General features: G+C 44.8%; 2 protein-coding genes, 1 non-coding gene and 1 pseudogene across 4 annotated transcripts in view; 3 read left to right on the forward strand and 1 right to left on the reverse strand.

Annotated features, from left to right (window-relative positions):
* Positions 1–4,003: 4,003 nt before the first annotated feature.
* SUPT16H (SPT16 homolog, facilitates chromatin remodeling subunit) lies at positions 4,004–36,774 on the forward strand. The gene is made up of 26 exons (XM_056527865.1): positions 4,004–4,455; positions 5,751–5,843; positions 7,230–7,400; positions 8,232–8,387; positions 9,951–10,097; positions 10,187–10,338; positions 10,707–10,879; positions 11,763–11,853; positions 11,952–12,025; positions 12,120–12,232; positions 19,330–19,395; positions 19,503–19,601; positions 19,748–19,863; positions 19,972–20,125; positions 20,345–20,472; positions 20,561–20,696; positions 20,784–20,910; positions 22,952–23,070; positions 23,170–23,295; positions 24,011–24,123; positions 24,205–24,280; positions 24,412–24,581; positions 25,187–25,316; positions 33,940–34,069; positions 34,956–35,033; positions 35,559–36,774. Exons 1-26 carry the CDS (start codon positions 4,390–4,392, stop codon positions 35,666–35,668), a joined length of 3,114 nt encoding a protein of 1,037 aa, XP_056383840.1. The 5' UTR covers positions 4,004–4,389; the 3' UTR covers positions 35,669–36,774.
* Positions 5,570–5,668, forward strand: LOC130345642 (small nucleolar RNA U6-53/MBII-28). Its single transcript, XR_008884286.1, has one exon. It is a non-coding gene; the product is annotated as a small nucleolar RNA U6-53/MBII-28 (small nucleolar RNA).
* Positions 26,894–27,098, forward strand: LOC130341516 (U2 spliceosomal RNA; annotated as a pseudogene).
* A 19,020-nt stretch (positions 36,775–55,794) lies between the features above and the next one.
* RPGRIP1 (RPGR interacting protein 1) overlaps positions 55,795–71,570 on the reverse strand; it is a 57,320-nt gene continuing 41,544 nt past the window's right edge. The window contains exons 15-27 of one of the 2 annotated variants that reach the window (XM_056527878.1): positions 71,302–71,570; positions 69,272–69,389; positions 68,736–69,185; positions 67,991–68,130; positions 67,440–67,788; positions 67,187–67,323; positions 60,987–61,220; positions 59,405–59,537; positions 59,220–59,332; positions 58,767–58,959; positions 58,588–58,678; positions 57,551–57,681; positions 55,795–56,234 (exon numbers count right to left, since the gene is read on the reverse strand). The exon at positions 71,302–71,570 is cut by the window's right edge and continues 25 nt beyond it. In XM_056527878.1, the coding sequence (XP_056383853.1) occupies positions 56,086–56,234; positions 57,551–57,681; positions 58,588–58,678; positions 58,767–58,959; positions 59,220–59,332; positions 59,405–59,537; positions 60,987–61,220; positions 67,187–67,323; positions 67,440–67,788; positions 67,991–68,130; positions 68,736–69,185; positions 69,272–69,389; positions 71,302–71,570 (2,507 nt within the window). In that variant the 3' untranslated portion in view covers positions 55,795–56,085. The remainder of the gene's footprint in view (positions 56,235–57,550; positions 57,682–58,587; positions 58,679–58,766; positions 58,960–59,219; positions 59,333–59,404; positions 59,538–60,986; positions 61,221–67,186; positions 67,324–67,439; positions 67,789–67,990; positions 68,131–68,735; positions 69,186–69,271; positions 69,390–71,301) is intronic. The other variant, XM_056527888.1, reaches the window with a different exon arrangement.

Below are 71,570 nucleotides of genomic sequence, written 5' to 3' on the forward strand. Positions count from 1 at the left end.
GAAAGAAGGTTCAAAGCTGGGGGTGGACATTGCCAAGCACAGCAAACTAGTGACAGAAGAAAAATGGAACAAGCTCACCCAGGTTCCTGACTGACGTCCCTGCAGCTTCAGGAATACAGGACAGCCGGCTGGAGTAAGCAGAACTGCAGCAGCCGAGAAGGGAAGAACCACAGGAGCAGAGCGCAGCAGCGTCTGAATGAGCAGTGCTGGACCCGGGGTGGTGTCACGTGATCCCTTAGGGGAGGAGTTACCACGCGCGCGCTTGCACGAGAGAGGCTGAGAAAAGCCTGGCGTGCCCGCGCTGTCGCCTGATAGGCTGAACATGCCCTCCCCGTGCGAGCGCTGCAGACATTGGACGCGCAGAGAGCACGAATAAGGGGGCAGAGCTACTTCCGTCCGGGACCAGGCAAGTCGCTCTGATGCCTGTGAAGCCGGCAGTCGTCTCCCAACTGCGGGGACGGCTGCCGGAGATAATAATAGTTGAGATCACCCGCGGACTGAAGAAGCGGGTAGGTCCCGGTCCGGACGGCCGCAAATGCCGTCCGGAGAAGCCGGCAGCTGCCTCACTGTGTGTGGGGGCGGCTGTCGGTATATAAGTAGGCCGCAGTTGCGGCCAGTTCCCCCCAAGAATGCCCCTTTCTCACAATAAAAGAGCCCCTCCAACCCTGATAATAAAAATTATGCCTATGATTAACCCCTGAGGGCCTTAGGTTAGGTGATTCCCATGATTAACCCCTGAGAGGCCTTAGGTTAGGTGAAGTGGGGTGGGTGAGAGGGGTGCCGGGAATATACTCACCTGACTATGGAGGTATTCTTACCTCCCTAGAAGTCCGTTCCCCAGAAGTCTTCACCAGACTAAGCCTTCTGCATCATGCCTGGCTTCTTTAAGCGGGGTGAGCAGAGGCAATAGGCGACCCAGACCCAAGGTACAAACCTGATGCTGGCCGGTGGCGAGGAAGGGTTAACGGACCATACTCTATGGAACCGTGCCCTTCAGTCGCATGTTGGGAAACAGGCAGCGCCATGCTCCTGTCGCCCCTACCTAGAAAAACCAAAAAGAAGAAAAAATCTAAACACTAACTCTAAAAAATAACAAATAGACCAGGACTGGAGCAATCCAGACCCGTGTTGCCTCCAATGACACTAAGCTAAAACTGGGTGTCTCTAAGGCAGTAGGTGGGGCATACCCTGCTGGGAGGGGCCGACTTCTTTTTTGTATGCCTAGTGTCAGCCTCCTAATGGCATCAAGATATACCCACGGTTCCTGTATCCCCCAATGGAGCTGAATGAGAAACTTTTTTTTTTTAAATCAACTGATGCCAGAAAGTTAAACAGATGTGAAAATCACCTCTATTAAAAAATCTTAAACCTTCCAGTACTTTTTAGGGGCTGTATACTAAAGAGAAATCCACAAAAGAAATGCATTTTCTGTGATGTCCTGACCACAGTGCTCTCTGCTGACCTCTGCTGTCCATTTTAGGGATTGTCTAGAGCAGCATATGTTTGCTATGGGGATTTTCTTCAGCTCTTGACAGTTCTTAAAATGGACAGAAGATCAGCAGAGAGCACTGTGGTCATGACATCAGGAAATGCATTTCTTTTTTGGATTTCTCTTAAGTGTACAGCCCCTAAAAAGTACTGGAAGGATTAAAAATTTTTAATAGAAGTGATTTACAAATCTCTACTGAGGAAAGGGTCGTTTACAAAGTACCCTGAAATGCGTCAAGAAAGAGACTATTACCGCACTACTACCACAATCCACTAACCGCATCTCCCTACCTTCGATACCACTCCTATCAAGCTCAGTTATACTCTGCTGCTACACCTGGCTGCATTCTACCTGCTTTACCACCATCAGACGCCGAGAGATCCTCCACAAGGCTGTGCTTTGTCCCCGGAGTAGATCCATCCGTCTCCGAGTGTTTCCATCTCCGGAGTAATCCATTTATCTCCGTGACCAGCGACTTTGAACCCAATAGTGGTCTTCAACCTGCGGACCTCCAGATGTTGCAAAACTACAACTCCCAGCATGCCCGGACAGCCGTTGGCTGTCCGGGCATGCTGGGAGTTGTAGTTTTGCAACATCTGGAGGTCCGCAGATTGAAGACCACTGCAGGAGATGGTAATACTCACGTGTCCCCGCCGCTCCGGACCCGTCACCGCTGCCCTGGGTGTCGCTCCATCGCTGTCGCCGTGTCCCCGTCGCTCTGGAACATCTCTGCTGCCGGCCGGGTATCCTCGCTCTCCGTCGCCGCCATCACGTCGTTACGCACGTACGCGACGACTAGATGACGAGGAAGGAGAGCGCCGGCCATACAGGGGATCCCTGAACGGAGAAGACACGAGGAGGCAGGTAAGGTCCCCCTGGTGTCCTGTAAGCACTAACCCGGCTATTCAGTCGGGCTGTTCAGGACCGCCGCGGTGAAATCGCGGCGGTCCCGAACAGCCCCAGTGAACAGCCGGGTTAGTGTCACTTTCCCTTCAGACGCAGCGGTCAGCTTTGATCGCAGCGTCTGAAGGGTTAATACAGGGCATCACCGCGATCGGTGATGTCCTGTATTAGCCGCGGGTCCCGGCCGTTGATGGCCGCAGGGACCGCCGCGATAGGGGTATATTCGCTATATAAGACGCACCGACTTTTTCCCCCCAGTTTTGGGGAAGAAAAAGTGCGTCTTATAAGGCGAAAAATATGGTACGTAGTAATAATTTTAAAATGGACTACGGGTAGTCAGGTATTTATTAACTGCGACAGTCGCAACTGCGCAAAAAAAAGTCGCGACAGGGTTAAAAATTGACTAAATTTACTCCAGCTCAAACATGGAGCAGAAAAAGCTACTACCAAAGTAAAAAAGGAAAAATTGCTTACGTGAAAGAAAATTATCAACAGGCTGAAAGCAGTTGATAAATAAGTCGCACATGAGCAAAAAAAAAAGTAAGGAAAAAATTACTAAAAAAAAAAATACATAAGCAAACATTGATAAATGTCCCTCTATATGACTATATGAGCAGTCTTTTAAATTCTACAACATATACGATCACGGAGCGCACTTTATAAAAAGTGAACTATGCTGGTTTATACAATATTGGATTAGCGGAAGATTATACCATATAAGCGGATTTTAAATTATTTTATTACTGTATATTACATATTACCTCCCCACAAGGGCCCTGTGGAAGGAGGTATCAATTTATGTTTTGGATTCATATTATTTATATTATTTTACACTAATGTTTTATTTGTAATTATTTTATATTAAATATCTTTCATCATTTAAAGTGAAGCACAGTCCGACTCTATTCCTTTGTAATTTTATCATCATGTACCATTCATGGTATTAGTCTAGAGGCTTTTTGGTACCCCTTTTTTTTCTCTATAAATTACTTTATCTTTGTACTTTTTGGTGTAAGTACCTTCCATATAGCCTCGACTAATTTATTTTGTGAGCTGCACATACCCCAATTTTTCTATTCTTGATTTACAAATCTGTTTAACTTTCTGACACCAGTTGATAAAAAAAAAATGAAAATAAAAAAAAAGTTTTCCACGGGAGTACCCCTTTAAGGTCTATGGGCATTCCACTTTGTCATTCCTTTTAGTATGCTCCCCAAATTACTGCCAAAAACAGTGGCAAGAAGACACCGATGAATCTCCCCCATGGTTTCCTCAGACAATGATAAATCCCTCCATGCCTCTTAGTCTCTGGGGGCAGTGGCAGCCAATCAGATTCCAGCTCTTATCTCTGTCAGGCACACTGGACTGAAAGACACGACCTGATTGGCTGGTTGCTCATACACTATGGGGAGATTTATTAAAACCTGTCCAGAGGAAAAGCATAGCAACCAATCAAATCGCTTCTTTCATTTTTAACAAAGCCTCTACAAAATGAAAGAAGCAATTTGATTGGTTGCTATGGGCAATTGTCCTCTATACAGGTTTTGATAACTCTCCCCTTCTGCCCTGCCCAGTAGTGTTAATGACTCTTTTCAGTATCTGTGCCCCTCGTGTCATTCCCTATAGAGACCCAGCGCGCGGCTCCGGCGTCACCTGACACCGTGTAAACATGTCGGAACAGTCTCCACGCTTTTTCCTCTCAAGCAGCAAGTAGATGCGCTGATATTCGGCGGCAGGGGGCGCTGTGGGCCGCGCTCTCTCCGCCTTTCCCGGTCCTTTCTCTCCGCCCCCTGGTTCTCTCTAGCAGCTCGGGATTTCCCGCCCTACGTGCCATCGTTTGTGCGTCTTCTGCTCGGAGCCCGTGTAGGCCATCGTCCAGCCCGCGGTGTTTCCCGGAGCACTACCCGGCTAACTGACGTCTGACCCGGCGAGTAGAGCAGGAAAGACACGCGGGAAGGCCGGCCTGCTCCGGGAGGGAGCCCCGGCCTGTGGACAGGATGGCGGTCAACCTGGATAAAGAGGCCTATTACCGGCGAATAAAGCGTCTGTACAGCAACTGGAAGGTGACAAACGGCGGGGTTATGTACCGGGCTACCATGTTACCGGGGGCTGTGCTGGAGGAGCGGGCTCGGGAACGTGCTTATTAGCCGGCAGCCGTCATCCGTGCCGGTCACGTGTTTGCTGTCCCCGCCACCCGGGGAACATAAAGGGCCCTGTGTGTGATCGGTAGACTGATATATATTAGAATCGGATTGTTACTATATGTCCGTGTGTATAGATATAGATCAGTGTTTCCCAACCAGTGTGCCTCCAGCTGTTGCAAAACTACAACTCCCAGCATGCCCGGACAGCCGAAGGCTGTCCGGGCATGCTGGGAGTTGTAGTTTTGCAACAGCTGGAGGCACACATGTTGGGATACACTGATATAGATAGCTAATGTGTATATATTTATAAAGGATGTGCAGATGACTACTTGTGGTCCACTAGGCTGACAGTCTGTCAGCCATAAAAGTGAAAAATGGAGAAGTCCTAGTCCTACCAATAATAAGCGAGAGGTTAATAAAGTTTCCGTGCCAACTAGTTAAGTACACCCTACTAGTCACTATAACCGCCATGCTTAGTGTGGGTGCTACATGCTGCTGTATGGAAATGTAAAGCAGTGTTCTCTAAACAGTGGTCCTCCAGATGTTGCAAAACTACAATTCCCAGCATGCCCGGACAGCTGTTGGCATAGTGATCAGAGCTGGGAAGGTTTTTTTTTTTTTTTCCCCCTAGAGGGTGGGCATCCTCTGATCCTGGTGGGTGCTGCATCTCACTATATAATTCAAAGCGCGTTTAGTAAAGTTTTTTTTGTTTTTTTTATAAATCTTTATTATTTTCCATTGTTCATACACATATACAAGAAAAAAATTAAATCCACAAAATATTCTTATAAATGACCATACTCATCCCCCTTTACCGACTCCCCATAGAAATGTCCGATACCGGGGGTATGAGCACTACAGGTGGTCTGTCAGGTCTATTCAGCAGACAGATATGCAGTAAACAATAGGGACACGGGGAGGAATGCACGGTGGCTTAGTGGTTAGCATTACTGCCCTGCAGTGCTGGGGCCACGAGTTCAAGCCTGACCAAGGTGCTATGGTTATTTGGGTTAAGGAGGTTGGTGTCTGGCATTGCCTGTGATGATTTGCCATGCTAATACTGACGCTGCAGCCGTGAACGTGTAGTTTGTGGGCTGCCTGCGAATGAGTGCAAGATGACTTACTGAGGCTGCCATGACATCATGTGATTTTCTGTTCCCAGTATTCTTTATATCTTTCCTGGTATTAATAGAACTGCTTATGTTCTTTTTCAGAAAGGTGAAGATGACTACTCCAATGTGGATGCTATTGTGGTATCAGTGGGAGTGGATGAGGAGATTGTGTACGCCAAGTCCACTGCCCTACAGGTGAGACCCAGAAATATGTGTAAGGGCACTTCTAGACCAATGCAAGTGCTGATAAAGTAGATCATCACACAAGCCTATCCCAAAACTGATGATTGTCCGGTGAAAGACTACCTATCTGCATAGTAGGGGATAGGCTTCTGATTGTAGGGGGTCTGACTGCTGGGACCCTCTGTGATCTCCAGAATGGGTTCTTGGCTCTCTGTGTGTGTGTTCTCCATTTAGTTTCTATGGGAGTGCCAAAGATACCAAAATTCAGTACTCGGGCATCTCCAGTACTCCCATATCTTTGGCTAAGAGCAAGTGTAGTATCTGTTCTTATCGGTGGTCTAGTCCGAGCCATTGATGTAGGATGGATGCTGCATGGAGGAGGCAGGTGTACCAGGGCGTTCCAGGGCTGGTTCTGAGGAATCAGATCAGTGGCTGCCCGGATGTGACCTGTTTCCTTCCGAGTTCGCCATGAGGCTGAGCTTGTCTAGAGCCAAGGTACTTTAGTTACTGAGTTGAAGCACTGGCACCATGAACTCTTCACCTTAGTGGCACTCGCCTCTTGGTTCCTGGCCTTCTGGGTAGGATTGGAGAAATTTTTATAGATCCAGATGGATGTCCGGGCAGTATATCTGCACACATTCACTTATTTATTTTTGTTCACTGTGTCACTTTTTACTTGTTGTATGTCCACAGGGTTGTTAGGATGCACCTCCCTGCAAAAACCCAGCGTACTCCTGCATGGGCAGGGTACCGACCTTTATTGGCTCTGCGGGCAGACACCCTGGCTAACGCCAAGGGACATTTGTTGTCCCTTAGCAGCTTCGGGAAAAAGGGACATTGAACCTGGAACCTCACAGGTACCTTTTTGTCCGGAGGTGAAGGGTAAGGTGGTTTGGGGGGCCTCTCTCCTATCAGAGAATGGCTTGCGATAGACCGCATCCTTTGCACTTTTTTTAGTGTAACACTTTGCACTTTTTCTTGCACTTTGGGTGATTCGAGAGCACGTTCCTCAGCTCTTAGATAAAAAACGTACTCTCTGAAAGCCAAGGCCCTGTTCTGGAGATCCCTGGGGGTCTCAGCGGTCAGACTTGATGGCTGGATTGATTTTTGTGACCATTGACCATGTCGTTGTTGGCGCACATCCTCTGTTTATACATGGACATGAGCATCCAACCAATGATGATTTTTAGTGCTGTATAATGTCAGTTATTCCTCATCTGAAGAAGCATATGCTTGTCGCTGGGTCTCTGACATGAGGCAATAATTGGCCTGTGAGTTGCCCCATGTAAAGGTCCTTGGAGAGTTCATATACAATCATATTTCTGTTTGAAGTTCAATTTTGCACTTGTGATTTTTCTGTCACACTCAAAACTTGAATGTGTTGTCTTTGTTTTTCAGACCTGGCTTTTTGGCTACGAATTAACAGACACTATAATGGTTTTCTGTGAGGAGAAAATTTTCTTCATGGCAAGCAAGAAAAAGGTGGAGTTTCTTAAGCAGATCGCAAACACAAAAGGCAATGAGAATGCAAATGGTACCCCAGCGATCACACTTCTAGTGCGGGAGAAGGTAGGTGATGAACATTCTCACTGCAGTTTCTGCCATTATTATAGTGAACTATACATTGGGTGTACTTCACAGACTCTATCAGCTTCCATCATACCACTAAGCTTGCTGCAGGTGTGTATGAAAAGCTTTATCTGTCAAGGTTTCATTGCTAAGACCCCCCCCATTGCTCATTAGAATATGTGGGTGCCACTTTACCTTCCCTTCTTGCTGCGATCTCTGTCCAGTTTCTCTTGTTGGGCTTCATAGATTTCTAATAGAGCCCTTCTTGTGTAACTGAACAGTGTTGAGTACACAGCTGCGTGTTTCTCCCCGCTTGTCCTAATGATTGGTGGCGGTCACAGCACTGAGACTGTAGCCGTTGAAGACTTTTGACATGTCTTTGGCATTTTAAAAGTTTTATAAAAGACAGGCACACTTCAAGCATGTTCAGTGGTCACATGATTTACTTGGTTAGATCTGTGTAAAGACTTTTGGACAGATGTTTCAGAATGATTTCGTGGGGAATAAATACATTTATTTAGTAAAACAGACATCTCCTAGGTGTATTCCTTACACAATGACAGTTTTGTCTCTTGAAAACAGATGTTTTTGACTGTCCTTTTAGAATAGAAAACTTTTAAATGCTTCCGAATTTAACATTTTTCTTAGTGGAAAACATCATGGCTGAAGGAGGAGGGGGATTGTTCATGTTGTGAGAATTTGCTATTTGTATATCCCCTTTCTCATTACATGTTCTGTTAAGGAGAACAAAGTATCTAAATTCTTACATCTATGTTAAATATACCTATGTCAGGTTATTAAACTGCTTTACTATTGTCCCCTCTTGGACAGCAAAATGAGAATAACAAGGCAAACTTCGACAAGATGATTGAGGCCATTAAAGGGAGCAAGAAGGGAAAACGGATTGGTGTTTTTAGCAAGGACAAGTTCCCAGGGGATTTCATGAAAAGTTGGTATGACTGCCTGAATAAAGAAGGATTTGACAAAGTAAGACATTAATGCTTTAATATTTCTTGTTCCTATGTGTTTGTGTGTCACTTTTTTTTTTATGTTGTGGAATATTTGGTCTCTTTGTATTGCTTTGTATTAAATGGCATTTAGGGTAATAATATAGGTGTAAATGATGGATAACTGATCTAAGTTAACACACAACATCCATGCTGCAATATGTGTCCAACTGGTGATTTCGTTTACAGCACTGTTTTTTTTTTTTTTTTTTTTTTCCTTGGCCACTCATTTTATTACAACAGTCATACACATCATACACATTTTCACTCTTAAAGCTGGCAATGTATATAAGGCCAACTGCTCGCTCTTCTGGCAGTTAAAGAGGTACTCCACTGGCCAGCTTTGGGAACATTTTGTTCCAAACGCTGTGTGTGTGCACTGCGGGGGTCGGCCACGCCCCTTCATGCCATGACATCACAAGGGGGAGATCACAAGTGGAGTACCCCTTTAACTGTCCCGATTTCACCTCCTTAGCATGCTCAAACACACATGCATATGGTTAGCTCAGCTGGCCATGCATGTGTTCTGAATAGGGATAAGGGAGAAAGCCAGTTGCCCTGTCAACCTGGTAATAGCGCCTAATTTCCTGAGAACCAAATGACTGGACAGTTAAAATCCAACTACCTGATCCTTATTTCCCCTTAAATCTGCCATTGATCGTCCCCGTACTTAGGTTACATGATTCTGCTTCATGACAACTTTTTCTATTGTGTATGGCTGTATATAGAGCATGGCAGACAAGCTCTTTCTACCAGTCTCCTCAACATGGATATCATTTCCTACATCTGATCTGCACAGTCAGAGCAGGAAATCGTGCAATGCTCAAAAAGGGGGCATTACCCTTGGAGTTTCCATATATCGCCACTCACTCTGGCCTATTATCTTAAATCCTAACAATCAGCCAGTGAGGACTAATTCAATACAAATAATATTGGAGTCTAGTGTCAGGTTTCTAATAAGATATTCCACTTTTTATTCATTCATTACGATATAAAGTCCATGTTGTATAGAGGGGAATCCTTTCATAAACAGTGGTAACAGCCAAGTAGGTCAACAGTTGGCATATGTAATAACAACTAGACTGACAAGAAAAAGAATATTAAAATCTGGGGACATTGCTGTTTTCATAACATAGTACTCACAGCTTTTTCCTTATATTTTTCACAAGAAGTGACCAAAATGTAATTGCTCATTGAACGTATCCAAGAATATAGTATGTGATCTGAATGTCTATCTACTTTCCTTTTGGAACACCAGTTTCTTAGATCACCTCCTCATATAGATGGCTGGATACGTTCAACAGTAGTAAATCTAGGGCTGTCATACTTACCTCCCTGATTTTCATTATTGTTCTTTGCCACTCCCTTTTTACCAATTGTTATGTGAGCAGTTTATAAAGCCTGATAGCTTCAATATATAGCTGTGGCTTTCCCTCCTGGGCAACACAGAAGGTTAGTGAACGAGCCCATAAAAATGTGTAAACGCTAATGAAATGACAGTACAACATTATATATCTGTTTTACGTAATCTCTTGTTACATAGGCTGATATGAGTGCTGCTGTGGCTTACACAATTGCTGTAAAAGAAGATGGAGAACTAAATTTGATGAAAAAGGCAGCGACCATCACCTCAGATGTCTTTAACAAGTTCTTCAAGGAACGTGTCATGGAGATTGTGGATGCTGATGAGGTAACAGATATACTCAGTTCTCAAGGCAATTATTTCGTATTTTTACTGCTGGTTTAAATGTACAAAGCTTCTGGCTGTTCTCATTCTAGAAAGTACGGCACAGCAAGCTAGCCGAGTCTGTGGAGAAAGCTATAGAAGATAAAAAATATTTAAGTGGGACAGATCCATCCACCATTGAAATGTGTTACCCTCCCATCATCCAGAGTGGAGGCAACTATAATCTAAAATTCAGTGTGGTCAGGTAAGTGTTTCATCCGATGTCATCTTAAAATGACATTGTTTAAATTAAATGTTTAAGTTACGGTAAACATATTCTTTCCTAATAAGCTGGTAGCCCCTCTACAGATCCACTAGTAACACCACACACTGGCTGACACCTATACAGATCATTGACCTTGTCTAGAACACTCTTCCATAGTGCAGTCCCCTTTAGTCTATTGTTTCCTATTCTCCATTTGGCTCCTGTGAAGCATCTCCCTAAATACTCTTAACAGTAGTAAAAAAAAAAAACTGCTAAGGAGAAATGTTTTCTTTAATACAGTAAAATGAATTAATGTTTGAAGTCTGCTAGAAACTAAATCTTTCCTCTGATTTGTGTTTTGCTTATAGTGACAAAAACCACATGCACTTTGGAGCAATCACATGTGCCATGGGGGTCCGCTACAAGTCTTACTGCTCCAATCTAGTGCGCACCCTCATGGTGGATCCAACACAGGAAATGCAGGAAAATTACAACTTTTTACTACAGTTGCAGGAAGATTTATGCAAGGAGTTGAAACATGGTATGTGCTGAATGAATTGTCTTAATCTTACTGTATGTAGTTACATTGTGTGGGAAAAGTGTAAGAAGGCCTAGCTATGGAGTTTTATTTATCCCCTCCCCCCCCCCTTTTTTCCTTATCTGGCCCCAGCAAGTACACACCTCTATAGGCATAGATCATGATCCTCCTAATATATAGCACAAGCTATTTGGTTTATTGGAAACTGTAGTTACAGGTATATGTGCTGCCTTTAGAGGACAAAGCAGGATCATTGTAGAATGATAGAATGTAGAATCAATGTAGCCAGACTAAAACTATTCTGATGACTAAAATATGATTAAAACTGAATCAAAATTAACACTGTGGGAGATATAGACCATTGTATAGGTTAATGCCGTTAGGAGATGACACTAAGCAAGAAATTGTTAACTTTGCCAGCACAGGCTACACCCCTCCTACAGACATCTTGGGTGCTGATTGAGGTTTGTTATTCAGGAGGGGGTTCGTAGGTGTGGGCTGCTTCACTAGGGTGCCAGAAGCAGGAGACCAGGCAGTATGCTGCTTTGTTCTTAACTCCATTGCCAGTCACCCATCCCCTTTAACTGCTGCTGCAGTCTGAATTGCACTGACGCCACTCAGTGTGAGCATACCAATAGGTATGACCCCACATGCATCTGAAGAAGCCAGACGGGTGAGTGTAGTATAGGGGGTCACTCTCTGCCTTGAGCACCTTTCCAGAAAGGAGGTATGCATAAGTTTTCTGTGTGTGTGTGTGTGTTCTGATGAATACCAGCCCTATCTCTTAAGTAAATGGGGCTATGTTTGACATGTGATGAATGCTTTTCTAGGTCTTATTGTGAAAGTAGTTTACAAGCAGTCTAAACCTGATCTGTTTTGACACCAGGTGCAAAAATAAGTGACATCTATCAAGCAATTATGGATCAAGTGAAGAAACAGAAATCAGATCTAATGAGCCGGATCACGAAAAACCTGGGGTGTGTGCAGTACAGATGCTTGTGCAGAATATTACATGCAGTAGATTACCTACTTCTTGGTAACCTTTTTTATGGCCCTTTTTATTTTTCCTCTGCAGCTTTGCAATGGGAATTGAGTTTCGGGAAGGATCTCTTGTGATAAATAGCAAAAATCAATACAAACTCAAGAAAGGTAGAATCCATTATATATTTGTTTTTTTTATTTTTGAAAAATAGGCAAATGTTCTCAAGTGAGAAATTTTCATGTGAAATTGATTCTTTGTTAGGAATGGTGTTCAGTGTTCACTTGGGTCTGGCAGACCTCACCAACAAGGAGGGAAAGAAACCAGAAGAGAAGACATATGCCTTGTTCGTTGGGGATACAGTGCTGATTAATGAGGTAAGCCCAGAAAGCAGGGGGTAGAATTACCTTAAGAGCTGTTTACATCTACTAGTTTTGTTGCTTTTTTTTCTTCATACTGCTGTGGTTTAGATGATGAGTAAAAAGCTACTATTTGGTGAATCTGAAGTTTTCTCTATCGGCTCCATTGGGGGACACAGAACCTTGGGTATATGCTGCTGTCTCTAGGAGGCTTGACACTATGGTAACCAAAAAGTCGGCTCCTCCCAGCAGGATATACCCGCCTCCAGGCCACTGAGCAATTCAGTTTTTGCTTAGTGTCTTAAGGAGGTGGACACTGATCTGGTGTTCTCCAGACCAGGTCTCATATTTTTTATTTTTTAGGATTAGGGAATGTGTTAGTGCTTTGTTGCTTTTTATTTCTGTTTTCAGGTGGGGACTCAGGAACTATGGTTCACTGTTTCCCCATTTTGAGAGGTGGCAGGCATCTTGGATGTACTGTTAACCCCCTCTCGCCAACGGTCAGCGCTTGGGGTTGCACCTCATGGGTCCGGGTCCCCCTACCTCCCTGTTCGCCTCGCTATGAGCTTGGCTTGCTGCAGTTGAAAATGCTGACTGAAGACTACATTCTGAAGACTTCTTTAGGTAAGTTCTTCAGCATAGCTGAGTATGTTTCTTTCCCTTGGTCATGCAACAGCTGGAGACCCTCTGTTTCTTTTTTTTTTTGGACCTGTCTTTATTAAGCTGGGGCTGGCCGTGGGATACTTATTTTTCCCTGCAGGGGGATTGGGGGAGCAGTTGTGACAAGGGGCAGTGTGTTCACAGTAAGGGGCACTTTATTTGACTATTGTTACTGTATGCGCCGCAGGCTTCTCTGCGGGCGGGTGAGCCTTTTACTTTCACTTTCGGCAGCCGCGGCTGCTGACGGCACTTCACCCGCTCCGTTCCCCGGGCGCATAGGAGCTCACTAAGGCGGCGTGTGCGCTTGGGCTTCGGAGCGGGCGCCATTTTTAAGTCCCGCTGTAATTCTTTGGCGGCCCGGCGAACGTTGGCTCTGCCCACCAGGGCGCATGAGCGCTTCAGCAGCGCGAAATAGCAGCCAATCAGCACCGTGCACACGTTTGGGGCTGTGCAAGGGCCAATCACAGCGCCCTTTCCTCTGACCCGGCCTCTTCTTCCTATTGGCCGGCGTCTCTTCTTTCTCCTCACAGCCACTGTGCGGAGTTCTCCTCACAGCAGCTGCCTTGGGACACAGACTTGGGTGAGACTGTAATTTTTTAGCTATGTTCGTGCCCAGTACAGTTCCTCCCTCAAAGCAGATATCGGAAACATTAGTTACCCATTACGCTTGTAAAAACTGCTCTGCAAAAATGCCAGGTTCTGCTGAACCCACTTGTTCTGCCTGCTCCACTGCTCCCCCAAACCTCTAACCCAGGTGCTCCTTCAGACCCGGGTTCGGCCTACCCTCCAGCCTGGGTTTCCTCCCTCTCCCAGTCTATATCCGACTTGGCACAGGTCTCCCGTTCTGTGGTTACTGCCTTGGAGAGGTCTACCCTTCACCGGCCCTCTAGAAGGTCCCGATCCCCTTCTCCCTATGCTTCACATAAGCGTAATAGGGGTGTCTCCTCTGACTCATCCCCTGAGTCATCTGGCAGACACAGGCGATCCTCTCGCAGGTCTCGCCCGACCGCATCTTCAGGCCACAAGCGTCTCTCTTGCAGAGGACGTTCTCAAGGTCACCGCTCTGGCTCTCCTGAGCCACGTATCGGGTCAGATTCTCCCTCTTCTAGGGCCGCCTCCACTCGTTTGCACTCTCCTGGAGAGCTGGCGGACGAGGTTTCCATTTCGGCTTCTGACTCAGAGGACCGTTCGGACTCAGTGGACACGGTGAACTCATTGGTTATGGCCATAAGAGACACCTTTAACCTAGAGGACCCAGGAACTTCGGACGCAGTTCCAGAAGTATCCTTTCATCGTGCCCGACCGGCACCCAAAGTGTTCAGCTCTCACGCTGTATTTGATGCCATTCTAGAATCTGCCTGGAAACACCCTGAGAAGAAGTTTCAGAGACTGAAGAATGTTCATTCGCGATATCCCTTCGCCAAGGACCTTGTCTCCAAATTGACTTCCTCTCCGGCGGTGGATCCTCCGGTTTCCCGCCTCTCTAAAGCGACTACTTTGCCGCTGGCGGATGCAGCTGCCTTCAAGGATCCGGCAGACAAAAAGGTTGAATCCTTAGCGAAGTATGCCTTTGAAGCAGCGGGTGCCTCCCTGCTTCCTGCCTTCGCTCCACCTGGGTGTCTAAGGCCCTTTCGGTTTGGCTTTCCCAACTCCGTCAGAGCATTCTTTCGGGATCTCCCCCGGAAGAACGGTCTGCTCTGGCCCTCCAATGTTCCTAAGCAGGGGACTTTCTGTGTTCTGCTTTCTTGCACTCAGCTCGCTGCGCTGCCTTTGCCACGGGTAATCTAGTGGCCCTCCGTCATTCCATTTGGCTTAAAACATGGAACGCAGATGCTGCTTCTAAGAAGTCTCTCACCGAGATTCCTTTTACCGGTTCCCGACTTTTCAGCAAACGCCTGGATGAGATTATCTCTGAGGCGACAGGTGGCAAGAGCTCCTTATTACCTCAAAGCAAGTCTAACATTTCTTTCCGCAGAAAGTCTTCTTCCTTTCGGACGTCTGGCCCCTCTAAAGGGTCCAGCCAGGTGCCTTCACGTGACAAGAAAGCCCCCTTTTTCAAGGCGCGTCCTGCTTGGAAGTCGGACACCAACCGTTCCGGACGTTTTGCGGCCAAATCGGGCAACCGCAAACCCCACTTCTGCATGAAGGGACGCCCCCACCCGCAGCTTTTTCACGGGTGGGAGGTCGCCTCTTGCTCTTTTGAGACGTTTGGACCACACACATTCAGGACTCCTGGGTCAGGGACGTGGTGTCCAACGGATACCGGATAGAATTTGCCTCCCTTCCGAGGGATCATTTTTTTCAGTCCCGTGCTTCCCGATCTCCCTCGCTTGCGAGGAAATTTCGGGAGGCTCTTCAGTCCCTTCTCATCCAGGGTGTCATTGTCCCGGTTCCTCCAAGGGAACGCTTTCGGGGTTTCTATTCCAACCTTTTCGTGGTTCCCAAGAAAAAACGGTTCTGTGCGACCAATCCTGGATCTCAAACGTCTCAACCAACATCATCCTCTCCGCAATTTCTGAATGGAATCTCTCCATTCGGTGGTGGCGTCCATGGATCAAGGGGAGTTTCTTTCCTCGGTGGACATCAAGGATGCCTACCTCCACGTTCCAATTTTTCCCGGACACCAGCGGTATCTCTGCTTTGCGGTTCCGGAAGGTCAATATCAATTTGTGGCTCTCCCCTTCGGTCTGGCCACAGCGCCACGAGTTCTTACCAAGATTCTGGCGCCTGTGGTAGCTCTGTTACGGTCAAGAGGGGTATCAGTGATACCCTACTTGGACGACCTCCTCATCAAGGCCACCCAGACAAGTCAGTTCTCTCCCCCACCCAGTCTCTGATCTTCTTGGGGCTTCTGTTCGACTCTGCCTCGGCTCTGATTCTCCTCCTGCCTGACAAACGTCTAGCCCTCTTGTCGGGAGTCCGCTCCGGATACCATCCCTGGTCACCATCTGTACTTGCGTGGAAAGTCTCTGTCTCTCTCTGTCTCTCTCTGTCTCTCTCCCGGTCCCCCTTGGGACTTGAGTTCTAGGTGCCCTCCAGGACGCACCTTTTGAGCCTCTTAGGGAGGTTCCCCTTCGCCTTCTATCCTGGAAGGTGGCTTTTCTTATGGCCATTACTTCCATTAGGAGAGTATCTGAACTGGCAGCTCTCTCCTGCCGTTCTCCCTTCCTGTTCATCAGGACAAGGTTGTTTTCCGGCCAGATCCATCCTTCTTACCTAAGGTTGTTTCGGCTTTTCATCTTAACGAGGACATCGTCCTTTTGTCCTGCTCCTTCTCATCCCAGGGATCGCTTACTCCACAAATTGGATGTGGTACGGGCTGTTCGGACTTATCTTTGTCACCTCTTCCTTTCGTCAGTGCCATTCTTTTTTCGTCCTTATGGAAGGTCGTCAAAAGGGAACGCCTGCTTCCAAGGCCACCATTTCTCAGTGGATCCGACGTGCTATTTCGGAAGCTTACCGCTGCAAGGGGAAGATCGCACCCTTCAGGGTTTTGGCTCATTCCACCCGCTCTGTGGGGGCATCCTGGGCTCTCCGAAACAAGGCAGCGGCCACCTGGTCGTCTTTGCACACTTTTTTGAGATTCTACCAGGGTCATACTTTCGCATCGGCTGATGCTAGTCTGGGCCGTAAAGTGTTGCAGGCGGCGGTGGTACAGCCGACTGCCTGACCTTTTTTCTCTGCCCACACAAGGGACGGCTTTGGTACGTCTCAAGGTTCTGTGTCCCCCAATGGAGCCGATAGAGGAAAGGAGATTTTTTTAGACTTACCGTAAAATCTCTTTCTCGAAGGATCCATTGGGGGACACAGCTCCTGCCCTTTTCTGGGGTTCCTTTTCGGTTATCTGTCCGAGGGTGTGTTCAGTTAATTTTTCTTCTGGTTCTCGGACAGTTCATGGCTTTTCCTTTGACCTGTCGGTCTCCTCCTATTGCTCTGGGACTAAAACTGAATTGCTCAGTGGCCTGGAGGCGGGTATATCCTGCTGGGAGGAGCCGACTTTTTGGTTACCATAGTGTCAAGCCTCCTAGAGACAGCATCATATACCCCCCCCCCCCCCAATGGATCCTTCGAGAGAGAGATTTTACGGTAAGTCTTTTTACTGCAGTTTTAACAAAATCATAGCAAGAAATCTCTCGAACAGGCGCATGTGAATACTCTATGGTAGACCTGTGCACCTGCCCAAAACATTTAGGGGAAATTTATCAAAACCTGCGTAGGGAAGAGTGCATGAGTTGCCTATAGCAAACAATCAGATTCCTTCTTTTATTTTTAAAAATATCTCTGAAAAATGAAAGAAGCATTCTGATTCACCACTGTTTCTCTATACAGGTTTTAAACAGTGCACAGTGGAGCTAAAGAAGGACTTGGAGTACCTGACATGATCTTGTAAACATTTTGTAATCCTCCTAGTTCACTGCCCCCATCATGATTAAACCACCCCCTGCCTTTATTTTTATAATTTTTTTTATAGCTTTCTACCTTGATATTGCTCTGTATTTTCTGCTCAATCTCTCATTCACACACAGACTGGGGAGGGGCATTACCCAGCAGGCGTGACATCATCTAAAGCCATACAGGGGAGAACTTCCTCCCTCACTCTGCTACAAACAACCCAGAGCAGTTCAATGTGAGATGAGCTATGATTGGATAAGGCCCCACCCCGCTCCTCAGCACTCCAGACTGCATTTCCTGATTTTGGACTTCTGCCAGGCCAGCAGGTGTCCAAAGTCTGTGCAAGAGATGGGGGGAAATGTGCTCTGGACAAGTAGGGAGACACCTAGTGGCACCTTTCTTAAACACAAAACAAAAAACATTTTTTTTAATAAAGTACATTAGAAAGATTTTTATTTACCATAAGATGTGCAATAGCAAACATTAGTTTTAATGAGTGGCCATTTATAACCTCATGTCCTTCTCATTCTTTGCTGCTTTCAGACAAGGAAGCATTGTGACCTGACAACCATTTTTTACTATTCTTTACTGCCCTCCTATTGAAACTGCCAAAGTGTTTGTGTAGTGCTACTTGTAACAGATCAATTCCCTGATTTTGTGTGTGTGTGTATGTATGTATATGTGTAAAAGTCCAAAGTGGATACAGCACCAAATAGCTGAGGACTCAGGCTAGTCGATGGAATGAGACTTTATTTGCTATCCATGTGCAACGTTTTGGCAACAAACTGCCCTTTTTAAGCATTGAAAAAGGCAGTTTGTTGCCGAAACGTTGCACATGTATAGCAAATAGTCTCATTCCATCTACTAGCCTGAGTCCTCAGCTATTTGGTGCTGTATCCACTTTGGACTTTTGCATGCCTTTCCGGGTTGGCATTCCCGGATGATTACTTGCGCACGCTGATTGGATCGGTGCTGTCTCTCCTCTTTACCTATGTGTATATAATTTTTTTTATTTTTTATTCTAATTACCGTATTTATCGGGGTATTCCACGCATCGGCCTATAACACGCACCCTCATTTTACCAAGGATATTTGGGTAAAAAAAGTTTTTTACCCAAATATCCATGGTAAAATGAGGGTGCGTGTGTGTGCGTGTATACCCCGATACACCCCCAGGAAAGGCAGGGGGAGAGAGGCCTCTCCCCCTGCCTTTCCTGGGGTCTAGAGCCCTGCTGCCGGCCCTTCTCTCCCCTGGCTATCGGCGCCGCTGCCCGTTCTGTCCCCCTGACTATCGGTGCCAGCGCCCCATTGCCGGCGCCGATAGCCAGGGGGAGAGAAGCGGCGCCAACAGCCAGGGGGAGAGAAGGGGCAGCGGCACCCATTGCCGGCGCCGCTGCCCCGTTGCCTCCCCCCATCCCCGGTTGCATAATTACCTGTTGCCGGGGTCGGGTCTGCGCTGCTTCAGGCCTCCGGTGTGCGTCCCCTGCGTCGTTGCTATGCGCACTGACATTATGCGCCGTGTCGTGCAGCGCATAGCAACGACGCAGGGGACGCACACCGGAGGCCTGAAGCAGCGCGGACCCGACCCCGGCAACAGGTAATTATGCAACTGGGGATGGGGGGAGGCAACGAGGCAGCGGCGCCGGCAATGGGTGCCGCTGCCCCTTCTCTCCCCCTGTCTGTCGGCACCGCTTCTCTTCTCTCCTTTTTAGGCTAAAATTTTTAGCCTAAAGTCTATGTGCGTGTTATACGCCGATACACCCCCAGGAAAGGCAGGGGGAGAGAAACCGGCAGCGACGGCCTCTCTCCCCCTGCCTTTCCTGGGGGTGTATCGGCGTATAACACGCACATAGACTTTAGGCTAAAAATTTTAGCCTAAAAAGTGCGTGTTATACGCAGATTAAATACGGTAGTTTTGATGTACTGATCACCTTATAATAACCAGTGTATGACTCACATTGTGATAACAAACCAGTGCACGATGCACACATGATAATGATCGGTGTCTGGGGGGAATAGAGAGTCTGTATTTTTCTTATGTTTTTCTTGTAAACTTTTCTTAGGAGGGACCAGCAACAATTCTTACCAGTGTTAAGAAAAAAGTGAAAAATGTTGGGATCTTCTTAAAGGTAAACTATTTATTTATAATATTTCTTATTAAATTTGGTATATCTATTTTACTTGACTTTTATAGTCAAACTCTTCAAGGATCTTACAATTACCATTGTCTTATCAGAATGAAGATGAAGATGAGGAGGAAGAAGAAAAGGATGAAGCTGAAGACCTTCTTGGCAGAGGATCTCGAGCTGCAGCACTTCTTACGGAAAGAACTAGAGTATGTTCTGTGTTTTACATAACATTGAGTAATAAGTGAACTACACATTGATTATGCTTGAGAACTTAAAACTTTAGATAATGCATGAAATCCTTAGTGTTTTCTTAAGTTATGCCGTTCTTGAATGCTTCACTGTCATTTCTTAGAATGAGATGACTGCAGAGGAGAAGCGCCGAACTCATCAGAAAGAGCTTGCAACACAATTGAATGAGGAAGCGCGAAGAAGGCTGACAGAACAAAAGGGCGAGCAACAGGCGCAGAAGTAAGTCCCTGATCTTAACCCATATTACTGGTGCAGTTCTTTCAAGCCTCTGGTATAACTGCTGTCTGCAGTCTCACTCACTGGTAATAATTGTTTCTCTTCACCCAGGGCCCGAAAGTCTAATGTTTCATATAAAAATGTATCTCAAATGCCAAAAGAGCCAGAAATTCGAGAGATGAAGATTTATATAGACAAAAAGTATGAGACTGTGATTATGCCTGTGTTTGGAATTGCTACTCCCTTCCATATTGCCACCATCAAGGTAAATTAGCATCTGCTGAATGTAAAGTAAAGGGTAGAATTATTAAATCAGAATTGATAGGCATATTACCGATCTCTTTGCTACCAGTTATAAAATTAAGAAAATATTTTTTTGTTGTTGTGTTAAGCATTTTAATCATGTTTTCCATGTAGACAAACCTTGTATAATGGCTTGTAAGCTTTGTGCTTTCTTACATGTTTTCTGTTTCATTTTGTTCAGAATATTAGTATGTCAGTTGAAGGTGATTATACTTATCTGCGTATCAACTTCTACTGCCCGGGTAGTGCTCTAGGGCGAAATGAAGGCAACATTTTTCCCAACCCCGATGCCACATTCGTTAAGGAAATGTACGTAATGTGTTCCAATAATTGGGTTACCATTCTACTATATATAAAGAATATAATTTTATTTCTTGATTCATAATTCTTTATTCAGAACATACAGGGCTTCTAACATGAAGACCCCTGGAGAGACTGCTGTGCCATCACTCAACTTGCAGAATGCTTTCCGAATTATTAAGGAAGTGCAGAAACGATACAAGACACGAGAGGCAGAAGAGAAGGAGAAAGAGGTGAGAAAATAACTCATTTGTGTATGTCGCTATCTTATGTGCTTGATTTCCCTGAATGTTAATTGATGCTTTTGATACCTTCTACAGGGCATTGTAAAGCAAGATTCCCTGGTCATTAATCTTAATCGTAGTAATCCAAAATTAAAAGACCTGTACATTAGGCCCAACATTGCACAGAAGCGAATGCAGGGCTCTCTCGAGGCCCATGTAAATGGTAAGTGTGAACAGTCAAAAGCAAAGCTTTCCAATGCAACCATTTTTTCAAAGCTTTCTTGTGCTTTCATCTGCAGAAACTTGCCAGCATCATCAGCCTCTAATGACAAAATATTAAACATCTAAAATAAATAATGGAGTTAATGTAATTGTATCAGATTAATAGTATAATGGGAGCAGTTGAGCAATGTCTGACTGTGCAGTTTAACATCTATTGGAGCATGCTGCCTGATAGTGTGATGCTCTGCTGATGAATAAACATTTTATACTTTATCAATTTTATTTCTCGGTCGCTCTTCATTGGGGGACACGGGTATATGCTCTTGCCACTAGGAGGTGCTGACACTAGGGGGAAAAAAGTCTGCTCCTCCCTGGCAGGATATACCCTCCCACTGGAAGTGAGGTATTCCAGTTTTAGCTAGTGTCGGTAGGAGGCAAGACACAGGTCTGGGAGCTCCTCACCTCCTCTTTGGTGCGGTGTACCTTAGGCCTTCCTTTGTAATTGTTTCCACAGATCTGTGGCGGTTGAGCACCTCTGTTCGGGCATACTCCAGGTATCTTCCTGGGTTCCTGTATGGGAGTGCTATGGATCGCTCCGACCACTGGGTCCAAGACCAGTTAATCTGTGTTTTGGGCTGTCTTCGAGACTGCTGTGGTGTACCTTATTGTCTGGGTCGGTCCTCCTAGTCCTTCGGGCCTTCGTGATGATTGCATTCCCGGGCAAGTGTAGTGCAACTTCCCAGGCTTCTCCACGTTTCCATTGTGGGGCGGTCGTTCTCTACTGCTCTTCTTCTTGTCCCAACATAGCAGTATGTTTCCCGGAGCATTTTGCGGTTATTGGTTTTGCTCTCCCTGCAGGTGGGGCACCTCCTGGTGTCTCGAGAGTCTCCAGTTCCATGTTGACGTTCCGGTTTTCCGGGTTCCTCCTTACTTTCCTTGTCCTCCTTCTGGGTCCATTTACTCCGGGGTTGGACGGCAAATCTGGCTACTGGGTTGTTCCAGTCGGGCTATTTTTTTTGGCTGCAGTGTGGCTGTGGTTTCTTCCCGCTGTTCAGACTGTGTGGCGTCCTCTCAGAGTCCGCTCTTCTTCCTGGTTACTCACGCTGTGCCCCTGGGACAGTGTTTTAGAGGCTACAGCTTTTTGGATCCGATCTTCTGCACTATGCCTCTCTTTCTTCCAGAAGTTTCTGGTCTTCACCTTGACAGACTCTCCTTTGGCTCTCCCTGGCGTTTTCTCGCCAGGTTCTCAGGTTTCGGTTGGTCCTCTGTATGAGGTTCTCTTGTCGTTGCCTTTTTGTTCCCAACCGGGCTCTCCCTATGTATGGTTCTGTGCTTCTTGTAGTTGGTTTCCTACCTCCTTTCAGGTTAGTTCGGCCCATCGGGTTTCTGCATCGCCCCTTCCTGTCTCTCTCTCTGGCCTGTTGGTTGAGTCTATTCTTAGGACGGTCCCTTCCTTGGCGTCCTAGACAATCTCCATGGACAGTGGGAACTGCCGGACGCTCAGTTCCAGGTCTTTGTTGCCTTTTAGCCCAGGGTCTCGTCCGTGAGTCTTACGGCCGGCTGGGGTTCAGTATCCGGACTGACTCCCTTCCTCGTGTGTTGTTCTTCCTACCTCAGGGACTGCTTTGGTATGTCCCATGATCTGTGTCCCCAATTGAAGAGTGACCGAGAAAAGATTTTTTTCTCTTTTTGTACTCGCCGTAAAATATTTCTCATATCCTTCATTGGGGGACACAGCACCAACCCATGTCTTCATTCTTGTCTGGATAGCCTTTTCCGGTTCTTGAGTGTTTCTCCGGGATTCCTTCCTAGGGTCCTTCGGACTTGTCTCTTGGTTGGCTTCTCCTTCTGCTTTGTGACAACTAATTTCCTCACTTCCAGTGGAGCAGACTTTTTTTTTTTCCCCCTAGTGTCAGCACCTCTTAGTGGCAAGAGCATATATACCCATGGTCTCTGTGTCCCTCAATGAAGGCTACGAGAGAGATTTTATGAGTACATGAAAATCTCCTTTTTCTTAAATGTTTTTCTTTGTCACATTTTAGGTTTCCGCTTTACATCTGTAAGAGGCGATAAAGTGGATATTTTATACAATAACATTAAACATGCCATTTTCCAGCCTTGTGATGGAGAGATGATCATTGTGCTTCATTTCCACCTAAAGGTAAAGACAAAGACTTTGAGGGAAAAAAAAGAGAAATATCTTTGGACCTCATATAACTGCTAATGTATATTTATCCCATCCTATAATTTTGTTGTACAGAATGCCATAATGTTTGGGAAAAAGAGACACACTGATGTCCAGTTCTACACAGAAGTTGGAGAGATCACCACAGATCTCGGAAAACACCAGCATATGCATGACCGTGATGACCTGTACGCAGAACAGGTTAGCAGATTTTTTATTTATTTTTTACTTTTTCTTTTCAGTTTTTCATTTGAATAGCTAGAATTAGCACTAGGCCTAAAATTAAGCTAGGACTTTCTGCTTTGTACAGATCAATACAGACAGGAGTACAGTAAAAGGTGATGCCGGTGTATAAATAACACTGGATCCACGACAATTTACATGAAAGATCGGCATCCACCCTCTCTGTAGAATGATCACAAAATGGTCACAGAGAATGCCCTCTAACATCTCCAATTCATGTGAAAGGGGAAGGTCCTGTCTGATTCCTGCTGTAAGGCATATCACTAAATGCTGTTAGAACAGCTCAGGATGTGCAAAAACGATATAAAAAGTTATACAATCAGAAAGAGAAACAGATTAATTTTATTATCTGGCTGTAATTGGAAAAAAATATCTAGGAAACACATTTCATAGCGGTTTCCTTTTATCTTCATATAGAGGGAGATTTATCAAAACCTGTCCAGAGGAAAAGTTGCTGAGCCGCCCATAGAAACCAATCGGATCGCTTCTTTCATTTTGCAGAGGCCTTTTCAAAAATGAGAGAATCAATCTGGTTGCAACTTTTCCTCAGGACAGGTTTTGATGAATTTCCCCTATACTGTTTAAAGATATTGTAATAAAAATGTGGGAAAATTTACAAAGTCCCTTTTATATAGTAAAATGAAACATTCATTTTTATCTTGCATGGTAATAGCTGGAAAGAGAGATGAGGCACAAACTGAAAACAGCCTTCAAAAACTTTATTGAGAAGGTGGAATCTTTAACAAAGGAGGATCTGGAGTTCGAGGTTCCATTCAGAGACCTGGGGTAAAATTTAATTAACCATGTGTTGAGTTCAATCTTGTTGTAGTTTTGTAGATGTGCTGACATGTATTTAATGTGTTCTAGGTTCAATGGAGCCCCATACAGAAGTACATGTCTTTTGCAACCAACAAGCAGTGCTCTGGTAAACACAACAGAATGGGTAAGTGTTCACTTATTTTTCAGTAAGGGACTGTATACTACTCAGTTTTCTGCTCATGGTTGGAATGACATCTAAATCTGAAATTTTCCTAGCCGTGGTCTTAAATAATTCATTGTTTTTTTGTTTCCCAGCCACCATTTGTTGTGACATTAGATGAGGTTGAGCTTGTACACTTTGAAAGAGTCCAGTTTCACCTAAAGAACTTTGATATGGTCATAGTCTACAAGGACTACAATAAGAAGGTCACTATGATCAATGCTATTCCCGTGGCATCCCTTGACCCAATCAAAGAGTGGTTAAAGTGAGTACTGCTGCTGATCTGTGAAATCTGACACCCGTGAAAACGAAAGGGTTTATGTAAAGACCATCTATTACTTTCATAATTTTTATTTTTGTTGAAACCCATTCTGAGGTTAATATAGAATCATTGGCCCAGACTTATCAAACTGTGTGAGAGAGAAAAATTGTGATATTTTTTTTTTCCACAGCAACCAATCACAGCTCAGCTTTCACTTTACAAGAGCTCATTAGCTGAGCTGTGATTGGTTGCTGTGGGAAAATCACTCTATTTTTTTCTCACACAGTTTGATAAATCTTGGCCTTCATGTTTATTTGCTTATTTTTACACAGATGCAAAATCATAGCAAAATCATCGATTTTGGGAGTCATCCCTTTATCTTGTTTACAAGATAGTTAGTCCAATAAAAAACTGTATTAAAAGATTCTGCAGCTCATTTTATGATCAAGCATCTGCGTTACTGGACGAATATAGCTACACCAAACTGCTTGGTTCTTTTTTTGCGTGTATGTAGCCTTTTGGCTCCTCTTGGTCTATAAATGTGTTACCAGTACAAAGTGATGTTTAGACAATTGCACTAATTTTTCCACTTTTTTTTTCTTACAAAGCTCCTGTGATATTAAGTACACAGAGGGAGTTCAGTCCCTGAACTGGACTAAAATTATGAAAACCATTGTGGATGATCCTGAAGGTTTCTTTGAGCAGGGTGGCTGGTCTTTCCTTGAACCTGAAGGAGAGGTGAGAGTGAATAATGCAACTCAATTTATCTTGAAACCAACAAACATTAAAGGGGTACTCCGCTGCTCAGCGTTTGCAACAAACTGTTCCGACCGCTGGAGCCGGCGCCTGCAGCAAGTGATGTCATAGCCCTGCCCCCTCAATGCAAGTCTATGGGCCCCTCCCAGTTTGTTCCAAACACTGAGCAGCACAGAGTTCCCCTTTAAGTTGTGCACATGCTAGAAAATTTGGGTAATTTTGCTGGTCGCTGTAGGGAGCTTTTATGTGACCCCAGCATGTGTTACGGATACTAAATAAAATCAGATGTGGATTTATTTTATTTTTTATTGGTTAGCATGAATGACTTAATGTCATAATTTCTCGGTCGCTTCATTGGGGGACACAGGAGACCATGGGTATTATGCTGCTGACACTAGGAAAAAAAAAGTCTGTTCCTCACAGCAGGATATACACAGGCACGGAGCTAATATGTTTTAGCTTAGTGTCAGTAGGAGGCAGACAGGTCTGGAGACAGGAGCATGGCGCTACCTGATCTGCCACATGCGACAAAGGGGCTCTGTGCATAGAGTATGGGCTGCTAACCCCCTTATCGCCAGCACCTGGGGGCATACCCTGGGTCCGGGTCCCCTACTTGCCCCTGCCCTCCTCGCTATGGCAGCTTGGCGAGATGCAGTGTGGCCATAAGCTGGGTGACTATAAATAGATGGAGTCAGGGTGAGTATGTACATTCCCCCCCCCCCCCCTTTCCTCTATCTCCCTAGGGTCTCCCTTTTTGAGAGTTGAGCCCCCTCTAGAGGGGGTCCCCTTACTGGGATACAGCTCCTTCTAGTCACCATTATGGCGGTGGTGGTCCAGGCACTTCATGGTCTATGGGTTCTTTCTACGAGACTCTCTCTTCCCTGTACGGCTGCCGCTAGCCTTGTTACCTGGGTGCCTGCCAGGAGTAGGTTTCTCCTCCATTGTATACAGTCCAGCACCTTTTCCTGCGGAACCTGCACACGACAGACTCCGCACTTCTGCTCCCGCCTTGCCTCAGCTTAGCCAGCTGGCAGCGGGGAAATCTTCGGGCGGCAGTTTTACTTTCATTTTCAGCCCCTGTATGTTTGTGGCCAGCCCCCTGTTTTTCACCCATTCCGCAGCCCCTGGGCTTTTACTATCTGCCCACGTCTGCGGCGCCGTTACGGTCTTTCTCTCGGACAGGCGTGCCAGGGGTTAACACGTACCCCTTCTTCCTTGGTGGTGGGGGGGGATGCGTACAGCACGCTTTTCTTCCGCACTGATCGGGCGGTGCTGCTTCTTTTTTATAAAAAAAAAAAAAAAAAAAAAAATAATAAAAAATTCTCATGGGTGCTCAGCGCTCTCCAGTGGCTGAATGGCTAATTGTTCAGAACTTTTCTCTCTCCTGTGTTAGGCCCCCACCTAGTGGCCAAAAGTGCTTATTGCAGCTGCATAGTTTTTCTTTGGCCATTTATCAGACTCCTGTCAATTTTGTAGTCTGGAGTATTTGCCTCAGATCCCCTGCTTCCTAGTATGCTCTCCCAGGCCTTGAGAGCCTTCCTATCACTTCTCGTGTTTTTATTTTTTTAAATTTTTTTGGGTACAATTAAGTGTAGTATCTGTGCTCATCATTTTAATTTCTGATGTTCCCATTTATGATATGCCCCCTACCTGGGGACCATATATTAAATGGATTTTTGAGACCTGGGGCCGATTTGGAAGCTTACTTCTGGCGCTTTGGGCATTGACCCGGGATGGAAATATCTTCGGGGACATGCACCATTTTTCTGATACGTCCCTAATCTGGGGACCATGTGTTAAAGGGATATTTGAGAACAGAGGCTGCTTGCAGAACTTTCTTCTGTCACCCTGATATACAGTAGCAGTATCTGCAGGTTCAGTGCACCAATTCACCTTGACTTTCTTCTTCACTGACCTACAGCAGTGGGTTGTCTCTGACAGCACTGGGATAAATCCTGCCTGTCCCCTTAAAAACTTTGCATTTTCCATTGGCCCGCTTGTTTGCTTCACATAGCCTCTGTTTTCTGAGTTATTTCGGACCTCGGCCCGTTTTCTGTGGCGACCTGTTGGTCGTTTTACTGGGGTATGGAGTTTTTTTTTGACAGAGGTCCAGACTTCGAGACGCTCATCAGCGTGGCTCGCCACTATACCCCTACAGTCCCTTGGGGCTTACCAGGTAACCCGGCGGCACCCTGCCTGTTATCACCCCCCAGTCACCCATACCAAGTCTGCCATGGCTAAAGTCCTGTTACCTCACCACCTGTGCCAGGTGGCTGAAATGGGTGCCCTGGCATGTGCAGAGGACTCTGCAGCTTCAATGGGGCTATTCCGGTGTCAAATGGACTCTCTACGGCGCACATGGTTAGCATGTCATCTGCAGCAACTGCAGTTCCGGCACTCCACTGTGAGTGAGAGTTTGGCCGATGTACAATGGACCCTCTCCGCGTCTGATATTTGCCGCATCCGCGGCTGCAGTTCCGGTACTCCACTATAAGAGTAAGTGGACCGATATGTTATGGACCCTCTACTATTCCCATGGAGAGGGTGATGTCTACCACATCCACCGCTGCAGTTCCGGCACTCCCCTGTGAATGGGAGTTGGCCGACCCCCTCCACCTCCCACGGAGTACGTGATGTTTGCTGCATCCGTGGCTGCAGTTCTGATACTCCATTATAAGAGTGAGTGGACTGATATGATATGGACCCTCTACCTTGCCCATGGAGAGAGCGATGTCTACCACATTTGCAGTTCCGGCACTCCCCTGTGAGTGGGACTTGGCCGATGTACAATGGAGCCTCTAAGACTCCCATGGAGTGCGTGACGTTTGCCCTATCCACTGCTACAGTTCCGGTACCCCACTATAGGTGTGAGTGGACGTAATGAGAGCTTGTGAGCCTTCTGCTCCCGCTGATTCTTCCATTACGTGCTCAATTTCAGGGAGTTCTGCAAGTCTTGTACGGTTCCTGTTTGTGCTCTTGCAGCAGTTGGTTTATGTCTTGGTTCCTATTCTTCCTCTCCCATTCGTCCAACTCTCCATTGGCGAAGTGCTGTGGGATTTGGCATAGTAACAGCTGTTGTCTGTCTTCTTGGCACTGCTAGGGTGGTTCCCACCTTGCGACCTCCCCCCCCCCTTTCTTTTTTCCTGATGTGATTCCTAATCTGGTTACCCTATCCCTCAGTTGGCACTCTCCTTCGGGGTAGCTCTTGCTTCTTCATTCCCCTGTAGGGTCTATCACTCCTTCCTTGGATGTCCCAGACTCGTTCATAACCCCCTCCCTCGATATTCTGCCTTTTCAGCACCTTTTTGCATAGTACTGTCTGCCAGGTGGCTGTCTCTGGGGGGTGGTTTCCCTATGTTGTCTGTAGCCTAGCGGGGTTCCTATCCTGACCCCCTCCGCTGTTACATTCCGGAGACTGTTTGTGTTCTCTATTCGTGCCTTCTGGCTCGTTTCTATCCTAGGAGCTGGCGTTTTCTCGCCACGTTCTCTTGCTTAACCTCTTAAGAACGTAGGGCGTACCTGTACGCCCTACGCCTGGTCCCGGTATTTAAATCGGGGTCAGGCCGTGACCCCGCGTCATATCGGTTCTGTCACGGCGGCTAATGATAGCCGGGACCCTGGGCTAAAGTTGATCGCCGCGTCTAACATGAAAGTGAAAGCTGCGCGAGGTCCCGATCAGCTAGCAGACGAGCGAAGGTCCCCTTACCTTGCTCCGTCGCGTCCGATCTGCGTTTGATTGCTCCAAGCCTGAGACACAGATTTGAACAATCGACCGCCTATAACACTGATCCATGAAAAGCTTTGGTTTTGCAGGGATCAGTGTAAAAGATCAGTGTGTGCAGTGTTATAGCCCCCTATGGGAGCTATAACACTGCAAACAAAGTTAATAAAGGTCATTTAACCCCTTCCCTAATAAAAGTGTGAATCACCCCCCTTTTCCCATAAAAAAAAAAGTTTAAATAAACATGTAGTATTGCCACGTGCGAAAATGTCCGAATTATAAAAATATATTGTTAATTAAACCGCACGGTCAATGGCATACGCGCAAAAAAAATTCATCAGTCCAAAATAGCTTATTTTTGGTCACTTTTTATACCGTGAAAAAATGAATAAAAAGCGATCAATACAAAAATGGTACAGTTAAAAGCCAGATCACGGCGCAAGAAATTAGCTCTCATACTGGCCTATACGAGGAAAAATAAGTTATTGGGGTCAGAAGATGAATTTTTTTTAAGAAGTACGACAAAATCAAACCTATATAAGTAGGGTATCATTTTAACCGTATGGACCTACAGAATAAAGATAAGGTGTCATTTTTACCGAACAATTCACTGCGTAGAAACGAAAGCCCCCGAAAGTTACAAAATGGCATTTTTTTTTAAAATTTTGTCGCACAATGAATTTTTTTTTCCGTATCGCTGTGGATTGTTTGGTAAAATGAATGTCACTGCACCAAAGAGACAAATTTATAAGGGATCGCCTGGATTTTGAAAATAAAGTTTTTTTTCCTGGAGAACACTACCAAAACCTAATAAGATACAAAATAAAAAGACATACAAGGAGAAAACAAGCAAGGACTATTGGACCACAGAGTCCGACTCGAGTTCATCTGAAGAAAAGAACACAAAAACACAAACACACATAAAAAAGCGACAATAAAAATATAAATACCACCACAGCTCCAGTAACCAGGAGTAGTGGAAAAAAACAAGAACAACAAAAAAACAGCGCAGCCTCCCCTTTAGAAGTAGGACCCGAAGAGGATGACGACATAGAAACGCAAATAAAACAAGGAGCAAAACGGAAGAAAGTGACGTGGAAAGGGGACGAACAACAAAAGACAACATAGTAGTGAATCTGTCTGGAATTCCACTAAATGAGGAATGTATTTCAGTTTTAGGAAAAGGACTTAATTTTTGTTTATCAGAGAATTTTGATTGGACAGATTTTGAAATTGATCTATACAAGGGAATCCGTAGAATGAATCTAACCAAATTCTTTGCTAATAAAGCAACTATAGAAGAAACAAAAAAAGGGGAGATTCCTGCAGTGCTTGGCAGGCTTGGTTTCAGTAGCCACTTTGCGTCATCCCCACAGGACACTAAGGACTTTCAACTTCTCCTAAGCCTTACAGACCCACAAATAGATCAGGAAGAGATACCACCCGACTTCCAGGACTTTAAAGGAGGTAATAAATCCACCTTTTCTCCTCCACTCCAACCTGGAGGGTCTATTGACCTTTTTGCCTCTGCAGTCACAAGAGATGTAAAAGTTCTCATTTATCCGGCAGCCACAGCCAACCTAACACAGAAAGAAAAGAAAGCACTGGCATGGCTAAAAAACAGGCCGGACATCGTCATAAAAAAAGCTGATAAAGGTAATAATACAGTTATACTCTAAAGGGACCAATACGAGAAAGAGGCACCTTAACGACTTACGCACCTATCAGAAGGTGAAAGAGGACCCCACTCCAAGAGTTCTAAAAAACCTACAAACCTTCCTGAGGAAGCAGGTAGAAGTAAGCACCCTATCTAAAAAGACAGCTGAAAAACTTTTTCCAGAACATGTATCTAAACCACAGTGGTACTACTTACCCAAAATACATAAAGACAGTAAGGACCCCCCCAGGGCATCCTATTACGTCAGGAAATGGTTGGGCAACTGAATTTCTTTCCCAATATGTGGATTGGATCCTCCATCCCATTTTGATAGACACACCGTCTTATTTAAAAGATACGAATATGTTCCTTGAAGAACTACAGCACATTACCTTTGACCCCGATGACAGAATAACCTCCATAGATGTGTAGTCACTTTTCACCCGAATTACACAAGTCTTTGGAACAACTACTATAAAAGAGTTCCTAACTGCAGATGGCAAAACAGAACAAGTTATTGATTTCGTTAGAGGCTCTGAGTTTCATTCTAAAAAAATATTTTTTCAATTTGATGGACTTTGGTATAAACAGTGCACAGGGACAGCAATGGGGACACCAGTCTCCTGTACATTTGACAACATATTTCTGGCTTTTTTAGAAGCAAAAATGATTTACTAGGGGGAATACCTTCCTGAGACATCTAAAAATGTATAAAAGATTTGTGGACGACGTCTTTATAATATGGCATGGTTCTGAAGGAGATTTCAAGCAGCTTGTTGCATATCTCAACGAGCATAATCAAATGAATATGTTCACTTCAGTTTTTAGTGAAACAGAACTTCCCTTTTTGGACGTAGTGGTGTCCCTGCAAAGTGGGTCAGTAACCACAAAAGGCTATAGAAAACCCTCTGCCCCCCTGCTTTACCTACATTATGACTCCTGCCATCCGTCACATACTAAAGAAGCGGTCCCCTACAGTCAATTCCTACGTCTGCGAAGGATCAACAGCAAACAGGATTTCCTTACACAAGCGGACATTTTAAAGTCTCACCTAATCGGGAGGGGCTACCCTAAAAAAGCCCTGGACATGGCTCTAGAGAGAACAAAAAATGTCGACAGAACCTCTTTCACAAGTATTTCCAAAACAAGAAAAAAATGAACAAAACAGAAAGTTTGCTTTTTCTTTTAAATACAGCCCCATGGCCAGCGAAATCAGATGGGCAATTTTCAGACACTGGCATCTAATCGATGAAGACCCAAGTCTAAGAGAAATAGCAATTAATAAACCAGTAGTGGCATATCGAAAGACCACAACAATTAAAGATGTCCTAGTGCGCAGCACTTACAGATCACGTCAAGAATCCAGAAACACCTGGTTGAATGGGTCGAACCCTGTCGGTAACCATAGATGTGGGACATGCTCCTTCTGCAAATTTCTTCTCCCAGGGAAGAACTATCAAATCGGAGGGTGTGAAGTCTATGTAAAGGACTTCATCCCCTGTCGAAGTGATCACGTAACTTATTGTATAAAATGTCCATGCCAAATGTTCTACATCGGTTCTACCACCGAATGTATGTTCATCAGATTCAGAGAACATTTTAGACTTACCAGATTGGGCACTGGAGTACCTAGAATCTCAAGTCATGTTAGAGAGCATCATGATGGCGACCCTTCTGTCCTTTCTTTTTTCGGTTTGGAGAAAATAAAAGCAGCAGAACCTGGGGGAAAAAAAAAAAAAAACTACATTACTGCAAAGGGAAGCCAAATGGATCTCCAAGTTGAATGCGGTCAGCCCAGCGGGTTTTAATGAAAGAAATGAACTCTATGTTTTTCTCTAACCAGAACTCGGTTACTTAATTTGCTTTTGATATGTAAAGTTTTTTTTTTGCTTATCTGTCTACCCTTCCTTTCTTTTTCTTTTGCAGGTGGGAGTGTAAAGTATTGTTAAATTAGTATTTTTGCTAATTTGAATGTTTTTTTTTTATATGCACCCCATCCTTGACTACCCTACAAATTTCCCCCTCGTCTGATGAGCGCTGGGAGTTCTTCATTTGCAACAGCTGGAGGGACACATACCTATGCCCACTGTGGCAATCTTTTTATTCCCCGATATGCTGTTGCTTCCCGACATTGACGGTTCCTATCACCGCTCATAAGGGCACCCCAGAAGCGCTTTTCATGGTTCGCTAAGACGAACAGCTGGAGGCACATACAATGTAGCCCACGGTGGCACTCGCTCTCCTCCAGCATAGACGGGATGACAATCAGGAGCGCATCATCAGCCCCTGATTGGTAGTTGTAGCTGTCAGTCATCGTGGCGCAGTTCTGACACGGCCAGGTAAGAGGATATTACCTGGCTGTACACACTGGTCTGTAAGGCGTGACCAAGTGGTTTTTGCCGCAAAACGTTGCCACAAGGGCTCCTCGGAGCTCTTTCCTGTCCTCCCCACGAACCCCACTTTACCTGGATCACCATATGGATTGTTCACGGATCTGAAATAAATCACTGGAAGGGTGAGTGCTGTGCTGTGATTGATTCTTTCTACAAAGTCGAATTGGTGGCGCAAAAAATAAGCCATCATATGGAATTTTATGTGCAAAATTGAAAGCGTTATTTTTTAGAAGCTCATGAGGAAACAATGAAAATGCAAAAACGGAAAAACTCTGCGTCCTTAAGGGGTTAAAAGAATCTCTGATTTGGGTTCTCTTGTCGCTTTCTCTTCCTCATTTTGGCCAGGCCCCGCCGGTCCTGCGTCTTATGTCTTTTCTTGGTAGGTGGTTTCCGCTCCTACCAGGTCGTATCCGGGACGGCCATTTATTTCTGTTTTTAGTCAGTTGTCGGACCCCAGTCTCTGCACAATTCCTCCCTTTTGGGTCCTGGCTCACCCCTTCGGACTTATCTCCTTGTTGTTTGGCTTCTCCTACTGCTTTGTGCTTGTGGGCGGGTATATCCTTCTGGGAGGAGCCGACTTCTTTTTTTTTTTTGCCTAGTGTCCGCCTCCTAGTGGCAGCAGCATAATACCCATGGTCTCCGATGTCCCTCAATGAAGGCTACGAGAGAGATTTTAGTGAGTAAAAAAATTTCCTTTTATCTTGACACTGTGCTTCCAGAATGACAAGTTGTTTGTAATCGCTATTAGGTGATTGGTTTTACAAAAGTTTTTCATCATTTTCATTTTTTTTTATTGTGGTTGTACATGGGTTTATTTTATTTTTTCCCCCTTAGGGCAGTGAAGCAGGAGCTGAAGGTTCAGAGTCTGAAGTAGAAGATGAGACATTCAACCCCTCTGAGGATGAATATGAGGAGGAGGAAGAAGACAGTGATGAGGATTATTCTGATGAAACTGAAGAATCAGGTATATATTGGGAATAAATGTACTTTGAATCTGGACTGGTCAAGTCGGCTCACATTCTTTGAATATATTCACCAAAAGAATGTTACCCATAATAAAATAAAAAAAATTACACAAACTATTAAAAATATTAAATATTGATTAATGGTAGAAAAGGACGAAAATCCCCTAAACAAATGTAATTATGGGAAGGCTTGAATACCTCAAGACCACATTCATACCAACAATCCTTACATGATATATTTCCCTTAATAATCACACCATTCTTTGCACTTCTATTGCACTGTTCCCATCCTCCTTTTACATACACAAGTATGCCATTAGAGTTTTATCAAATAGGCTAAATAAAGTAAGACAATTACAAAATAGTAATAGTACCTGAGATAGACCTCCTGCCCAAGACAATGTGGGGACCTCTGTACAACACCTTCATGTACGTTTGGAGAACAAAAGTCCTGACAAAGTGGTGGTCAACAAAACGTACGTCCAGATGTTGTACAGAGGTCCCCACATGGTCTTGGGCAGGATGTCTTCCCCAGGTAACAGATCATGATACTATTTTGTAATTGTTTTGTATTGTTTTACCCTATTTTGCCTGATGTTTATGTGGTGTACCTTTTTGGGATTATTGGTTTAGGTTTTTTTTTCCCATTGTCTTGTATGTATTGATATTCAATAAATATGATTTTGGACAATCTTGTGTAATTATAATCATTCTTCTGGTGTAATAGGTTGGTATTGCTTAGGGTTACCTGGGTATTATCATAGGGGTTTATAGTCTTTGAAGCAGTCAAGTAAAAGTTGCTCTGGACACTAAACAAGGGTTAGGGGAATAAATTCTTAATGTCTGTAGTGATGTGGATAATAAAACTTTTCTTTCTATTTAAAGTGTACAGTGAAGATTCTCTAGGCAGCGATGAGGAGAGTGGTAAAGACTGGGACGAATTAGAAGAAGAAGCTAGGAAAGGTGAGTGTTATGTTTTTGAGAGATTATTCTTTGGTATTGTGAAATTTTCTTTTACAAATTTTAAGGAAATGTGTTTTGGTGTACAAAGTTAAAGGAGTACTCCAGTGGAAAAAAATTTTTTCTAATCAACTGGTGCCAAAAAGTTAAACAGATTTGTAAATTACTAATATTTAAAAATATTGATCCTTCCAGTACTTATCAGCTGCTGTATACTACAGAGGAAGTTGAGTTGTTCTTTTCAGTCTGACCACAGTGCTCTCTGCTGACACCTCTGACACAGACAGAGGTGTCAGCAGAGAGCACTGTTGTCAGACTGAAAAGAACTACACAACTTCCTCTGTAGTGTACAGCAGCTGATAAGTACTGGAAGGATTCAGATTTTTATATAGTAGTAATTTACAAATCTGTTTAACTTTCTGCCAGCAGTTGATTAGGATTTTTTTTTCCCACCAGAGTACCCGTTTATGAAAAATTAGTGATTTGCATGTGTGTGTTCATATGACTGTTTACTCCTTGTCTCAACAGCTGACCGGGAAAGTCGTTATGAGGAAGAGGAGGAACAAAGTAGTACTAAGAAGAGGAAGGGTCATGGTCATAGTCATGCACCCACCCCATCAAAGAAGAGGAGGAAGTAGCGCTAATGTGACCTCCTTTTTCCAACTTCCTTTGTTCCTGTCCCCGTACTTTCGAAGTAAAACCCATGACCCATCTTTTGCCTCATTCCTCCTTATTATGTCTGTTCCCACAATTCAGAATTTCTTACCTTTCCTTCACTTGCCCTATGAGTCTGAGGTGTGTCACCGTGCTTTTGCTGCTACAGACTGCTGGGATGCTATGTGATGGTTAAATGGACCAATATGGCATTATTTTATTATGTCCTCTTAACTGGACTGTTCACAAAATTAAATCCATAGTGAATTTTCACAACCTATAAAAATACTCCATTTTTTTTCTTCTGAAAGACATTCTCATTGTATCTATAAACTATTCCATTATTTCATGAACCACAGTTAAGTGGTTAAAGTGGCACTGCCAGTCTACAGAGCTGGGTGGCTTGCCTGTATCCCTATGTGCACTTGACCAAGTCCCTTGCCTCACCTTCTAGCTTGCCGTTTTCATATTTCTTGTGCTGCTCTCCTAGGAATTCTTGTAAAAGGTTACTTTTTTATTTGCTATATGTTATTTTGTTCAAAGTGTCAGGAGTCTGTCCATCAGTCTCCTCGCTGCTTGTCTCTTGTGACTTCAGGCACCATAAAGGTGTGTTTTTTTTTCTTTTTTTTACTTTTTTCTCTTGGATTTTCCTTTTTCATTGCCTTTGTTTTTCTCTAGCAGTGAGGTGTAAATGGTGTTTTTCAGACCTTGGAGACGTGTAAACAAATAAAAGACAAAAAACTTTTTTGTACCTTTTTCCCAGTTTGCTAATTTTTTTTTTTTGAGATTCTGTGTCAGACTTAAGACAATTTTTACTGAACACTCAAGATTATTGAGCAGCACTTGTAAATGACACCTGGATTGATCAGTCCTGTTAGAAACAATAAAATGAAATTCCTCAGGGATACAATGCCACCTTTTGTGTGTGGTTTTGTGCTTTCATTACAGAATAGCCTTGGCCATTGATCTGAACCCCTTTCTCATTATTTACAGTAATTGTGAAGTTTTCACCAGTGGGAGCTAGTAGAATAGTGTCAAATAAAAATACAAGAGAAAATAAAGATCAAACCTGTTTGGTTGCTTTTGTAGATTTGTCAGTGGAAAATTGTTTGTTTAGTGGACTGCATTCTTTACAGCAGTTATTTTATTTAAAATTGATGTATCAACCATTGATTTCATTATCTATAGTGGTTTATTTCACTCTTTTCCAAATGACCGCTATTTTCTAGTTGCATAGAGGGTAAAACTGTTTAATAATTCTCTAAATTGTGTCCAATTGCTCCTATAGGGTTTTTAGTACTCCATTGTGCATAGTCTGACTTTCCTTCTAACCTACAGAGTCACTAGAAGAACATGGGGAATAGAGCAATACCTGACTACAGTGTTGTAAGGTATTTTGTAACGGTAAGTAGTGCTGGGCGGTGTAACGGTTCATATCGAATACCGAAATTTTTGCCCTGCACGATATGAATGTTTCCCATACCGCAATACCGGTTGGGCCCCTCGGGAATAAATTATCAGCACTGCGTGGTCCTCAGATCGGGGAACTAATCATATGTGACCTGCGAGCGCTGTTCTCTCCCCCCCCCCCCCCCCCCCCCAATTAATTACCAGCGCTGCGCTTACCCCATCGGGTAACTGATCACATGTCACACGCAAAGCACTGCCCTCCTCGTATTCCTGTCTGTGGTGGGCCGCCGGCCCTGGAACTCTACTGTACGCTGTATCCCTATGCCGGGCGGCAAAAGATAAACAAAATAAACTTTAACTCACCTTCGGTATCTACCTCACCTGCTTCCTGGGGACGGGAACGTCTGAGAGCAGTCAGCCTATCACCGGCTGCAGTGATGTTCCGCCTCTGCCAGTGATAGGTTAAGCGCACTGTCATGTACGAAGCCAGCTACTTACATAATAGTGCAGGGGGTTGTTAACACATCTGTACTACATAAGGCAATTCAACACCATCCCCAGCCACAGAAACTCCAAAGTGTTGCGGTTCAGAGACAAAGAATTTGTCAGTGCCAGACCTTGGTGGCACAAGGAATATTTCCAACCATTACAAATGGAGCTAGGAAGAGTTAACTGCAGCTTCTATCATATATGGTTGGATTCTCCATCAATTCCTTTTAACCTTGTTGGGGACCACGGGCCTATGGATACGCCCTTGCGTCCTGGTACTTAAGGACCAATGACGTACCTGTACGCCCCTGGGAATTTCGATCCCAGCCACTAGCCGGACGGGGATTGGAACGGGATGCCTGCAGAAACCATTCAGCAGGCATCCCGTGCAAATGCCTTGGGGGGGGGGGGGGGGGGGGGGGTCCCAATACAGATTGGCGATTCCGGGCTTATTGGGTCTCTGATGACCAGATAGCCTGGAAAATAGGGATGATCGATGCTGTCAGACAGGCCCCGATCATCCTAAAGGAAAGGAGCGAGGTTGCAGGGGCGCCATCTCCTATCCCCTGTGAATTGTAAAACCAAAATGCCAGGCGGGACGACTGAGCCTACCTGCCCGCCCAGTGCATGCTTGCGGCCCATTCCTCCCCAGACTACTGTTCAGGATGACCCACCAGACTGCGAGAGGTCTGATCCTGCTCCTCAGTGGGTTTACTCCTTTTCTCAGACAATCTCCGACTTGGCCAGGGTCTCCCAGGAGGTGGTTTCCGCTTTGCGGCGATCCTCCTTGAGTTTGTCTCCCAGGGAGGAGACTGTTTGTTTATCCCCACTCCCGCCATTCTCTACGGGTTAGCTTGGTCACCTCTCCTGAATCATCCCCTGAATCCGAATATGTGGGGCCCTCATGCCACTGCTCCATATCTACCCCCTCCAGGCGCTGCCGCAACCGGTCACCCAATGTCCGCTCCCGGTCTCCGCCCTCCCTCTCCTAGTCCACCTCCACCCGTTCTAGGACTCCTACAGTGCACTCCCGGTCCCCAGGGGAGCTTGTGGACTCTGATTCGGTTCCTCCCTGACCCTGAAGAGACTTCCCGTATGTCATATTTGGTGGACAGTCTAGTGTCGGCAGTCAGGGACACCTTCCACCTACAGGACCCAGGAACTTCAGGCGCGGTCCCTGAAGTGTCCTTTCGCCGCACTTGTCAGGCACTTCAAGTTTTCAGCCCACACACTGAATTTGACGAGCTGCTAGAGGCGGCCTGGAAGCATCCTGATAAGCACTTCCATGGGACTAAGAAGCTTCGGGCTCTCTTTCCCTTCCCTCAGGACCTGGTTACAAAGTTGTCTTCGCCTCCTACGGTGGTCCCTCCTGTATTGCGGCTGTCTAAATCCACTACCCTGCAGCTGGCTCCTTTTAAGGATCCCTCAGATAAGTGCATAGAAAATTTGGCAAAATTTGCCTTTGAAGCGGCAGACTCAACTTTGGCACCAGCTTTTGCCTCTACTTATGTATTCAAAGCCCCCTCGGTTTGGGCCGGTCAATTGTGCCAGAAGATTTTAGCAGGTGCCTCCCCCGTTGATTTGGCAGATCTAGCTCAGCAAATTGTTAATGCAGGGGGCTACCTCTGCTCGGCCTCCTTAGAGTCTGCTCGCTGCGCTGCCTTTGCCTTGGGCAATCTAGTGGCTCTTCAGCGCTCCATGTGGCTTAAGGCTTGGAATGCCGATGAGGCCTCTAAGCGTTCCCTTACTGAACTCCCTTTCCTGGGGTCTCGTCTCTTTGGCAAGCTCCTAGATGAGATAATCTCTGAGGCTACTGGGGGCATAAGTTCCCTCTCGCCCCAAAATTGTCTGCGCTACTCGGGCTTGCGGTGGAAGGCTTCTTCCCTTTGTTCCTTTCGTTTATCGGACCGCCCGGACAAAACGGCGGCCTCACAGGATAGGAGGGTGCCATCTTTCAAGTCTCGCCCTTCCTGGAAATCGGCCCAGTTCCAACCGCCCCTCTTCCAAATCTGGGACTTGCAAGCCTCCGACTGCCTGAGGGTGTGCCCCCATCAGTCTCTTCTCCTGTCCCTCTTTCGGGACGTTTGGCTGGCGCATGACCAGGATGCTTGGGTTCGGGAGGTCGTGTCCCAGAGCTATCGAATAGAATACTCTTCTATTCCCCATGATCGTTTTTTCCGGTCCCGCCCCCTCGTTCTCCCGCTCTTGCTGCAGCTTTTCAGGTGGCCCTTCACACCCTCTTGTCCCAGGGAGTGATCGCGACGGTCCCTCCGCAGGAACTGTTTTTCGGGGTTCTACTCCAATCTCTTCGTAGTTCTCAAGAAGGGCGGCACTGTCCAACCCATTCTCGATTTGAAGCTCCTAAACCGTTGTGCAGCTACGGAATTTCCGGATGGAATCTCTGAGGTCGCCTCCATGGATCCGGGGGAGTTCCTCTCTTCTGTGGACATACAGGATGCCTATCTTTCCGGCCCACCAACGTTTTCTCAGGTTCGTGGTTCCTGCGGGTCATTTTCGGTTTGTTGCCCTGCACTTTGGGCTGGCGACTGCACCCCGAGTCTTCACAAAGACGCTAGCGGCAGTGGTGGCTCTCCTCCACTCTCTGGGTTTATCGGTTCTCCCCTATCTGGACAACCTACTCATCAAGGCGCACTCCCTGGAGCAGAACCGGGTCAGTCTCAACATCACTCTGCAGACCCTTTCCCGTTTCGGTTGGATAATCAACCGCAAAAAATCCAAGCTGTCTCAGTTTCAATCTCTGAATTTTCTTGGGATCAGTTTCGACACGGTGGTGGCCCGCCTCAGTCTTCCAGAGGACAAGCTTCGGGAGCTGCTGTTGGGGATTCGCTTGCTTCGGTGGCCAGGTCTCATTCCTGTCCAGCCCTGCATGTCTGTTCTGGGCAAGATGGTAGCTTCCAATCGAGGCAGTTCCCTTCGCCCAGTTTTACACTTTATTTACAATTGACCACATCAGTGGTCACTAGTACCCTAAGTTTACCATCCACTAATAATGAAAAAAGTAAAACATAACTTTTATTATTGTGCCTATTATTTAAAAACCTAATAGGTAGTCTCTCTATGTGCACAATGAATCATAAAGCATGTAGCTACATGCCATTAAATTGGTGAATTGTGGCTGCAGTCTGCAGTGTAAATTGAGAGAGACCACACTTATTGTAATTTAAAATACTGTACACATCGCCCTCCTGACGTTTCACCACCTAAAGGTGGCTTTCTCAAGGGTTTTTGGGCAAATGGCGTGTGAAGGAGTCGAGCATGGGGTTTTAAAACCTCCCATATGTGATGTCATCAAACAGGATATCGTCATGCTCATAATGTTCTATATACACATTGGTGGACACACAACAGCCAATTCACTACATTCATTATGATGACGTTAGAAAATCCCAGCATACATTGAGCTTCTATTGTTTTGGATTGACGGGCTGCCCGCCAATCAAATCGCTTGGCTAGCGGTCCGCTCCGGAAATACGTTACCTAGTATTTCCGCTTCTGCGCCTTAAATCCTGCGCAGACTAATGGGGAAAATTCCAAGGGCTGTGCATTCTGTCACAGTGCTTGCGCACATGTTCTTGGTTTACATGCGTGCCTATTGGACAGCTTGGCTGATGACGTGGCCGCTTACCATTGGTTAGCATATTCCTTCCTCCCATTGGTCAGGAGTCCCCATCTGCGCAGACAGATCACATCAGTCCTGCGCAGCACAATCTGCGCGATCATTTAGATTATTATGTGGAAATGCCCGTACTATGTGCAATTCCTCTTTTTAAAATGTGACTTATTAAAAAAAAGCAAAAAAAAAAAAAGCCTTGCGGCCTGCCAATTGTTCTATCACTCAATGCTAAGCTGGGATTTTAAGCTATGCTTGTCATTCAAGACTGGCTGTTAATTTTCATTTATTTAACCTTAGGTAAGTATTATTCATAAAACTCCTTTTTTAATCTAAAAGAATTTGTGCTTTTTTTATGCCTTATATTTGTTCATCTCCTCCCCACTTCTATCCCATCTGGTGACAATCTATCTACTCTAAAGCTCCATCATTAAGGCTACTTAAATATATATAATCTTGCAGGTAATGATTTTCAATACTTTTTAATTTTACAAAAATGCTGTGAAGGTGAAACCTACATTAAGGCCGTTTTGGACTTTTTTTTTTTTTTAAAGGAAAACTGCCTCATATGTTTTGTCCCGCACTATCCACGGGTACCTGTGGATAGTGTGTGTGACGCTGAACATTTTGGGCTCTACCTTGCCCGGATCCGCTGCGCCATTCGCCCATTATAGCTGGTTTTTGGTATATTCAAATTAGCTGCTAACTGGCACGGGCGGGGTTACTGCCTTCAACTGGCACTGTGACGTAACCGCCGCCCAGCCCGCAGCTCCGCTGGCTAATGAATATTCATACGTTGTCTTACACTCTCTGTCTCATCTCGGCTGAGTCCTGGACGATTCTGCGCTTGCACCCTTACTCCAGCGCTGCTCCGGACAAATGAAGTAATGCTGAAGATCGCTTCCGAGTATAGTAGGAAATCCCGCGCATGCGCAGTATCGTCCAGGACTCGTCCGAGATGAGACGGAGAGTGTAAGACAATGTATGAATATTCATTATCCAGCGGTGCTGCGGGCTGGGCGGCGGTTACGTCACAGTGCCAGTTGAAGGCAGTAACCCCACCCGTGCCAGTTAGCAGCTAATTTGAATGTACAGAAAACGGCAATAACGGGTGAACGGCGCAGCGGATCCAGGCAAGGTAGGGCTCAAAATGTTCAGGGTCACCCGCACTATCCACAGGTACCTGTGGATAGTCCGGGACAAAACATGAGTTTTCCTTTAAGCTCTTTGAGAAGCTTTTTGTTCAGGATCCCGCGTCTAGGGCCAAGCTTACATTGTGTAATGCCCCAAAAATTGCAGATTTAAAGGATCCTCTGTGTGTGTTGATCTCATATCTCTGGAGATAGGTGTATCAGCTGCTGTTTTTATGGTACTCATGTATTTTTGGAGATGCACCTCCTAAGTTCTTATGTTTTGCCAATGTATAATTTGGGACACAAGCATTTGGCTGCATAAACTACCCCAGTTGTATGGCCAGTTTTGGTACCGTCCTCTCCAGTGGGCGATTTTTTTTTCTCAGTGGGACAAATCCCCCTTGTCTCTTCACCACAGGCTCCGAGTTCTCCTCAAAGTTTGCCGCTCCCTTCTTTGTTGGCTTTGGTCTCCTCCTGCGGATGGGTCGCTCCTTCCTACCTCTCCATTGGCATGTTTCCTCGGCTGGGGAGGTGTCTTTCGGGACAAAGTGGTCCGAGGCCGTTGGACCACGTCAGAGTCCGGTCTCCCCATCAATGTTCTGGAGCTCTGTGCGATTTTCCTGTGTCTTCACTAGAGTCGCCTACTGCGGGGTCTTCCGGTACAGGTCCAGACGGACAACGCCACGGCCGTGGCATACATCAATTGCCAAGGCGGCACCTGCAGCTCGGCGGCCACGAAAGAAGTGTTGAAGATCCTCTCTTGGGCGGGACTTCATGTTCCAGCCATATCGGCGGCTCACATTTCTGGGATCGACAATTAGGAAGCAGACTTCGAGTAGCTCCACCACCAACCAGGGCGCTTGGTCCCTTCACCCAGAGGTCTTCACTTAAATCTGTCACTGCTGGGGGACTTCAGACATGGGTCTCTTAAGCGTCCTGCCGGAACAGGAAAGCTCAAGGCGGAGGGTGTCTCAGCGATTCTGGTGGCTCCGGATTGGCCTTTTCGCGTGTGGAATGCAGACATGGTCAGTCTCGTGGCAGACGTTTCCTTCAGTCTTCCGGATCGTCCTGACCTTTCCCAAGAACCCCTTTGCCACCCCAATTTGCTTCTGCTGCGTTTGACGGCGTAGCGGTTGAAACCGTATTTTTAAGCACCTGTGGATTCTCTTCCAGTGTGATCCAGACCATGCTCTGAAGCTCTCGTCGGCCAGAATTTACCACCGTACCTGGCGGGCCTACTTCCGCTGGTGCGAGGCTAGTTCCCCCCTCTCCCACTTCTTCGTTGCAGAATCTCTTGTCCTTTTTACAATCAAGCCGGGAAACGTTCCTTTCCCTCAGTTCCATCAAGGGGCAGGTTTCTTTTCTCTTCGAACGCCTTTTTGCGTCTGACCTTCATGTGCACACTTTTTTCCAGGGTGTGGCTCACGAGGTTCCTCCTGTTCCAGTCCCCCGCCTTGGGACCTCAATCTTGTTTTAGATGCTCTGCAGGGTGCCCCGTTTGAGCATCCTGGTCACGTTTCCCTTTGTTTCCTTTCCTGGAAGGTGGCCTTCCTTGTCGCAGTCACATCCATTTGCCGTGTGTCAGAATTGGCTGCCCTCTCTTGATGTTCCCCTTTGCTGGAGCTTCACCAAGACAAGGTAGTTTATTTGGCCGGGGCCTTCTTTTCAGCCCAAGGTCGTGACTTTTCACTTGAACGAGGAGATTGTGTTGCCTTCTTTCTGCCCTTCCCCTTCTCATCCGTCGGAGCGCCAGCTTCACAAGCTGGGCTTGGTCCAGGCGGTTTGGACTTATTTGTCGGTCACTTCCTCCTTCCGGCGGTGTAACTCTCTTTGTGCTTTCTGATGGGCGGCGTAAGGGGCTCCTTGCTTCCAAGGCCACTATCTCCCAGTGGATACGCTCTGCCATTTCAGAAGCATGTTGTTGCATGGGTCAGGTACCCCCCTTTAGAGTGATGGCTCACTCCACCCACGTGTCGGGTGCCTTCTGGGCGGTCAGCCACGGGGCTTTGGCTCTGCAGATTTGCAAGGCGGCGACTTGGTCGTCTCTGCATACTTTTGCCAAGTTTTTACAGTGTGCATACCTTTAGGTCCTCAGACGCAGGCTTGGGCCGCTTGAGTTCTTTTCTGGCTAGGATGTTGTTTTTCCCTCCCCGGGTACTGCTTTAGGATGTCCCATGGTCCTGTGTCCCCCCACTGAAGCACTCGAGAAAAGTAGATTATTTGGCTTACTGTTAAATCTTTCTCGGAGCTTCTATTGGGGGACAGAGCACCCGGCCATTGGTTTGTTTGTGACCAGACAGTTTTTCGTCGCTATGTTGCGTTTTTTTTTTTTTTTTCCCCCTGGTCGGTTCCCTTCTTTTGTCTGGGTTTTTTGTTCAGACTGTTCTTTCTTGGTCTGTTCTCCTTCTGCTTTGGAACTAAACAGTTGCTCAGAATCAGGAGGCGAGCCTGCCAGGAGGAGGCAACCTTCTTTTGTTTTTCTGCCTAGTATCAGCCTCCTAGCTCCAAGCAGCATATACCCATGGTCCTGTGTCCTCCAATAGAAGCTCCGAGAGAGATTTTACGGTAAGTCAAAAAAAAACTTTTTTTTTTTTTTGCACCTCCTTTTTTCTTTTTTTTCATGTGTTTTAATACTTTTTTCCTGTGTCATTTCATATTACTACACACAACTTCATTTCTGAGCTTATTTGTCTTGGTTTCTTTGTATGTATGGATTACTTGGGTTGTTAATAAATTTCACATTAAAAGCACCTTTGGAAATATATTTAGTGAGAAAAACTGTGATATGTTCAGTCATTTTTTTTTCACCCCTAAATGTGTGTGTATATGTATGTGTACATACATACAATACATACAATCTATTCTGTACTGAAATTTTGGCTGCCGAAAATGCCCGTTTCGGTGCGCATGGCCTAAATCAGGGGCATGGCATTCAAATGTTGCGAGGTGAGGTGCAGAACCATACATCGGCGCTACACTGCCTCATCCTCATTGTGCCGTGGAAGGGAACTTGGACAGTCGGAAGTACAACTCCCTCTCCCCAGGTCTCGTGCGGTCTGGTCTAGGCCCTCCATTACAGGCTCACTGGCACCTCATCCCAGCAGTACGGAGCGCTGGGATGAGATGACTTAACCCTTACTCGGCTGACCACCGTGTGTATACAGCGCAACCATGCGGCGGGTGTATGAAGAGAGCTCAGGAGCAGAGCTCACTTCATACTGGCTAATGTCGGACATCGCTGATCCATGTGATAACTGGCATTAACCCTTTAGACGCCGCGATCAAAGTTGGTCGCAGTGTCGTAAATGCCGAAAACAATCTACGGTAGCTCAGGGGGAGCTGATCGAGACCACCTTGCTCACAATACACACAAGGCTTTCCGGTGGCAGCCCTGTGGGTGCAGTGAGTTTTGGAGTCGGGGCCGTGTGTCGGCGTGACTGTGAGGCGCGGCTCCGCCTCCAAAACTCGCTACACGCATAGGGCTTCCGCCGGAAAGCCCTGTGTGTATAGTGAGCAAGGAATACGCAGCGTATTTCCCGCTGCTGCTGCAAATTTTGCGCAGCGTGAAATACGCTGCGAATACACCAGGTGGTAATGCACCCTAAATGTAGCAGAAATAAAGTGATCTAAAAAGTCTCATCAAAATAGAAATGGTACTGATAAAAAATACAGATCTCAGCGCAAATAATTAACTCCTCTACAACCCCCTATATGGAAAAATAAGAAAGTTATAGGGGTCAGAACATTTTAAGCATACTGTTTAATTATTTTTTTTTTATAAAAGATATAAGGGGGAGATTTAGCAAAACTTGCTGAGGAAAAATGGAATAGTTGCCTATAGCAACCGGTGCTGAGGGACGAAATGAAAATGTTTTCTTTCCATGAATCCCGAGGTGGCACACAAAGGGTTAATATCTTATCTCTTTCCTACTGGACAGAAGAAAATGACAATTACAAATAATTAGCAATTAATTAATTAATGAAACCTGATATGAGACAGAGCATAAAATCCCCACAGAATCAGAGACACACATGAGGTTTTCAGCAATATAAGTTTAATAGGGAGGCATCCTGTGCTGCCTCGGGACTCATGGAAAGAAAGATTTTTGGTAAGTAAATTTTAACCTTCCATTTTGTCCCTCGGGGGCACACAAAGGGATATACAAAGCAATGCAAGGAAATTAAAGGGGGGGGGGGGGGGAATTAGATGTTGCTACTTCCAACACTTGTGACCAAGTTGCTGCATGGCATATTTGATCTAGAGAGACTTGAGCCAGGTTTGCCCAGGATGTTGACATAGCTCTGATAGAATGCGCATAGACCTGGACTGGGCCTTCTTCTCCACGGATAGAATACCAGTGATTAATGACATCCTTAATCCATCTTGCTAGAGATGCTTTGGAAGCAGGTTTTCCTTTGTTAGGCCCAAAAAATTGCAGGAATAAGGTTTCAGAATGCCTGAAGGATTCCGTCCTGTTGAGATAACCCAAAACAGCTTTTTTCTTTTTTTTTTTTTTTTTTTTTTTTTTTTTTTTACATCCAGAGAAAATAAGTTCCTTTGAAGCTCATCTGCAGAATCTGGGAAGAAATCCGGAAGATACATTTCTTGGTTAAGATTGGAGACTGAAGAAACTTTTGGCCTTAAAGATTGGTCCACGTGGAGAAGAAGACAATCTGGAAGAATCCTGTGGCAAGTAGGTTTGATGGAAAGAGCTTGCAGTTCTGACACTTTCTTTGCTGTTATGATAGCCACCAGTAAGAGAACCTTCCAAGATAAAGTTGTGAGAACCTGAAGAACTAAAGGTAAGTCCCATGATGGAATAGGTGGATCCACAGATGGTCTTAGATTCGATAAAGCCTTGAAGTATCTACTCACCAGAGGACTGTTCGACAGCGAGCCATGAAGTAAGTTATTAATTGCAGACAAATGCTCCCGAAGAGTATTAGTGTTTCAGACCTTTCTCAAAACCTTCTTTCAGGAATTCCAGCACATGAGAGAGAGTGGGGACTTCAATATGGTGACAAATTGAATACACAAAGACTGGAAAGTTTTAGTAATCCTGGAATACACTTTTAGGGTAGACTGTTTCCTCGATGAGGCCAAGATGTTAATAACATCTTCAGAGGAGATCTGTGGGCTACCCCTTTTGGGAGCCAGGCTGTGAGCCTCAATTTGTGCAGCGCTGGGTGACAGATCCTCCTGAAGTACAAGGTCTGGAAGGAGCGGTAACTCCCAGAGAGAGCCTTTTGAAAGCTTTAATGCGAGCTGGAACGAAGCCCTCCTTAGCCAGAATGGTAGAATCACTGGAGATCTCTAGTCAGACGAGTGCCAAATCCAGAGAGCTCTACCGACCAAAACTGATGCAACAGATGCTTTACATGTCGAAGCAGCAGCCGCATGAATTCTTTTAAGGGAGCCTTCCACCCTTCTATCCATCTGATCCTTAACGAGGAACGCATCATCAGAAGGAAACATGGATTTTTTAGACAGCCTCGCTATTGCAATATCGACTTTGGGAAGGGTATCCCATGCCTCCAGAGCTCCCCAGATCCAATCTGTAGGCCAACTTAAATCTGGACCCCATGTCCGTTTTCAGGCTTCTGCCGTTCTGACTTGATAAGAGAATTCAGAAGAGGCGGAGATATTGCTGACAAGCAACAGAAAAATAAGCTTGTCATCACTGGGTTCACCCTCGACCGTCTTCTTAACAGATTTAATTAAAGATTTTTTTTTTTCCTAAGATGTAAAAATCATCAGATGAACCACTTTCCACTATTTTCAACTTGGCGGAGGATGAAGAATTATCATCAGACCCCAAAGAAGAACTGGAAGACACAGGCAGGGGAGCCTAAACCTTTTTAGATGACTTAGCTGATTTAATTTGGCTTGTGACCTCCATTAATGCTGACTGTAAACTGGACCTGAACTAGCCAAATAATTTCTTAGCTTTGGCACGAAAAGCACTGGACTTAGGAGAATAACTGGAACAAACTGAGCATACATCTAGACCAGGGGTCTCAAACTCAAATGATCTGGGGGCCATTGGAGGTAGCGGCTTGGTGAGGCTGAGCCGCATGTGCCCCACACAAATAATGCCCTCATCATGCGCCCCTCACATATAATGCCCTCATCATGCGCCCCTCACATATAATGCCCTCATCATGCGCCCCTCACATATAATGCCCTCATCATGCGCCCCTCACATATAATGCCCTCATCATGCGCCCCTCACATATAATGCCCCCATCATGCGCCCCTCACATATAATGCCCTCATCATGCGCCCTTCACATATAATGCCCTCATCATGCGCCCCTCACATATAATGCCCTCATCATGCGCCCCTCGCATATAATGCCCTCATCATGCGCCCCTCTCATATAATGCCCTCATCATGCGCCCCTCACATATAATTCCCCCATCATGCGCCCCTCACATAATGCCCCCATCATGCGCCCCTCACATATAATGCTCCTATCATGCGCCCCTCACATATATAATGCCCTCATGATGTGCCCCTCACATATAATGCCCTCATGATGCGCCCCTCACATATAATGCCCCCATCATACGCCCCTCACATATAATGCCCCCATCACAGACCGCAGTAGTAACCTAATCATCCAGTTTGCAGGCCTGCACACTTGCTGAGACATCAGCGACCCCCCCCCCCCCCCCAGCACCCCTTTTTCTCCCTGGCAGTACTGACTTACCAGGGTCAATCAGGTGCACCAGAGCAGACACGTCGCACCAGATCTGTGCGGACGGCTCGTGACGTCAGCGCTAACGTCACGTGACGCCAACCCCTGATTTGCCAAATCGGAACAAAAAGATGAGTACGGGGGGGGGGGGGGGATAGCGGGCAGCAACATTTTGCACAGTATGGGGGGGGGGGATAGCGGGCAGCAACATTTTGCACAGTATGGGGAGGGGGCAGCGGGATGCAAAATTTCGGTCTGCGGGCCGCAATTGGCCCGCAGGCCGGGAGTTTGAGACCCCTGGGTTAAGGACTAAGGGTGTACCTGTACGCCCGTGGGAATTTCGGTCCCCGCCGCGACTGCTGATATTGATTAGCAGGCACCCCGTGCAAATGCCCAGGGGGGTCATCAGCCCCCCGCCATGTCAGCGATCGCCGCAAATCGCTGGTGAATTCACACCAGCGACTTGTGCCGATCCCGGGTCTATAGTGACCCGGAAAATAAGGGGGGATCGGGGTTGTCCAAGACACCCACAATCCTCCTGAAGGGATAGGAGTGAGGTGGCAGGGGTGCCACCCCTCCTATCCCTGCTATTGGTCGTCAAGAACCCATCAGCGGCAGAAGAGGACGGCGATGCGGCTCCCTGCATCCTACGGAAGCCAGTGAGTTGCCGAGCAACATCTGGAGGGCTACAGAGACCACTAAACTGTAGCCCTCCAGATGTTGCAAAACTACAACTCCCAGCATGCCCAGATAGCTGTTTGCTGTGGGGGCATGCTGGGATTTGCAGTTTTGCAACAGTTCGAGGGCTACAGTTTGGAGACCACTGTGCAGTGATCTCTAAACTGTGGCCCTATAGATCTTGCAAAACTACAACTCCCAGCATGCCCAGACAGCTGTCTCGGCATGCTGGGAGTTGTAGTTGCGTACCTCCCGCATGCCCTTTGGCGACTAGTACATGCTGGGAGTTGTAGTTTTGCAACAGCTTGAGGCACACTGGTTGGAAAATACTGTGTTAGGTAGCAGAACCTAACTGAAGATTTTCCAACCAGTGTGCCTCCAGCTGTTGTAAAACTACAACTCCCAGCATGCATGGTCTGTCAGTACATGCTGGGAGTTGTAGTTTTGAAACAGCTGGAGGTTTGCCCCCCCCCCCCCCCCCCCATGTGAATGCACAGGGTACATTCACACGGGTGGGTCTACAGTGAGTTTCCTGCTTCAAGTATGAGCTGCGGGAAATTTTTCGCCGCAGCGCAAACTCCTAGCGGGGAAACTCACTGTAAACCTCCGCCTGTGTGAATGTACCCTAAAAACACTACACTACACTAACACATAATAAAGGGTAAAACACTACATATACACCCCCTTACACTTTCCACCCCCAATAAAAATGAAAAACTATTGTATGGCAGTGTTTCCAAAACGGAGCCTCCAGCTGTTGGCAATCAACTTCCAGCATTTCTGGACAGCCACTGACTGTCCAGGCATGCTGGGAGTTTAGCAATAGCTTGTGGCACCCTGTTTGGGAATCACTGGCGTAGAATACTCCTATGTCCACCCCTATGCAATCCCTAATTTAGTCCTCAAATGCATGTGGCGCTCTCTCACTTAGGAGCCCTGTCGTATTTCAAGGAAACAGTTTAGGGCCACATATGGGGTATTTCTGAAATTTTGGGGGGCTTTTTCTCCTTTTACCCCTTATGAAAAGGAAAAGTTTGGGGCTACACCAGCCTGTTAGTGTAAAAAAATAAACATTTTTACACTAACATGCTGGTGTTGCCCCATATTTTTTTTTTACAAGCGTTAAAAGGAAAAAATAATAATAAATTTATAACGCAATTTCTCCTGAGTACATAAATACCCCATATGTTGGCGTAAAATGCTCTGCGGGCGCACAACAAGGCTCAGGAGTGAGAGCGCACTATCTACATTTGATACCTAAATTGGTGATTTGCACAGGGGTGGCTGATTTTACAGCGGTTCTGACCTAAATGCAAAAAAATAAATACCCACATACGACCCCATTTTGGAAAATACACCCCTCACGGAATGTAACAAGGGGTATAGTGAGCTTTAACACCCCAGAGGTGTTTGACAAATTTTTGTTAAAGTTGAATGGGAAAATGAAGAAAAAATTTTTTTCACTAAAATGCTGGTGTTACCCTACATTTTTCATTTTCACAAGGGAAAATAGGAAAAAAGCCCACCAAAATTTGTAACCCCATTTCTTCTGAGTAAGACCATACCCATATGTGGATGTAAAGTGCTCTGCAGGTGCACTACAATGCTCTGAAGAGAGAGAGCACCATTGGGCTTTTGAAGAGAAAACTTTTCCGGAATTGAAGGCCATGTGTGTTTACAAAGCCCCCATAGTGCCAGAACAATGGACCCCCCCCCCCACATGTGACCCCATTTTGGAAACTACACACCTCACGTAATGTATTAATGAGTACAGTGAGCATTTACACCCCCCCCCCCCCCCCCGAACGAAACAGGTGTCTCACAGATTTTTGGAACAGTCGTTCGTGAAAATGAAAAATGTAATTTTTCATTTGCTCAGCCCACTGTTCCAAAGATCTGTCAAACTCCAGTGGGGATATAAATGCTCACTGCACCCCATATTAAATTCAGTGAGGGGTGTAGTATCCAAAATGGGGTCACATGTGGGTGGGTCCACTGTGCTGGCACCACGGGGGGCTTTGTAAATGCACATGGCCCCTGACTTCCATTCAAAACATATTATTTTTCCAAAACTCAATGGCACTTCTCCTCTCCTGAGCATTGTAGTGCACCAGCAGAGCACTTGACGTCCACACATGGGGTATTTCCACACTCAGAAGAAATGGGGTTACAAATTTTGGTGGTAATTTTCTCATATTACCCCTTGTAAAAATGTAAAATTTGGTTTTGTGGAAGAACCTGCATTTTTGTGAAAATTTTTCTTTTTTTTTCATTTTCACATCCAACTTTAACAAAAAGTTGTCAAACACCTGTGAGGTGTTAAGGCTCACTGGACCCCTTGTTACGTACCTTGAGGGGTGTATTTTCCAAAATAGTATGCCATGTTTTTTTTTTTTTTTTGCTGTTCTGGCACCATAGGGGCTTCCTAAATGGGACATGCCCCCCAAAAACCATTTCAGCTAAATTTGTGTTCCAAAAGCAAAATGTGACTCCTCTTCTGAGTATTGAGGTTCACTCGCAGAGCATTTTACGTCCTAACATGGGGTACAAATTTTGGGGGGAATTTTCTCTCATTACCCTTTGTAAAAATTGTAAATTTGGGAGGAAAAATGCACTTAAGTGAAATTTTTTTATTTTATTTACACATCCGACTTTAACGAAAAGTCTTCAAACAGCTGTATGGTGTTATGGCTCACTGTACCCCTTGTTACGTGCCTTGAAGGGTGTAGTTTCCAAAATGGTATGCCATGTGGGGGGTTTTCTGCTGGTCGGGCACCAAAAATGTAACATGCCCCCCAAAAACCATTTCAGGGTGCGTTCACACGATATTTGTTCTTTTGGGTTTTTTGGGGAAAATCTGCTGTGGATAGCCGAGAAGAGCCGGCCCCCATTCAAATAAGCAGCGGAAAACACGCAAAAACAAATAGCGTGTGAACGCACCCTAAGAAAAACTCACTCTCCAAAATCCCTTTGTCACTCCTTCCCTTCTGAGCCCTCTACTGTGCCTGCTGAACACTTGACATACACATATGAGGTATTTACTTACTCGTGAGAAATTGGGTTACACATTTTGAGAGGATTTTTCTCCTTTTACCCCTTGTAAAAATTCAAAAACTGGGTCTACAAGAACATGCCAGTGTAAAAAATTAAGATTTTGAATTTTCTCCTTCACTTTATTGCTATTCCTGTGAAACACCTAAAGGGTTAACACACTTACTGAATGTCATTTTTAATACTTTGAGGGGTGCAGTTTTTTTTAATAATGGGGTAATTTGTGGGGTATTTCTAATATGAAGGCCCTTCAAATCCACTACAAAACTGAACTGGCCCCTGAAAAATTCAGATTTTGAAAATTTTGTGAAAAAATTGAAAATTGCTGCTGAACTTTGAAGCCCTCTGATGTCTTCCAAAAGTAAAAACATGTCAACTTTATGATGCCAACATAAAGTAGTGTTGTATGTGTGAATTAATATATAATTTATTTGGTATGTCCATTTTCCTAAGGCCAAGTTTCCACTTGTTTTTTTTTCTTCCCAGAAATGTATTCCAAAGGAATAGGACATATAAAGGAAGGACTTATACTTCTCCTCCCTTGTGGATCCACTTCTGACTTTGGCTCAAAAACTGTTTTTCAGAAACTGCCAGAGAAAATAACCAAGTGGAAACTTAGCCTTCCCTTACGTCCTAACCAGCAGCACAAGTGGGGTGTTCTGCCCCTATGAAGCTGGCAGGACGGTGGAATTTTTAATTCCGCCCAAGTAATTAAACATTTGATTAGTACCCCATATAAGGCCTCCTCCCTTAGGCCACATTGCTTTTTTTCTGTCCTGTGCGGACAACAGGATGGTGCAGGCTCTGCTACTTTTTTAAACGGAGCCTGCATGGATCCCTCTCCTCTTCTTCCTCCAAAAGGGTTGGCGAGCTTCAGGCCCTTTCGGCCCTTGAGCCTTATACATTGTTTCTCCAGGACAGAGTCCTGTTGAGATATTTACCCACCTTTGTTCCTAAGGTTCCGACGTTTTCCAACACCAACCAGGTCATATCCCTTCCAGTTCTGTGTCCTAATCCAGCCTCTCCCGAGGAAGTTGCTGACCACACTCTGGACATCTCAAGAATTCTCAGTCTACATCTCCAGAACTGAAGAATTTAGAAGATCGGAGCACCTTCTTGTTTCCTTTTCAGGGAAGAACAAAGGTCTTAAAGCCTCTAAACCCTCTCCTGCCTTTGTTACTGCCCATTCTACTAGGGCAGTCTCTACTAACTTTGCAGAAAGGAAAGCTGTTCCTCTAGAACAAATCTGTGCGGCTGCCTCCTGGGGCACCCATAATACGTTTATTAGTCATTACAGGGTTAATGCCAAAACGATCGGAAGAGTTGGCCTTTGGGCAATCAATCCTAAGTGCCACTCTGCCGTAGTCCCTCCCTATTTGTGTTGTTACTTGCTAAGTCCCCACTTGTGCTGCTGGTTAGGACGTTAGCGAAGCATTAATTCTTAAGGCTGGGTTCACACTACGTTTTCCCCCATACGGGAGCGCATACGGCAGGGGGGAGCTAAAAGCTCGCGCTCCCGTATGTCACCGTATGCGCTCCCGTATGTCATTCATTTCAATGAGCCGACCGGAGTGAAACGTTCGGTCCGGTCGGCTCATTTTTGCGCCGTATGCGCTTTTACAACCGGACCTAAAACCGTGGTTGACCACAGTTTTAGGTCCGGTTGTAAAAGCGCATACGGCGCAAAAATGAGCCGACCGGACCGAACGTTTCACTCCGGTCGGCTCATTGAAATGAATGACATACGGGAGCGCATACGGTGACATACGGGAGCGCGAGCTTTTAGCTCCCCCCTGCCGTATGCGCTCCCGTATGGGGGAAAACGTAGTGTGAACCCAGCCTAACATAAATTTGTTTTCCCTTAGTCCTAACAGCAGCACACAAATTTCCCGCCCGTATATTTTTGTTTGTTACTTGTTATAAAGCAATGTGGCCTAAGGGAGGAGGCCTTATATGGGGTACTAATTAAATGTTTAATTACTTGGGCGGAATTAAAAATTCCACCGTCCTGCCAGCTTCACAGGGGCAGAACACCCCACTTGTGCTGCTGTTAGGACTAAGGGAAAACAAATTTACGTTAAAAATTAACGCTTATAGGCAGAGAGCTTCAAAGTAAAAAAAAATTTACATTTGCAATTTTTTCATCAAATTTTGGAATTTTTCACCAAGAAATGATGCAAGTATCAGCAAAAATTTACCACTAACAAAGTAGAATATGTCACGAACAAACAATCTTGGAATCAGAATGAAAAGTAAAAGCATCCCAGAGTTATTAATGTGAAAAATGACAGTGGTCAGATGTGCAAAAAACGCTCTGGTCCTTAAGGTGAAAATGGGCTTGGTCCTTAAGGGGTTAAAGGTAATTCCTTTATTTAATCTCTTGGAAGATTACCTTCCTCCTAGCAACTACATCAATCATCTGCCTTCAAGTTCTTTCTCAGGACAGAGCCTTTCATGATGACCTTAGCTGAGTAATATGAACCTGGTTGCTGTCTCTAGTCATTACTAGATAGAGAACGGCTTACTTTAGGAAACAGAAAAACGTGTTGGTCATCTCTTTAGGGCCCAATAGAAGATGCAAAACAGGCATGGACATTCTGCACATTTGCCTTACTTGCAGACGTTAGGACCACTTGGTAATGCGATGTGTTTCCTTATGGATTTTGCAGAAAGAATAGACAAGTCTATTCTTTTTGCGGATGCCAAAATCTGAATTTCTGCACCAGAAACAGTACAGCAGAATCCCATTGAAATCAATGGGACTCTGCTGCAGCGGAATGTCCGTGTGGAAATTCTGCACCAGTAACGCCCGTGTGAACCCAGCCTAAGGGAAAACAGATATACGTACGTTCTAAATCGAAAACTTCTGCTCCATACTAAAATTAGGCAGAAAAAAGGGGAAAAAAATTTATCTGAACTGTCATAGAATTTAGAGCGGAATGTGGCAGGGTTGGAGGGGGAAATGCAAAGTTCCATTGACTTCAATTGTATTTTATTAGCAGTTTCTGCCCCAAAAATTGACTTGTCATTTCTTCTGGCAGAATTCAGATCTGTAAGCAGTCACTAAAGTTCCATTGAACTCAATAATTCATAGTCATTAGGAGGCCTCAAAATCAGCATCAACTCTTATCCAGAACAGATTTTATTTGACAAATTTTCAGTTTCACCTTTTATTGCATACTAACCACTTTATTTTAGGAGAATGCATCCCAATACGATTAGGGGGTAGTTTCAATAACATGTCACTGTATAAGGATTGCAAACATTGGTGTTTAGCTAATGTATGGAAATCTCATTGCATTATGCTGTCAAAACACTTGACTCGTGATTATGAAAGGTGATGAATGGCCTCTAGACATCATTCTTCTTTCCCTGTACACAACCCGTGCTGCTTCTCTGGCTTCTATCATTACACGTAGGGCTCCAATTATTTGACTTGGATCAGACACATCCAAAACTAAAAAAAAAAAATAGATAACACATTTACAGGCAAACAAGTGAGATTATTGTTTGATAATTTTTCATTTTTTCTTTTTAACAGCCTACAAAATTACTCTCGTCTTAGGTTTTCCAAGTTGCAATGCGGCCTGAGACGCATCACTAGTCAGATGATGACAGGAAGCCTGTCTGCTTCAATTGTTGTAGCGGCCGCTTGGTGGGAGGGAGATCATTCTGCAGTGAAATGTAGTTTTGCAACAGCTGGAGGCACCTTGGTTAGAAAACAGGGGTCTATTCACAGCAAAGCATGTGTTTCAATTGGTGGGGTGGCTGATGTGTGGGAGGGAGAAAAGTGACCTCGCACTTACAAACACGGTATTATGGGATTTGTAGTTTGACTGAGGGATTTCCAACAGGAAATAGCCATTTCACAAAAAGATAGCCATAGTGTTATAGTAATTTCACAACATAGCACCAAAACAAGCACAGATCCTTCCTAAGCATGTCCATTACTTTCTGGCAGGTAAGTACAAAAATCACCTTATGGTGGATAACCCCTTTAAGGTTACCATCACCTTAGATAGGTGTCGTCTCTGCCGAGCAGGCATGTTTTCTCATTAGTGAAAGGGGAGTAGACTCCTCCGGCAGTGACTTATTTATTTTGTGGATTCATTATTTGGCCTGCTTCAATCCAACTACCCAATTTTTTTCCCCCTGTCATTGTGGGGAAAGTCATACCACCCCCATGCAGATTGGATGGTTGGCAAGTGCTGCCAATGTGTATATGGTTTTTGCTCACCTTTAAAGACAAATTATAAAATTCTGGTTGCTCTACTGATGCTAGGGGAAGCTTACTGAATAATAAAGTAAAAGTAATAAATCTAGCTTCAGTAAGGACGTAATCTCTTGTGGTCTCTACAACCAGCTAAGATGATTTTATCATTCAACCACATTTACACTACGGAATTTCTGCCTGCAATTCCGCTTTGAAATTGCAGACAGAAATTCTGCTTACTAAAATGAACAAGCTAGTGAATGGGTTTTCCGTCCACCAATTCACACTTTGTAATTTTTGAAGCTGAATTTGTGAATGGAAAATGAGCTTTGAAATTTCCGCCTTAAGAAAAGTGGTGCTCATTCTTCAGGTTGATCTACTCGCGGAAAACATTGCAGTCTATTGGGGACGGCAATGTCCGCGTGATCCTAGCACCGACTGATTCAGTTGGCGCTGGCTGCACTCTGAATCTCTAGATGGAAATTTTCCGTCTGAAGATTCCGCAGCGGGAACCTAGCCTTCGAGTTCTGATAGAAACCGTATGTTATGTATTTGCATACCCTGTAAAGTTTCTTCAGCTGGGTCTACAGCTCTTCTTAAGAGATTCCTCAGGTCTAAATAGGCATATCCTAAATCACGACACTCATCTTCTTCTTCATTTAGTGGATCACTCACTACTGTGAACTTCAACCTTTGTTCCACCAATGACAAAAGAATTATATAAAAATAAAATTAATTTAAATGGACAACAAAACTCCCTGATGTAACCCCTTCTTCAGTTAGAGCTATGCTCATTTTTGGTCTATACAATCCAGTTTCTATGCCACCATTCACAAATGTACAAAATCTTGACTAAAGTAGTTCCCTGTGGTGACTAAAGATGTCCATTTTGGATGAAGTTATACAAATTATAGTAAGCAAGAGGTCTGCTTATGGACTTTATAATTTCAGTGTGTTACAGTGTCATTGTAACAAACCACAGTATGTCTATGCTCTTAAACAGGGTTGTACTGTTGGGGCTTGTGATACTGCTCTGTGTAGGTTCAGAAAGACACAGCTGTCAAAATATAGCTGCATCATCCCGATGCAAGAATAGTACCATCATTAGACTGCAGCTGAGTACTCTCTTCCTAGTGCTCATGTGTATGACAGGGTGAGTGCTGAACAGGAGTAAGGAAGTAGCTGACAATGTGGCCTTGAACTAGAAAAGGTTGTGCATCCTTGTTCTAAAGGTCTAAAGGGTAAAATGTGCTGAAATACACTGAATTAAATGAGCTTCTTATACTTTTAAGGTAAATACAATGTAACCTTTTCATTGGTCAACTTAATACATATGACTATTATAGCAAACAAGGTAGATTGGAAATGTAAGCACTCACCCGAGTGCTTTAATTTTCAATCTACCTTGTTTGCTATATTGCTGAACTGGTTAAATAGAGCAACACCTGAAAAGTAGAAAATGGCTGCCCAGCCCTATGTGTGAACAGTGCTTGATTATTCTAATAGTGCCAGACTTTATCTCTATTGAAGTTCAATACATATGACTATTGACGATAAATATAACACAGTCACCACCAAAAAAACAAGCACGACACACCTGACTGTTTCTCCGGCAGTGTCTGATCCCTCTAGGAGCATATAGAGGAAATGTCTTCGATCTACATGATTTTCACCATCAAGATAAATCACTGGAGGAAGAGAAGACATGTAGTAAAAGCAAAGTCCAAATCTAATGTTAGGTTTTGTCATGTAGAACAGTCGCCATGGCGTCCTAACCTTTGCTGAAATGGTAGTATATCTCTTCACCACGGGTAGGCTTGCGTAGTGATAAAGGTGTCTCTGTTTCTTCAGGAGGCACACCGGGGAAATAAAATTCCACAAACACCCTCTCCACTGATTTATCAGCCACCACATGTGAGCATGGGTCTAAAGTGAGAGAGGCCACTTCCACCCGAATCCTAGATGAAGGCTTAGCAAAGAATACAGAGGTTGGATGAAACACTATACAAAATTTTTTCTATAGTTTCAAAGGTATTAGTAATAGAGTTTTTTTTTGTATTTAACTTGCATGTGAATTATGACATTCAGCAGAGCTGAGAACATCTGGTAAATTTGTTAGTTACCACAAATTGAAGGTGTAAACTGGATAATACAGAGACTCAAATAATGCAATTGTCTTCAAATTTAGAAGTTGACTGCTGCAAAATACATGTGAATTTATTTACATACCATTTTATATGCATAAAAGGGTTCTGATGCTATGATGATATCATCCTCATTATCACCATCATCATAATCGCTGTCTGTAATGTGTATGGTACCAAGGTTCTTTGATGGATTACCTGGAAAAAGACAAGTAAGACTTCTTAAACATAACTTGTGTATTATTAGTTTTGGTCTAGCAAGAGGCTGACTTTTTCCACCTTTTTCTTTTGGTTGGACTTGTCTGATGGGTTTGAAAGAACTTGCATATCTTGTGTCCTGATCAGATTCATCTATACACAAAAGACCTTCTTGATATCCTTCTCGTTGTTGTTCCTGTATATCCTGAAAATTTCAAGGTGTAAATCATGTTTAAAGCATATAAAGAGATATTTAAAGGACAACTGCAGTGGTAAACATTTATATATGCCCGTGCCCGGGCCTCAAAAATAAACTTATACATACCTTCCTATGAGCCCCTGTTGGTCCGGCGCAGGCCTCACACTCCGGCAGTGATGACGTCATTCCACTTCCTGGGGATGCCGCAGAGCCGTCGGCGTATCACTGGTCGTGGCGATGTCCCACCCCGGCCTGTGATAGGCTGAGCCCACTGTCATGTAAGGAGCTCTGGCCGGCTTCTTACATGACAGTGGGCTCAGCCTATCACCGACCGGGGCGGGACATCGCCGCGGCCGGTAATACCCTGACGGCTCCGCGGCATCCCCGTCCTCAGGAAGTGGAATGACGTCAGCACTGCTGGACCGTGAGGCCTGTGCCGGACCAACGGGGGCTCGTAGGAAGGTAAGTATGAGTTTATTTTGTTTATTTTTTTAGGCACGGGCATATATAAATGTTTATCACTGCAGTTGCCCTTTAAAGCATAAAAGAACATGCTCATGGCCATATTATGGCTCCATGAAGTGCTGAAAAAGGATAACATTTTATCCTGGGATTCAGAAAAAACTTTCCCAAACCAAGGAATCTCCCAGAACATGATGCCGCTTTGGGCCCTAAATCTATGATCTTCACTAAGTGGTTTGTGGTCATATACACAAGCCAAAGAAAAAGTATTTTTAGTAGTAGTTAAAGGTTTATTTTCAACATCTGTCTATCCATTTATGAATCTGGAGAGTTCATTGGCTTATGTGAGGTTACTAGAGTGAATTCTCTCAACCACAACTTTGATGGGATCAAAGGGTCATTGTGTAATGAAAAGTTATGCAACTACAGTATATGATCTACTTTGAGCTCAAGTTATTCACAGTTTTCAAGATTTCATGTTACAGCCATTGAACACAAAACTTGATTGTTTACTTCAAAGTTCTAAAAACCTGTCCTGGGCCTGATGATCATATGCGATATACATCCATTACAAGACACCCTGTTAGGATATGTTCACACCCAGAATGGGGTTTGAAGAAATCCATGCCCATGCTGTAGACAGAAGCCTACTCAAATGTATGAAATGGATTTTTAGTTGCTAAAATTTTTAACATACCGTAATGCACCTTGCATTACCGTTATGGATTATTATTACCCGCAACTAAAGGATGAAGGTTCCCATTCAGTAATTTCAAGCAGAGATCTTGGAAACTGTAATGAACTGATACACAAAGCATATTTCAAAATTGCATGACTTTACTAGCTTCATTTGTGGAAACTGGGAAAAACCTTTTGAGAAGCAATAGTCAGTCGGGGGTTTAAGAGCTGTTATATGCCACACTCATGTTATTAACTACTGTATATAAACTCATGCCATAACTTCTATTTAGCATTCATCTTTCTACCACCCACCTCCACATTCATGTCTATTTCATCACTCAGGTGATCAGGTGTCAAGGAGTGAAGTCTTGTCTCATTCTGCTTCAGCTTTGGATATTCTGTTGTGTAAGGGTCTCTCCTTCCTCTTTTGTTAGCACTTACATCTCTTTGTAGTTCTTCCTCAGCCTTTCGTGATTTAGATAGTCTGGATGTACTTAAATGAATCCTTGACGTATCCCTTGGTAATACCTTCCTAGGAGATTGGTGCTTGAAAAATATTAAACCTTTAAGTTATCGTACAGCATGTATATACAGTATAGCTTCACAGACAGGATGCTATAAGAATATGATGAAGTTATTTATACGTATAAAGCAACCTATGTAGTACAAAATACATTTTTTTCAATTCTACATTTTGAACAAGATCACAAACTTTAGAGTGAAGAGCTATAGTAACAACCAGGTCACCATGATATTACCGTATTATAGGTGACATAATACACTATACACTAAGGCCTCCTTCATAAAAGCAAAAAAAAAAAAAAAAAAAACACAGAATGAGGAAAGACACCCCAAAGAAAAAGATATTGTAAAGCATTTTATATTCCTCCACTTTCAGCTAACATCTGGCTGCAGTATTTTTCTTGTTCTTTTCTTAAAACACCATATGTAAAACTACCCTATGACATTAAAGAGGTACTCGGCCTCTAGACATCTGTGGTATGGGGTGTGATGCAAATTGGAATTACCCTAGGGGCAGATGGCATTAACCCCTTGTATTCGTGAAGCCAGGGCATGGTTTCTCCTCAATACCATCCGAAGTTATATCGCCGGATCCTGGGATAGGCACGGGGGCAATAATGACTCCGACGCCAAGTTACGGATAACGGTAGCTTTACTGAAGTTAGACATATGGAAAAGTCTATACAGTTCAGCCAGTGCCCACGGAGGTGACCAGTGACTCAGAGACCTTAAGGGCTTTCAGGGACTTGTAGTAGATGGGGTCAATTTAACGCCGGCCACATTGACTTGACAGATGATGACTGATTGACTTGTGACTAATGACTGACAAGACTGTTACTGTGGCTTACTTGCAGGTTTGTAGCTTGTGGCTGGAGACTGGACTTGAGGCCTCCTATGAAACTGGACACACACTTAGGCACGACTTGACTGGACCTCAGCAGGATGCAAGAGAGAGAGCAGAGGCTCCACCCAGGGCTTTTATGGGGGAGGCTTTGGGGGATACCATTGGCCACCCTTAAGTATACCTCCTGGGTAACAATCACATGACAGCTCATATGGTAAACAGTCTTAAAGTGACAACACTTTCTTCACACAATACACAGTATAATACATAAATATTTACATGAGGGACACTGAAGGGAGGCTACCTGACAGGGCAGCATGGGAACGGGGGAACATCTCCCATACTGTGCCACCACAAACTCCCCCTCTTAAACACAGCCGTCCTTGGCTCCCAGTCCTGGAGGGCGGACAACTGGAAGTGGCCACTGGTGCCTAGACTGACAGTTCCTGGGGCATTATTGCCGAATGTCCTTTACAGATCTGTATAGTTAACAACAGGGGACGGGTCCATGTAGCACTTTGGTGAAAATGTCCATACATGCTCCTTTGGGAAATAAACTGGTAAACACACGGGATTCATTACACTCTAGACACTGAAACACATTATTTGCGGATTGGGCTGCCAGAGGCAATCTACCCAATGCCTTAGCTGCTGGGGCCCCTTTGGTACTAAACACTTCTTCCCAGAACTCCATATGTACTTTATACAACATATCTTTGTTACCTCTATATACAGAATTTCTGTCTCTTTACGTGCTTTACTTAAGTTGTAGGGGAACCCTCTGGCCAGGAGAGCACCCTGTACACGGGGACAGGAAAAATGTTAGATACATAAACATTTCGCCAATATGGACTGAAAATGTACATGTTAGATTCGGTCCTATCTTTTGACTAGGTTATATACACATTGTATAGACTAGAGAAGCCAAAGAAAAAGACAGGGATCCTGCAATAGACCTTGCTATCTGGCTCCCATCTCGGGCTGCTCCTCCAGCAGGGACTTCAAGACTGCATGGGGCGTTCAGAGGTGACTGCCAGCGGTTTCACGCATAGGACTGCGCGTCATCCGGCCTCTGCCGGCGGTTTCATGCATAGTAATGCGCTTCCTCTGGCATTCCTTCGGAGCGCCCCATGCAGTCTTGAAGTCCCTGCCGGAGGAGCAGCCCGAGATGGGAGCCGGATAACCAGGTCTATTGCAGTGAGTGCAGGACGCCTGTCTTTTTCTTTGGTTTCTCTATTGCTGATTATTGTTTGCATTGTCCTAGCACCACCGCTATTGGTCACAGCTGGCTGCCTTACCTGGAGTTAGTATATCCATCTCGTGGAGCTGCAGGCTAAAGGTATCGGTGCCACTATTTTGTTCTTTGGTTGTTATACATTGTATAGACTGACTAGATTCATTGGACTATGTGTGATGCTTACAATTTTATATAGTATTATTTCTATTCCCTAAATCTAACTGGTATCTGTAATGGCAGTGAGGTAGTGGCTATGCTTCTCCTGATCGGGCCAGGATACCTCCTATATAAATTGCCATGAACAAAAGACACTGTACACCTTGACATTTTTGTACAAACATATTATATACATTTTATTACAGTATACCGTAAACATTATAGTACACTTACACGAATACTAACTTGCACAAAGATAATAGAAAAATATATTACTCTAACGGTATATACATATATTATTGTTTTTGTTCCTAGTACCGCTCCACAGTTCTGGTACACTTTAGAGTTCTTAGTAAAGAATCACAGCTAAACGCCGTGCACATATACTTAAGCAAATGGTTACAAATAAACTTCTTGACAAGTTCGTCAGGCACTTTTTCTTAAACGTTGCATAACCTGTAGACAACAAAAGTAATTCACAATTATCATTTTATAGGCTTCTTTAACTTGGAAACTTGCAATCCCAGCCTCGCCGGTCGTACTGCTTCCAAGGCTGGGACATGTAGCGGGGTCCACGGGACTGTGCCCCCTCTAATGGACTCACTCGGGTGTTCCAGTTCACCCGGGACAAAGTAGACTCTGCAATGGTGGGGCTGATGGTGACAACCATTTGTACTGCAGCGGCTTGCACCACTGGGGGAACAGTGTTGCATGTTGGGCTGGCCAAACCTCCTCTGCGGGAGTAGGCCGAGGCACTTCAGTTGGTGCTCGCTGGTTAGGCCAAACCTCCTCGACCATTGGCGTAGGCCTGGGCACATTCACAGACGACTTTGGCAGGTACTTCAGTGCCATGATAGGCACCTCGGGCATGTAGACCTTATCCTGCATGGTACCTCTGACTTTAGGCGGCAGCAACCCAAATGGATCGGCCTCCCAGTCATCCAATGGAAAGTATGCAAACGGAATCTGTGTTGGATTCTTCGGACGGGTCACCGCAACCGCCCACTCTCCTCTCATGCTCTGTACAGGAGTGTACTCCACGATCTCCCTGCTCTCTAGAGAATGCAGTGGTGAGGGGAGATAGTCTCTCTGCACAGCCCGACGATTAACCAAGATGGTCCCACCATGACGACAGTCCATGAGGGTGCCAAACCCCTGTACTTTGTCAAATTTTATGACGGTGGCTCTGCGACATTACAGGGGTGGCTCTCCCTCTCGAGGAGGTTCTAGCTTTCTAATGTACAGGGCCTCCAATGCTTTTGTGTCCTGCTGCTGCGCTTGTCACACCTCATATGGCAGCAGCTTTGGCTCATATCTTTCCTTTCTCTGTGCCCTCAGCCTCACAATCTCGACCACCTGAGCTTCTCTTCTGGCCCACTTGGACTGGGCCGGTGGGACTGGGGGATGGGAATTCCCTGGCAAGGGAAAAAGGGGCTCCTTCATATATTGTATTAGTCCAGGCTCATCGCCAAACAACCACTTTGGTAAAGGTGGTGACTGGGAACTGCAGACTTCTTGGCCTGGGGGATTTGCTCTGGCCTAGGGGTAGAAAGAGAGGTAGAGAAAGTGGCATCAGCCAGGGTACTCACTTCTCACTCCTCGGTGGGAATTTCGGCCCAGGTCCGGTGGTGAGGGGACAGCCTCATCGGCCATGATGCACAAGAAAATGCTGGTGTTCCCTCCGCCGGGGTTGGTGGCCAGTTTCCATCATCCTCGGGCAGCGGGACTTGGTAGCAGGCCTCTTCGGCCCCAATGGAGATCTTCTGGAGACGGTCAGCCAACTCTTGAAGCAGGTGCACCGCAATGACTTTCTGGGCCTCCAGCGCCATATTGAGACTCTCTGCTTGCTTGTTCCGCCATGTTGCTCCACTTGCTAGCTTCCGGAAAACTGGGAGGATCCAGAAGTGCTGCTCCTTTTATGCAGGGCCTCGGGAAAATGGCCACCGGCCGGAAGTGCTTCAGCGGTGCAGCAATGACTTCCGCGCCCTTGGCAACAAGGGGCAGATCTTTACAGTTCCATTTCAGCATCGATACAGCAACATGGTTTCCACACCCCGGGGGGTGGGTGCTGACCAGCGTGGGACATTTTCGCGCCCTTCTCCGGCACATGTTTAACCCTTGCAGGTACAGGCAATACTTGACAACATAACATAGCTTCTGATCTCATCTTGCACACGGTGGACACAGTACTTAAACACTTCACAATGGTGGACAGTCTTTTCTTTACCTCCCCCTCTATTTCACAAGTGCCTTGGGTATAACACTTTCCACTGATAAAGTCCCGTACACTTTCTGGTGCAAACTTTATTCGCATCAGCATGCGATTTTCACTGACAATACTTGACACAGTTCAGACTGGGGGGAGGATTTGTCGCATAAGGCACACATCCGTATCCTGTTTGTAGGACGCAAAAGTTGTGGTATGGGGTGTAATGCAAAGGGCAGATGGAATTACCCTAGGGGCAGGTGGCATTAACTCCTTGTATTCGTGATGCCAGGGCGTGGTTTATCCTCAATACCACCCAAAGTTATACCGCTGGATCCTGGGCTAGGCATGGGGGCAATAATGACTCCGACGCCAAGTTACAGATAACGGTAGCTTTACTGAGGTTAGACGGGTGGAAAAGTCTATACAGTTCAACCAGGCCCACGGAGGTGACCAGTGACTCAGAGACCTTAAGGGCTTACTAGGACTTGTAGTAGATCGGGTCAATTTAATGCAGCCCACGTTGACTAGACAGATGATGACTGTGACTGACTTGTGACTGATGACTGACAAGACTGTGACTGTGGCTTGCTCGCAGGTGTGTGGCTTGTGGCTGCAGACTGGACTTGAGGCCTCCTATGAATCTGGACACACACTTAGGCACGACTTGACTGGACCTCAGCAGGAAGCAAGAGAGAGAGCAGAGGCTCCACCCAGGGCTTTAATGAGGGAGGCTCTGGGGGGGGGGGGGGGGATCCCATTGGCCATCCTTAAGTCACCTGGTCACTCATACCTCCTGGGTAACAATCACATGACAACTCACATGGTAAACAGTCTTAAAGTGACAACACTTTCTTCACACATTACACAGTATAATACTCAATAAACAAATTTACATGGAGGACAGATGCACAGGGACACTGATGGGAGGCTGCCTGACAGGGCAGCAAGGGTATGGGGTAACACCTCCCGTACTGGGCTACCACACATCTTATCCCCTATGCAAAGGATAGGGGATGAGATGTCTGATCGTGGGGTCACGCGACGTTTAGAGCGTCGGGGAGCACAAAGTGAAGTTTGCTCCATGCACCTGATGTCTGGGGTGCCACAGCCGAGATCAGGGATAGGGGATAAGATGTCTAGGCGAGGAGTACCCCTTTAACTGCAAAATCAACTTTAAAAAATCATGAACAGAACCAATAAATTTACAACACTCCCAGTCATCCATCTTTATATGAATGTAAAGTGAAACCTGTCATCACTTTCATGCTGTCTGAACGATTAATCATTTGCAGTTCCCCCTATTTACTTTAAAAAGTGCTTCTGCATCAGCTGAGTTGTGTATGATAAAAATTATATATATATATATATATATATATATATTAACATAAACTAAGTTTATTAGGAGTCACCTTAGATTATTGTAACCTGTGCAAGTGTACTCATGCACTTACATGGTCATGGACAGCTAATTCACAGTTAGACAGCATTATCCCATATATTACCCTGTTATATACAACTCATCTGTGACAATAAAGTCTCTTTACCTTCTCTAAAGTTATGTCACCACAGGTAGATGATTCCCAGAGACTCTGACCAGGAGCATGGTAAGGATTTCTCCATTCCAAGCTTATCTGTATGGAGCCAACACACTTGCCATAAGGATTCATAAGCCCAAAATCACCTTTAAGAGTAATATGACAAATAATAAGACAGAAATATGAGACAAAAAAAGACCAGTCATACATTGTGATTATTACTATTAGCAACAACCTATAGAAAAAAAAGTTAATTGCTTACCTTGGATGCTTTCTCCCTGTGCCAGTCTCAGAAGGGGCACCTCAGCTTTTCCCAGATAAACTCCTGGCTGAGTTTCTTCATCGTCAAACACATAAATATACAGATGGTCCTGCTGAAGATAGCGCTCCAGGTCAATGGTCAACTGGAGGGGATAGACAGCTTCATAGTCAAACTGAGGGTTGTTGCTACAGGGTATAATGGAAGTAGTATGGTCTGGGCAATGGTAAAAACGATAGACAATGTATGGACTTGGTTGATGGCCCAAATGACTCGCTTTCAGACTTCTACAACCCCATATCTTGATGATCAAATCATTTTGGAGTCCACTTCTCAATGGTGAGTTCCAGAACTAAAAAAAGAAAATAGCGTCAAAAATTAGTTCTGTCAACAAGTGATTGAAGGCTACTATTCTAGGCATTAATTTGGTGATCCTTGCTTGGATGGATACCAGAATTCTACTTCAAACTGTTACCTATGTATATATATATATATATATATATATATATATATATATATTTTTTTTTTTTTACCATTTTGTATATTTATTTTACCTTTTCTGTATTACCATGTCTGTGAGTGGATATGTAGCCACGTGCTTTGCTTCTTTGCCTTTGAAGACACTCGACATGGGAAAGGGGCCCATGTAGACGAAGCCAGTAGCTCAGTTCACCGACGGTCTCCCCAGATTCATCTAATGATAGCAGGAAGGTCAATGTTATCTCTTAATCTCCTTGTCATTGGCTAATGCTGTGTTTCCCAACCAGTAAGCCTCTAGCTGTTGCAAAACTACAACTACCAGCATGCCGGACATCCAAAGGCTGTCCGGGCATGCTGACAGTTGTAGTTTTGCAACAGCTGGAGGCATACTGGATGGAAAACACTGGTCAAATGTTTCAGCAATATGTCATTAAAAAAACGACACTGTATTATAGAGGTATTCTTCCATTGCAATATTGCAGTAATATGGTATTCTATGGAATATGGCATGTTTATTTTTTTTTTCAAGAGCTCCATGAGAATCCATGAGTTAAAACAAAACAAATAAAAGTTCAGTATGGACCCATAGATTTCTATCTTTCCCATATTATGGCTCTGTACAACTCGGAACTGGTGAGTGCCTATGTGACTTTCATGTGCATGATGCTACAAAATAGATCCACATCAGGAATAAAAATACTGATGTAAAAGTAAATCAATAAGAAATACATACATATTATCAGAAACACCTAAAAGTATATTTCTTCCGTCATGTAAACTGAATATTAGCATTTCCCATTCATTTTCCTGAACACTTACCAGTTAGAATAATAGAGTTGCATACTCTGTTTGTGGTTTGCAGTGCTGAGTCTAGCTTCAGACGTCCTCTTGCTAGTTCATGATGGTCAATCCCTTTAACTTGATAAAGCTCAACTGTTAGTGTCCCAACTCTTAGATAGCGCAGGAATTCGGGATCGGGAGTTACGGCATAGCGAGAAGTGAAGTTGTACTGAGGCCTGCTTCCAGCAACAACAGGGGTTGCATGGGTCTCAAAGTCATATAGTGAGTAGATACAAAATGTGACTGGTTGAGGGTCTTCAATAATTCTCATGCCATAAGGGGTTAAGCATATATCTCCAATATGGACCTCAAACAGAGTTTCTCCACGCTGAAGAGAAGGAGGTGGGGAGACACCAACTTCAGACAAGGGAGAATCTTCAGTATTTAGTCTGAATGGAAATGTGCCATATGCAATGTCTTTGAACTTTGCTAAAAAAAAAAAAACAGAAAATAAAATATATAGACTATATGCTTTTCTGCATTATATACAGTCCATTGTGAAGAAAAGCAACTACCTTCCAACATCTGGATTCTGGAATTCCGCTGAAGAAGTCTGGCCTCATAGTTGTGCACTTTTTCTTCATTCTCTCGAATTTCACATTCTGATCTAAGCTTCACAGTCTTTAGCTCCTCCTGACATTGAATTAAAAAAAATATATAAATTAAACAATAGAGCTAATGGAAAACCAAACAACGACAGACTACATTACAGTAAAGATTAGACATACATGTATACTTTGTCAAATCCTACCTAAAGGAGTAGTCCAGTTAAGAAAAATGTATCCATTATCCAAGGGATAGGGGATAAGTGTCAGAGGGACCCCTCACAATCTCCTGCCTGCAGCCCGGCTTTCCCCAGTTGTGGCGACCATTGCACGATGCAGTGGTTGACATGCCTCATTTATGCTTAAGCCCTCGTATAAAGATGCATAGAGGGCATGTGCCAACCCCGCTTCATGGATGAGAAATGAGAAGAGCCAAAGTGCCGTGCAGGAGATCGCAGGGGATCCCTCCCATTGGTCGGAACCCACAATCTGACACTTATCCCCTATCCTTTATTTCCTTATCCCCATCCTATATTTTCCTAAACTGGATAACCCCTTTAACTTTTGTTAAATAGGTAACATAGTAGTGTGCCTAGTGAGGCCTCCAGGCTGTAAAACGAATCTACTATAAGGGGGTCTTTTCTTAGCACAAATACTGATAACATATTGTTAAAATATATTATCAAAAGCCTCTTAGTGGAGGAAATGTTGGACATACACATTAGACAGAAGCAGGCTGATGGTTAAATAATCTTTGCATCATCTGGTGAACAATTGCTTTGCAGCCATATATATTTGAATCCCTATTAGCTAGGAGATACACATGTGGCCCTAGCTAGGCCCAGAGCTAAACAAGGTTCTATTAGGATTTAGCTCCACCCCTTTTCTTGGGATAGAGAGGTTGACAAGGGACTTTCACCTGCAATGATTGGCTAGGAGAAGCATGTGACCAAAGCATCACTTAATTGTGCACAGTATATGCAATAAAAATCCTTTGCACTATGCAAGACCTCAGTGTATGTAATAAATGGAGCTTAATGCACATAAATGCATAATCAAAATTCTCTTTAGACTCCCAGCCACCCAACAACATTATTAGGATGGTAGCTGTATCAGTTATACTGCAATTATATGTTTTTGTTCTTTTTGTTAATATCAGTCTAATATGTATGGGCACCTTTAGTCTATCAGTTTTGCTCAGCTAGTTCCATAGGATTGCCCATTAGAGTCTGTATGGTGTACTGTGATCTTGCAACAGTGTGCAGGACATATCAAAAAGAATCTGTTAGATCACCAGCAGCCCCGGGCTTGACAGGTCAGGAGAATGACTTTCCTTGCACTGCAAATCATGCCTGACTGGTGAGGAGGACGCGCAAGTGGCACTGGAAGCTACTGCATTCCCTCCAGTCACGGGGAGTTTGGTTTAAAGTTCTTTTTCTATTTGATGTGGCATCACATAGAGCTGAGAATAACAGACTAGGAACCCTGTTATCCTCATCTGTCAGGTCCTGGGGCTGCTCTTAAGTGGCGACCTGACAGATTTGTAAACTATTTCTATTTAAAAATCTTAATCCTTCCTGTACTTATAAGCTGCTGTATACTACAGAGGAAGTTCTTTTCCTTTTGAATCTCCTTTCTATCTGACCACAGTGCTCTCTGCTGACACCTCAGTCCATGTCAGGAAGAGCAAATCTCTTCTGCTCTAGACAGTTCCTGACGTGGACAGAGGTGTCAGCAGAGAGCACTGTGGTCAGAAAGAAAAGAACAACTCAACTTCCTCTGTAGTATACAGTAGCTGATAAGTACTGGAAGGATTAAGATTTTTAAATAGAAGTAATTTACAAATCTGTTTAACTTTCTGGCACCAGTTGATTTATAAAAAAAAATTTCCACACACTATACCTCACCAAAACCTCCCAGGAACATAAAATTGTTTAGCAACACGTATTATTCCTTCTCAATTGTATAACAATCTACTTTAATATTATTTATCATGTTACCTGGAATTCATTGTTAATGGTGTGCTCTAAGGATAGCATCTGACGGGTTTTCTCTAACTCTAGAATAGTCTCGGCATGAGACGCTTCCATTTCCCGTATCCTCCTTTGCATTTTCTCTTCCATGACTCTCTGCTCTTCCTCCTCTTTTCGGACATTTCCCGTTTCCATATCTGATTCTATATCATGTTGTCTAGGATTATTCTTCTCTTCTATCTTCTTACTTCGGTCACCACAAAGATCATTTTCCCCATCATTTCTTCCTGCCAATT

Source organism: Hyla sarda, chromosome 1 (genome assembly GCF_029499605.1).
Source record: "Hyla sarda isolate aHylSar1 chromosome 1, aHylSar1.hap1, whole genome shotgun sequence".
NCBI lineage: Eukaryota > Metazoa > Chordata > Amphibia > Anura > Hylidae > Hyla > Hyla sarda.

Coding starts and splice junctions, on each gene's coding strand:
- SUPT16H (XM_056527865.1), top strand. CDS start 4,390: ATGGCGGTCAACCTGGATAAAGAGGCCTATTACCGGCGAATAAAGCGT. Junction 7,401..8,231: donor CACTTCTAGTGCGGGAGAAG/GTAGGTGATGAA, acceptor CCTCTTGGACAG/CAAAATGAGAATAACAAGGC. Junction 23,296..24,010: donor ATGACCTGTACGCAGAACAG/GTTAGCAGATTT, acceptor GCATGGTAATAG/CTGGAAAGAGAGATGAGGCA.